Source organism: Anomaloglossus baeobatrachus, chromosome 8 (genome assembly GCF_048569485.1).
Source record: "Anomaloglossus baeobatrachus isolate aAnoBae1 chromosome 8, aAnoBae1.hap1, whole genome shotgun sequence".
Taxonomy (NCBI): domain Eukaryota; kingdom Metazoa; phylum Chordata; class Amphibia; order Anura; family Aromobatidae; genus Anomaloglossus; species Anomaloglossus baeobatrachus.
In genome coordinates, this window is record NC_134360.1 from 248,269,142 (window position 1) to 248,336,046 (window position 66,905).

Sequence of the window (66,905 nt, forward strand, 5' to 3'; positions counted from 1 at the left end):
ATCATGGAAAGACCTCAATATCTTGCCATAAAGAGGCACTCTAAAGGCCCTGTTACACGCTACGATTTAGTGACGTCGTTGCGTGTGACACCTACGAGCGACTCCGAACGATCGCAAATAGGTTGAAAATCGCTGATCGCTGACACGTCGTTCAGTTTCAATATTGTTCTGAAGTTCTAAAGAAAGTTTGAGAAAAGTTAAATAAAAGCTGTGGCCGACCCCCGTCCACTTAAGGGAGACCGGTTGTGATAGGACACGGGAGGCCTGGGGTAGATGGGATGGTGGACGCCATCAGTCTCTGGACAGCTTAGGAGTAAACTATCACCAGCAACAAACCAAGGGGAAATGCAGATATAAGTAGACACAGGGAGTGGGGATAAATATTTGGAGCTGAACTGCCAAGGTATCCGCAGGGTCCAAAAAGGAAAGAATTAACCCTAACAAGGAAGATACCTAAAACTCCATTCACACCAAAGGAGAACGAATGGAATATCAAGGAGCACTTTGTGCAGCCAAACACAGCGACCTTCTGCAGTCGGACACCACAGGGTTGTCTGTCAACCGTGACACACCCATGACAGTAGGTAAGCAATTAGTACAAGAGAAATTGATCATTTCACAACTGTAGGATCAGACTACATGGGGTGTATTTGTAGTCTGTTACCATGGCGACCCATAGATTTGCTGTATGCATAAAACACTAAGATTTTGTGCAAAACCGCTAGTTTTTTTTATTGTAGAGGTGTTGAAACAATAAATAATGGATGCAAAGACTTAAAATCACAAAATCACTGCAGACAGGACGCCGCTGAGCCATAACAAAAAGTGGAAAGCCCCATTGAGTGGAAATTGAGTCCAAGTAATTACGTGCCTTGATTCATTAGTCTTTATTAATAAGAGACTCTTATAACTTCTACATTTACAGGACAATTCTGGTCTCATGAAAAATTGTGACTATTTTCCCAGTGACACGAGGAAATCAGAAAACGTAGGTGACCGGGTGACAGGCCGGCGTCTAATACTGGGAGGTGCTCCGCGTATTTCATAGCCTGATGATTTTGCTTGTGGTCAAAAAGGAGTAGTCAGGACGTTATCATGGACTTCTATAGGGTTGTCATAGGCGTGCTCATGTTCTCGGGATCTGAAGATAAGAAGAGACGTATCAATGGCGGAGACTGGAAGATCTGACTATTCACATATGGCAAAGTGAAAAGCGCATGAAAACAACGCAACAACCACAGTATTTGCAAGTGTTGTAGTCTGTAATCTGTAATCTGGTGTCATCTCATGTGACCAGTGGGTATTTGGGCCTCCTCAGACACCAAGGCTTGGTCCCCGTCTACCTCTGCACCCCCCGTTAGTTACACCCCTGATCTTTGTAACACATCTTCATTTTTAATTTTATTATATTCTCTTATTGTTTTAGTGTGATGTGAGGAAAAAAAATCTACTATTGCTACTAGGAAAATGACAACAAGGTATCCAGCGGTGTAAGGGGTACTTCTCACATAGCGAGATCGCTGCTGAGTCACGGTTTTGGTGACGCAGCAGTGACCTCATTAGCGATCTCGCTGTGACACTGAGTAGTGATCTGGCCCCTGCTGTGAGATCGCTGCTCGTTACACACAGTGCTGGTTCGTTTTTTGCTCGTTGCTCTCCCGCTGTGAAGCACACATCGCTGTGTGTGACAGCGAGAGAGCAACGATCTGAATGTGCAGGCAGCAGGGAGCCGGCGTCTGGCAGCCTGCGGTAAGCTGTAACCAAGGTAAATATCAAGTAACCAAGCGAAGGGCTTTGCTTGGTTACCCGATATTTACCTTAGTTACCAAGCGCAGCATCGCTTCCACGCGTTGCTGGTGGCAGGGGGCTGGTCACTGGTCGCTGGTGAGATCTGCCTGATTGACAGCTCACCAGTGACCATGTAGCGACGCACCAGCGATCCTGACCAGGTCAGATCGCTGGTGGGATCGCCGGAGCGTCGCTTAAGTGTGACGGTACCTTTACATAAAGACATTACCATAGGTGACCTTTATAAAGTGAAATGATCCTCGCTTGTCTTCTGAGTGCCTATTGTACTTTTTTACAAGCTTCTGCTTCATGCTGTCTGTACCTCTGCCTTACCCGTTCAGATTTAAGCCTGGTTGACCTCAATTCCATCTTTAGCTATGGTTTGGAGCTTCGCTGATATGTCGGACCTTCCTCCTGGCATTGACCCTTGCCTATCCTGTCCTGTGAATATACACATCCCTGCTCAATATCTTCAGCAGCAACAGCAAATCGGCTACAATCCGGGAATCTGGCATACCTCTGGGGCTATAATCTCGTGTACCTCTAGGGGCTACAATCGGGTATATGTGAAGCCCTACAGGTGCGGTGCAGCAGTGTATTACCCTTAGGGACTCCACGGGATGAGACAGTCTGGTCACAGGTAGGGAACCTTCGTTTTGGGATTTGTCGTGACGCCACTCTCAGAATTGCGGTCAGTGAGGACCACCACTGCAGGTTAAGGGATGCCTGGGGCTGATGGTGGGTGCAGTCGGTTGTAATAGCCTCCTGAGAGTAAGGCAAGCCCCAGGTCCCTGTGTATGTGTGTGGGACCACAGGTCGCAGAATGACTCAAACACAGTCCAAGAAGTCTTTTAACGTGTTTACTCACTGTTTGGAGGTCACGGTGAGATGCCCGGGCGGCACTGTGATAACCAGGTGGAACCAGGAATTCCAGGAGGCCGTTCTGAGGGTAGCTGTCCACTCGCCCTCCTTGCACTCTTTTTTTGTTTGGGAGGATCCCTTGCTTGAAGCGTGGTAGGACCCCTCCAGGGAAGCTGTTACTACCCTGCTCCCCTCTCTCTGGCCCGTCTGCCGGCAGCGTGGCCTTGGTGGGATGGCTTCTGGCCCTGTCCCCTTATGGGCCTGGTGATTGCTGCTTGGCTCGAGCTCTGTGTAGTAGTGGTGAGGGCATGAAGTACCCCCCACCTGTAGGTTAAGCAGCTCTGGATGATTTGCTGCCTGTACTGGGGATCTGTTTCCCCTTGCGTGCTCGGATACCAGGATCTCCGTACTCAGCCACCCCTCTCTCTGGATGTCTTTCAGGCCGACCCACGGTACCCTTTCTCCCCCGCTTTCAGCTACTGCACTCCTCAGGACCTGGCCGACACCAGAGCCCCCTTTCTGCTCCCTTCCACACCCTTCAACCTCCAGACTCCTTCTCCCCTTCCTCTCTCCTGCTTCCTAGCAACCAGCCTCTGAACACACCCCTAGCTGGGAATTGAAAGTTAACCCCTACTGGCTACCCAAGGGTCCCTTCTAGTGGTGTGGGAGACCTGGTCACTATGTGTTTGTGTGTGCACCTCATCCTGGCCTTTGGAAATTACCTGGAAGCATTGTCCCCGCATGGGTGCAATACTCTGTGGTGCCTGACCAGGTCAGGGGCGCCACATATATGTCTGGCAATTATAATCTGGGGATCTGGCCAACCTCTGGTGGCTACACTCTGGCATATGTCTGGCAGCTATAGTCTGGGGATCTGACATGCTTCTGGTGGCTACAATCTGGGGATCTGGTATATTTCTGATAGCTAAAATCTGGGGATCTGGCCTGTCTGGTGGCTACAATCTGGCATATGTCTGGCAGCTATAATCTGGGGATCTGGCATACTTCTGATGGCTACAAACTGGGGATCTGGCATACCTGTGGTGGTTACAATCTGCGGATCTGGCATACCTGTGGTGGCTACAATGTGGGGATTTGGCATACCTGTGGTGGCTACAATGTGGGGATCTGGCATACCTGTGGTGGCTACAATGTGGGGATTTGGCATACCTGTGGTGGCTACAATGTGGGGATTTGGCATACCTGTGGTGGCTACAATGTGGGGATTTGGCATACCTGTGGTGGCTACAATGTGGGGATCTGGCATACCTGTGGTGGCTACAATGTGGGGATTTGGCATACCTGTGGTGGCTACAATGTGGGGATTTGGCATACCTGTGGTGGCTACAATGTGGGGATTTGGCATACCTGTGGTGGCTACAATGTGGGGATTTGGCATACCTGTGGTGGCTACAATCTGGGGATTATCATCTGACAACTCTGGTAGATACAATCTGGAGATCTGGCGTCCGTCTAGGGGCTAAAAACTGGGGCTCTGGCATATTTCTGGTGGCTACAATCAGGAGATCTAGCGTGTCTCTGGTGGCTACAATCTGGGGATCGGAGAGGGAGAGTGAAAAGCTCTGTGAGGATGTTAAGGGTGGGTCCCTTAAGGCCCCCACACATATAAAATGAAATTTAACTGAACCGGCTGACCATGTAATAAGTATGAGACCTCCTGACTCATGTGACAGATGATATCGGAACTATCTACCGGTTGAAATGTCAATGGTCGATCTTTTTTTGTCCTCGGGGCCGGTATCTGGCAGCGGCTTTCTCCTCTCTGCCGGTGGCGGAGCGCTGTTTGGCTGAAGGCTATCTAGTGTACGTACAGCTTTAGACTCTGCCCAAGTTGTTGAGCGGCAAAAGTCATAGGTCACCTTTACATTTGATTTGTATTATGTAATTACAGTTTAGAAATCCAACCTGCTCCATTAATATCCATACCTGCTGGTGTAGTGACCATAGGTGCCATTGGGAACAGCTGAATTGTCGTGGACCTTAGATTCTCCACTCGGGTCTGACTCCATGTTGGATCTGGATAAAAAGAATAATGACGTTATAAGTATGAAAGTCAATTAAACTAAAAATTAGTTAATTCTCATACATATAAAATATATGTTTGGGTATATGTGAGTGTCGGACTGTGGCTGTCGCGTTCCTGCCACTGAAGACACCAATCGCGTTGTTGTATTGTAGTGTGAATAATGTCCTGCGTCTATTGTGAATATTAGGTCATGTGATACCTCGTGTTTCTGTGATATGTGATGATATATAATGTATAGTAATTATTGTTTGTGGTCATGTATTGCATAACACTTTTTTAGGAAGTTGTCGGACTGTAGGGTAACCAATAGTTTAGCGTTAGGATTAGCCACTATGGGAGGAGTTAAGTGCAAGGGAAAGTGATGGGTCATTGTAGAAGATTCAGTGAAGTCCTAGTGAGCGAAACTGAAGGACGTATAGGGGGATTATAAATAGGGAGTGGTATTGCTCTATAGGCCACAACAGGGGCTTATAAATAGGGTGTGGTATTACTCCATAGGCCACAGCAGTGGGGTTATAAATAGGGTGTGGTATTACTCCATAGGCCACAGCAGGGGCTTATAAATAGGGTGTGGTATTACTCAATAGGCCACAGCAGGGGCTTATAAATAGGGTGTTCTATTACTCAATAGGCCACAGCAGGGGCTTATAAATAGGGTGTGGTATTTCTCAATAGGCCACAGCAGTGGGGTTATAAATAGGGTGTGGCATTGCTCAATAGGCCACAGCAGTGGGGTTATAAATAGGGTGTGGCATTGCTCAATAGGCCACAGCAGGAAGATTATAAATAGGTAGTGGTATTGCTCCATAGGCCACAGCTGGGGTATTACAAGTAGGGTGTGGTATTGCTCCATACGCAATACCAGGGGCAATAGGGTGTAGTATTGCTCCATAGGCCACAACAGGGGCATTATAAATAGGCTGAGGTATTACTCCACAGGCCACAGCAGGGTGATACAAAATAGGCTGTGGCGTTATTCTATAGGCCACAGCAGGGGGATAAAAAAATAGGCTGTGGCGTTATTCTATAGGCCACAGCTTACAAATGGGTGTGGTATTACTCCACAGGCCACAGCAGTGGGGTTATAAATAGGGTGTGGTATTGTTCCATAGGCGACAGCAGAGTGGTGATTAGACCTGCTGAGAGGTTGGACAGCACACACATTCTCCCAAACTGCCGGCACCAGAAGTCCCACTATTCCACTATTCTCAGCTGGACAGCAGCAGACATTGCTGGAACAGGTCAGATTAGGGATATAATAATAGCCATGATCGATGTGTTGTATTGATAACAGACTGCGATCGATCCTCCTATAGTCTGACTCTACAGCCACGCACCCTCCCTGTTACGGGGGAAATCGGCAGATTAGGACCAGGGGATATATATCCCAATCGCCAGTCGGGGCCCACCGTGCTCCAGATGGCAATGGAGCTGCTGGCACCCTGTGGGTTAGGTGGAGACTATAGAGCTGATGACTCAGAGATAACCCAGGAGACCTGGGAACCGGTCACGTGTGTAGGGATACATCAAACCGGACGACAACCCAGTTAGCGTTTCGGTGGAGCGGGCGCTACTCCGACCACGTGTGTAGGGAACATGTCAGGCCGGATGGTAACTAGTTAGCGTTGACAGAGAAGACCGCTGCGACAGCGCCCTCTCGGCCACGTGTGTAAGACATGTCAGGCCGAGCGGTCCTTCGATTAGCGTTTCTGGTCACCACTCGACTGGCCACGTGTGTGAAGGACACATCAGACTACGTAGTCACACCAGTAGCATTTGACTGGGAAGCCGAGGAGAGAAATAGGGGTCACACACCCAATCCAGGAACACCCTGTTAACTCCACAGGGGTTCTGGAATACGCTGTCCGTGCGCGTAGAGGGCACTCTCGGACAGGTGACGCAGCAGGTATGCTGTCCGTGTGCGTAGAGAACACAACCGGACAAGTAACGCAACAGGTATGCTGTCCGTGTGCGTAGGATGCACGAACGGACAAGTAACGCAACAGGTATGCTGTCCGTGTGCGTAGGATGCACGAACGGACAGGTGACACAGCAGCCGCAGTCCAGTTAACGCCACTGGACTGCTATAGCACAACTGGAACGGAAGCAAGGAAGCACGGCGCCTGACCCTGATGTGCCGAGCCACGAATCTTGGTGTGACAGGCACCGTTCGCCTACCCCTACCCACCACTTCCAACAAAGCTTATGCCACCATGAACTCTAAATGAAGACTGTGCACCTCCATGTTGTCTCCAGCCCCTTTTATAACCTGGGTCCACCCCACAACTAGGGTGGAACCACCAAGGTCCAATAGCAGAGTGCCATATCATCAGCGACATCACCAGCGGCATATCTGGAACCGCCACGTCATTGATGACCTCATGGCAGCCACGCCCCAAACACTTCACTAGTCATCGTCTGACGACCAATGGTGAGGTGCCAGATCATAGGGGCGGGCCTCTGCGAGCCAGTGTGGAGTGGCCACGTCATCAGGACACCTGACACCCTCTGCCCTATCAGGACTTGCCACCTCACGGACATGCTCAGTGAGGTCCTTACCGGACCTAGCCTCTGATGCACTAAGTGCCTGAGCATGCTCAGTAGCCTGAACAACAGACTCAGAAATCAGACTATCTGCCTGAGCATGCTCAGTAGGCACATCCCAGAACTTAGACACAGCACGAAGTCCAAGTACCTGTGCAAAAAGGCTGTTCGGATTAATTGTTGGAGCATGCTCAGTAGCCTGAACTGAGGACTTAGTCTCAGGAATGGCACTATCAGGCTGAGCATGCTCAGTAGGCAAAACACCGGGCTTAGACTCTGGCTGGGGTAAATTGGCGCACGCATGCGCACTAGCCGCCCCTCCACACTTAGACGTGGTGGAAGGAGCAGCCAACTGGACGACCCGAGGCACGGCCAAGAACGGCAGCCGGCGCCTGGGCGCAACAGGAACCGCAGCAGGCTGCTTGCGGCTATGGCGGCGCCGGTTCGTAACACTCCCTCCCTTCTATCCTCTACTATAGAAATAGGTAGGGTGCAGATGGAAGGGTCTATGTCTGAAGGATCAGACTACAAACGTTTTTTTGTAGTTTATTACCAATGTGAGACAAGAAGAAAAGCTCTGCATGAAACATGTGCACACCGAGAATAAATATAGATAATAAGTATGAAAAACGTATTGTCTCTATTTATTCTGGGCGTGCACATGTGTTCATGCAGAGCTTTCTTTCTTGTGTCATGGTCTCATTTCGGGTTGTTGTAGCACCCGTGATTATTGCTATATAGCAACATTGGTGCACCCCACACTATGTATCTTTTATTAGCAATGTGACACATAGATACATAGATGTGTATCAGCTGTAGACACAAAACAACAGGACGTGTTTGTTTAACCAAAACTGTTTGCAACATTGTATTGTTCTTTATGCATCGAGACAATAAAATATTTTCTAGCTGCACCTCCTCAATAATCCGGGACTAAACAAAAATAATGGAGTTCTTATTTGCACGATGTGAATGGTCATAGGCAGGAAAGTGCAGTATATCCCGCACAATGCACAGGAAACACGGCCGGCATTCCAATCACTTCCTGAATGTAAACTTTTTCAGATTTCAGCATTCAGGCTATTGTTTTGGATCCCTGGTGAAGTTTTCACTAGGTGCATTGAATCCTTGCACAGCGGCAGAGGTGGAACTAGAAGCTCCTGGTTCTGCAGATCAACTTTTCTTTGTAGCTATGTAGCGCCCCTGAACCCATCAGGACACTACAAAGTACTGCATCCTGTCAAAGATGCAAGGCCTACCCCCAGGAACCTGATAGACCAGTGCCGGTTACAGCAAAACACATTATAATCCCAGTTTTCCCCCATCTCCACAGACTGGTGACAGACTAGACATGGACCCAATGGATGGTCACCTAGGGGTGGAGCCGATCCAGTCCACTAGACGACAACCAGGTGGGAGTGGACAGACAGTTAGACAGTTAGTAAGTGGAAGTGAGAGGAGAAGGATGTAACCGCACTGATAGGAGTGTGTGACAGTTACCTGGGGGCCCAGGCGGTTGGTTGCCGGTGGAGTATGGTGGAGTACTCCCGGAACCATAGCACCAACGGGGCACAGAGCCCTAGGTCAAGCAAACACTCCAGGCAGACCTGATCAAAATCTGCAGAGTGAGGGGACCATCCAGGACCTCACTGACCTTAGAAGTCCGGGGCACCAGCAGTGACGGGAGAACCAGGGACCGGAACAGAACACCGACCCTACAGGGTTCACACGGCCACCGTACAGACCCAAGACTAAGAGACAAACAGGAAGGGACCCCAAGTCGCTCCAAGCCACGGGAACCCACCAACTAGAGAAAGGTGCAGGAGAAAGAAGCCACCAGGTCATCAACCGGCACTGGGACTAAGGCAACTAGAGGTGAGGACCAGCCTTCCTCCGGGTACCAGTTACCAACTACAGTGAGAAGAACCAATTACACAGCAACTCCTTGTGTGGTGTACCATTCTTTCTGCGCCTAACTTCATCACCTAACCCCCTGGGGCCCCGGCACCGCTCCAAGGCCACGGAGATCTGGGAATTTCGAATTTTAATCCGGGGACCAGTTACCATCTACTGTGAGTGAAGAGAACCAATTACACAGCAACTCCATGTGTGGCTTACCTTATTCCCGTGCCTAACTCCATCACCTAACCCCTGGGGCCCCGGCCCTACTTGCGGAGGGCCCAACATCCAGGCTGGCCTCACATCAGCCCCAGCGGAGAGACTGTGCAGCGGCGGTTCCATGACCATAACCGCAACCCGCAAGTAGCATCACGATACAAACTTTATTAACTTTCCCTCTGTAAATATACCCCTTTTCAAGCGACCCCCAGGGTCACGGAAGCGGGCAACAGCCACCCAGTGACACATCCCAGTAGGTCACTGCCCTGGACCGAGTACCCCATAGCCCTGGGCCGCACAGTTACATGTAAGAAATAGACTACTATACCTAAGCTGTGTTATGTCACCACCGGAGTCCGCTCCAGCGACTTCTGCTCCGATCACCAGGCGACTCTGTGTTCCTGCTGTGGATGGTGCTGGTGATGGGAGAGGAGTCGATGCCAGCGGCACTGGTGGGTGCAGGCTCCGATCATCCACTGGGCTGGGTTTACCTGGGATCTGCAGTACCGCTGGCTGACTGTGGGTGGCGTGTGTCTTTCAGCTGAAGTTGCCAGCGTTCAGCTACAGTCAATGGGAAGACACCACACCCTTCTTATTCCCCCTCCTGTCTGCTGACCTCTGCCAGAGATAGTTCTGATTTCCTGGCTCCTGGTCCATTCTGTTTTGTGATTCCTGTGTGCTGACGTCTGCGTGTTTCCTGACTACCCTTCTGCCTGCTGTTTTTGTACCTCACTGCCCGATCTGGATCTGACCTCTGCTCCGTTTTCTGATTACGTCCTTGCCTGCCGATCCTGTCCCTGTTCTGCTATTCCTGCTTTGACCCTGCCTGACGACTACTCTCATCGGACTGCAGCCTTCCACAGGTAATGATCTCCAGGGCCCTGTGTAATTCCAAAGCCCTGTATAGGGGTTAAAAGGTTTCAGGGTTCTGGGGGTCCTGCCTGGTGAGTGGCTTCCCTCTAGCCTGTCCATTACATCCCACCTGAGTCTGTTGATCCAGGCAGGCGTTACAAGCTGCAATCGGGGGGAGCCAAACTACTCTACTAGTGCTTAGTAACACTCAACTAAAAAGAAAACAGAACAACAACAGTGTCACGACTTTATCCAATTATTCAATGTCTAAACAACATTAATTTGACCTTTCTCACTCCTTATCCACTCCCCCAGTGAGAATTATGGTTCTAGGAGATCTTTTTCGTAGCTGGGTGGCAGCTTGCTGCGACAGAAACCTCCCCTATTACATTTTATCAGTGGACATCAAGCAAGATGAATTCGCCTAACTGTGTTACTGAGCCCCATTTCATTCTAATGCTATGGCCAAACATTAGGAGAGGGGACGACTGTCACCCCACGCAGTTTTCTACAGTATGGCAGATAGTCCTGCAGGCTGATAGATAAGCATTTCCCATCTTCACTGAATGATGATGTCACCGGGCGTTGCCCTCCTAATGTCACGGCTATCTTCTTGCCAAGACTCGGTTACGATTGGCACTGGAATTAAATGGCATGAGCATTCGGGGAAGAAAAATCACCCAGGCAAGAAACAAAGGCGACGCTGACACCTGGGCGGAGTGTGGCTTTTGTAATGGATTTACTGTAATCTACATGAAAGTTGTAACACCTCTTATTAGGCAACGCAAGAGAACAAAAACAGGTCAAACCGATACCTGAGAAACGTATATGTGATCCTTAAAGGGAACAAACCACCAGAATTTTGCTGTATAAAGTGAAGGCAGTGCCATCCAGGCACTAGGACGCGGAGTCCAGGCATAGCTGTTATAGACAGATCCGATGCTGGGTTTATGAAATATCTTCAATCAAAGTTGCAGGAATGCCCTGCACTTTGATTGACGGGTGCAACAGGGGCAGATCTTTGTGGGTTGGATCTTTGGAGTATATTCCTCCTCCTCCAGCGTGCTCCTGGCTTGCCCCCTTTTCTTTATTTGAATATCACGCCGCGCTACCATTGCTGTTGTTGGGGCACGAGTGCATGGTCACAGTAATTCTATCTTCATTAAAATGGTGCATGTGCGTACCGCCATCTCCGGTGCCATTTTATTGAAGACCATGAGTAGCAGAGGCGCATGCGCAGACATAAAAAAAAAAAAAATCTGCACATACGCCAATGCCGCTGATACTTTTCACCACAGTGTCTTCAATAAAATGTCACTGGAGATCGCGGGAAGAGCATGCGCAGACTCCGGTGCCATTTTAATGAAGACAGAAATACTGTGACAATCTGCACGCGCAGCCAACAACCATAACGGTAGTGCGGCGCAATATTCAAATAAAGAAAAGGGGGCAAGTCAGGAGGACGCCGGAGGAGGAATAAAGACCAAAGATCCCTCCCCGTTGCACATCTCAATTGTGTCTAGGTCCCTGCTGGCCCTGAACTCACTCTGACTGGTCTTGCTACTGCAATAAACCAACACGGCGAAGATAAGACAAACAGGTGGGGAAAGATACAGCATTCCTCGGCTTCTCCAGCAGCAAACGTCTCAGCTGCAACTGAAATGAACACCTCAGCTTCCCCAGAGACAGGTCCTTCAAAGTGTCCTGGTGATTGTTTTACTTTGTGTGTGGAGTTGTCCCATTGTCTTGTTGTTTCCTCCCTGCTCTTGTTTTTCTCCTAAGTCATTTTTGTCTTATATCTCTGTGTGTGCGAGACGTGAGATACAGATTTGGTTTCCCTTGTTTGTCTATTTCAGTTGGCTTTAGGACTCCTGCCCTGGTCATTCCCAGCGTTGTGGGGAGGGGGTATAAGATCAGGGCTGGTCAGGAGCAAGGCAAGGAAGGCGGCCCAGATCTCCTCACCAGCAAAGGTAACTCTGGGATTAGGGGTAGTGTCTCGCCCCAGGGCTATGGGGTACTCGGTCCCTGCTCTGGTTACATTGGGACAGTTCACTTGGTGGCCATTGCCTGGTTCCGTGACCCTGGGGGTAGTTTTTTAAAGGGAGGGTTATGTACAGGGGAATATTTAAAAAGTTTGTATCATGACGCCACTTGCGGGTTGCAGTTATAGTGATGGAATCGCCACTGCACAGTTTCTCACCGCTGAGGCTGGTGTTAGTGGCAGCCTGGATTTTGGGCCCTCCACAAGTAGAGCCACTGCCCCAGGAGGTAGGTGATGGAGTTAGGCGCGGAAAGAAGGTAGGCCACACAAGGGATTGCAGTGTAACTGGGTTCTTTATTCACAGAGGTTTGATGGCTGATACCCGGAGGAAGGCTGGTCTTTACCACTGGTTACCTTAGTCCCAGTGCCGGTTTGGTGACTTGGTGGCTTCTTTCCCCTGCACCCTTCTCTAGTTGGTGGGTCCTCATGACTTGGAGCGTCTGGGGGTCCCCTCCTTGTAGTCTCTCAATCTTTAGTCCGTACGGCGGCAGTGTGAACCCTGTAGGGTCGGTGTTCTGTCCCGGTCCCTGGTTCTCCCGTCACTGCTGGTGTCCCTGGACTTTGTGGTCAGTGAGGTCCTGGATGGTCCCCTCACTGCAGGGGTTGGATTCAGCCGGTTCTGTCTGGTTCTAGAGAACCGGTTGTTAAAATAGCAGCCGGTTCCCAGAAGCGGCAACAAACAGCTCCGACGACCCGGTTCCCTGTATTCATTTGTGTTAGTGTCTCTTTAAGACACTAGCACAAATGAATCCCCGTACCTCCGCGCCGCACTTCCGGGTACAGTGAAGCCTGTCTGTTCTCTGACCCGGCGTGCAGCGACGCGATGACGCTGCAGAGGTGACGGCAGTGTGAGGAGGGAGCTCCTCCTCCTGCCGTCTGTCAGCGTGCAGAGACGAGCCGCGGAGGATGACGGAAGACAGGAGAAGCTGCCGGTGCCTGGAGGTAAGCGCTCAGTGAGCCGAATCTGCAGGGAGCAGGGAGAGGAGCCACATTAAGATGGCAGCTATATGGGGAGATGCCACATAAGATGGGAGCGCTATATAGGGAGAGGGGCCACATTAAGATGAGAGCGCTATATAGGGAGAGGAGGCCATATAAGATGGGAGCTATATGTGGCTATATGGGGAGAGGAGGCCATATAAGATGGGAGCTATATGTGGCTATATGGGGAGAGGAGGCCATATAAGATGGGAGCTATATGTGGCTATATGGGGAGAGGAGGCCATATAAGATGGGAGCTATATGTGGCTATATGGGGAGAGAAGGCCATATAAGATGGGAGCTATATGTGGCTATATGGGGGAGAGGCCACATAAGATGGGAGCTATATGGGAAAAGGAGCCATATGGGACAGGATCTGCAGGGGAAAAGGAGCACATGGGATGAGATCTGCTGGGGAAAGAGGCCATGATGGGATCTGCAGGAGGAAAGAGGCCATAATGGGATGAGATCTGTATGGGGAAGGTCGTCCGTTCCAATTTTAGCAGGGCTCCTTTAGTAATAATTTTTAAAAACTGTATAAAAATCATTTAATACAATATGACTGACAGTGACTGGAAGAACTGGTGCTGGACAGGAGAGTGAAGGTATAGGAGGGGAAGAAGATCTTACTTTAAATTACTTGTATTTTTTGGTTGAGGAAAGTGCGTGAAAATGGGTTTGGCTAACAAAGTGGGTGTGGTTACAGAATGGGTGTGGTTTTCAAATGGGCCAGGTTTACAGAGAAGCTGTTGTTAAAAATTTGAATCCCACCCCTGCCTCACTGTGCAGATTTTATGAGGTCTGCCTGGAGCATTTGCCTGACCTAGGGCTCTGTACCCCATTGGTGCTATGATTCCGAGAGCACTGCACTGTACTCCACCGTACTCCACCGGCAACCACACGCCTGGGCCCTCATCACACACGGTTGCATCCGTCTTCTCTCACTTCCACTCATAGACACTAACTGACTGTCTGACCCCTCTTCCCTGGTTGTCGTAGTGGACTGGATCGGTTCCACCCCTAGGTAGCCATCCATTGGGTCCAACTCTAGTCTGTCACCAGTCTTTGGGGAATGGGTAAAACCTGAGATTAGAATGTGTTTTGCTGTTACCGGCACTGGTCTTCTGGGTTCCTGGGGTTAGTCCCTGCATCTTTGACAGGATGCAGTACCTTGTAGCTCCTGATGGGTTCAGGGGCGCTACAGTAGCTAGTGTCCCCTAGCCTGAAGGCCAGTCCAGAAGTCCCGTCCCCTGCTCTCCACCTACACCATTACATTTTCCTGATCAACACTTCCCATGACATACACATTAAATTGTCAACAGAACACATTGATATTGGTGGGTTTGGCCGACTCTAGGGTATAGGGGCTCTTTGCATACAGATTGATACCGGCTGTACATACCTTGTGTTCCACCTTCGTGAAGGCTGCAGACAGCAAGAATTTATCAGTTCAGAAAAATAGACCTCAACTGTATAGAAATGAAGCCTCTGTAGCCTCTTTGAGAAGACTACAATTATTCCGATCAGACTCCGTTCCACCATTTATCATGCACACCGGTGGTGGCCATTTCTCTCCCAGCTCCCTCTAGAAGACCACTTTTCAATGGTGGTCCTCTCAGAGAGGTTCTGTTGTGTTCAGATATTCCCTTGCTTTCTGATTCTCCCAGTGAGGGAAATCTGTTCCTTTTACAATGTAACAATATTTACAAATCTTCTATCTCTGATATATTTACATATGAATGTGACCAGCAATCATCTAGAAACACAGCGTACCCCTAAAGGCACCAAACCTCGTGCCAATGTTCACTTTTTGTATGAAAAGGGAATAAGGAAATGTATCCGTTTGCATGAAAAATAAAATTGCAAATTCAATTTTGGTAGCTGAGAAGGACAACGCAATTAATTCTCCCCAATGTCAACCCTTAAAGGGGTTGTCGAGCCCAAAACAAAAATTGTTTATTTGTGTTAGAAACACAAATTTATTGAATTTACTAATCCACTTTCATTGGGATCGCTTCCCCCGTGCCCTGATGTCGGTGCTGATCCACTCCACTACCTGATTTGTTCCATCACTGTGTGCCGACACATGACAACTGAGGTATGAGAATGGGGCCGGTTATCTGGCTTATTTCATTAACTGTCAGCCTCCTACTCTGTCTCCGCGTTGATGGAAAAAGGGCCCGACTTAGCTAATGAACTCATCCCCATTCAAGCCCTCACTAGTCATGTGCCAACTGTCATGGCAGAGCATACAGACGCTCAGCACAACACAATGGTGACAATAGGGATGGAATAGAAGGAAGGTCCTCGCAATAGGGAGAGCGTACACCTCCTGCAATTCACCTGAGTCTGTACCCTAAGCTCCCTAATGTCCTTCCTCTCGTCGCCGTCACGTGCCTAGGCCCTCGCTTGCCCTGAACTCACCCTGACTAGTGAGAAGGCTGGCGAGAACACTAGTCTCACCACTGAAACAATACAACCCAAGGTAAAGGAGATAAAGAAAAAAAGACACAAGAAAAAAAGGGCTGGATGATTTCCTCAGTACACAAAACATTGTTGGTTATAAATGACTAAGTTACCAAATGTAGAACTGGTGGAGGAAGGTTGAACTAGATGGACCTAAGTCTTTTTTCAACCTAAGTAACTATGTAACTATGTAAGAAGGAAAACACTCCAAGTTTCTTCAATGCAGCAAAACACTGCAATAGTCATGAATGCTCAGCTTCTTCCAGAGAATGGCTCCTTCCAAAGTTGTCAGCAATAGAATGAGAATCTATAACCGGCATCGGATGTAAGGCACATGGCTTTTTTATAGCAAAGGGGAGTGATCACAAAAGAGATGCACCTGAGATGAAGGCTACAAAGAACAGCCAGATAGGAAAGAGTCCTTAACCCCTGCAGCACTAAAAGAAAGTAGATACATTCAAATACCAGTTGCAGACCTGTGAACAATAAGGCGTTGTGACCTTCTGATCCCAGACTCGCCAGAGGTCTCCTGAGAGCGGGACACACTCATGACCCCAACACATAGAGAAGTGGGTGCTCCATTTCAGTGTTGGAAAGTACCTAGAGTAGAGTCATCCAGAGCAGAAATCAAAAGATCGAGGCAGGAATTCTACTGGGGATAAATCCACTGAGATATCCTACAGAACCCAACAGAGAAGAAGTCATTTACTATGAAATGGTGTGTGAGGTATGAACGTCATCCCAACCCGAGACCTGTATCCTGAGACTAGGAGCCATACGGCTGCGGAAGAAAAAGAAGGGGAAAGACAAAATGAAGGACCACCGGAGAAGAAGTTATTTTTTACTGGTTTGTCTATAACTTGTGATTTTTCCCCAAAATCCTATGCCGTTAATGACAAGCTCAGCTCTGGATCTAAACTTCTAGTTGTAGTAAAGTGTGTCGCCCAGGGAAGGGGGTACTCGGTCCCAGGCAGTACTTGTAATTGGGAATAATAATAATATATAATAATTTTATTCATTTCTATAGTGCTATTAATTCCACAGCGCTTTACATACATTGGCATCACTGTCCCCAATGGGGCTCACAATCTAGAGTCCCTATCAGTATGTCTTTGGAGTGTGGGAGGAAACTGGAGACCCCGGAGGAAACCCACGCAAACACGGGGAGAACATACAAACTCCTTGCAGATGGTGTCCTTGGTGGGATTAGAACCCAGGACCCCAGCGCTGCAAGACTGCAGTGCTAACCACTGAGCCACCACAAGACTGCAGTGCTAACCACTGAGCCACTTTAGTGGCCATTGCCCGGTCCCGTGGTCTGGGCCCCTTTTGTAATGGGAGTATTTACAGGGGAGATAAGAGTTTTTGTCATGTGACGACACCTGCGGGTTGCGGTTAAGGATGGAGAACTGCCGCTGCTTAATGTGGGTACTCCCAGAGCTGATGGTAGTGGCAGCTGTGATGGTAGGCCCTCCGCAGGTAGGGCTGTGCCTGAGAGATGTAACGGGGGTAATAACAGAGACCACTCCAGGTTGTCTTTAACAGTCTCTACTCACTGTGGACCCAGGAGTTGATGGTTCAGGTCCCTTGGAGGACCAGTGCCAATGTAGTGACCCAGGTTGCTCTATCCCCGGCACTCTCATTTGGTTCGGTCCCCGTAGCGTGGAGCGTTTGGGGATCCCGACTGTCTCTTGTGGGTTACAGTCTTCTTCTTTGTATGGTGGGCAGTGCGGACCCTGTGGGGAGGTAAGTGTCCGAACCCTGATCCTAGTTTACTGCTGATGCCCCCGGATTATTTGGTTCGGTGAAGGTGTCCTCACCGGGCAGGTATTTATCAAGTCGTGTAGAACTGGCGCCTGATCTAGGGCCCTGTGCCCCGTGCACACTCCGGTCCCAGCGATATGTCTGATACCCGTCCTGGTGACCTCTCTCCTGTGTCCCTGGGTCACTGCTGCACGGACCCAGCTCCGGCACGTCCGCACACCTCTCCTGTTTGCCACACTCTCTAGACTCTCTTACTGACCACTCCCACGAGGCTGGCTATACCCAGGGACTCATTCCTTTCCATAACGACTATCCCCTTACATGGTTAACCGTCTATGCCCAGTGTGGAGAGGAGAACTAGGATTTTGGTCGTGTTTTGGTGGTATCGGCACTAATACTCCAGGTCCCAGGGGGTAGGTTCTGCCTCCCTAAGAGGATGCAGTTCCCTGTAGTGCCCTGAGGTTCTCAGGGGCGCTACACTAGATCTAAACTAGCAAAGAAGTGAACAGGCAATTCTTTCCTGTAGGTGAAGATCCATCCTCAAGAACCCTTCTAGATCTCCATTACTGAGCTTACACATTTCTGACCCCTACATGGGACATACAAGCATCCCCTACACATATGCTCTTCTATAACGCACCCTAATAACAAATATTGCAACTTGTCCTCTGTAACTTAAGTCACTTATGTTTGCACATTCAGACCAGAAGTTGATAGCTCACTACTGCCACCTAGCTGCTAAGAACGGTGGAAAAACTCCTGCACAGTTATTGCATACCGGATCACTAAATATCAGCATTCACCACTTTAGGATCCTTTTCTCTCACAGATGAATCTCTTGCCCTAATCTGAACGCTGACAACAAACCTTTGTACCCATCGAGGTCACGAGGGTTTCTCATACAAATAAGTGACTAAATTCTAATTTGGCTAAAATCTAAGACCTTCTCCTGCGGTTACAAGTAACACATCAGTGAGCGTCTCCAGTATTAGAAATCATGGATCCTTTCTTCCAGAAATTGTGCATGTTGTTGGTGGCAGAGCACATTCATGTTAATGGAGGGGAGCTGCAATACCGGCCACGTCCACTAGGCAGGAGAGGCGCTGTTTTGTGAATACAGATAGGTGTGCAGCTATTTGCGGTGCACTAATTGGCGACATACATGCAGAATACTTACTTAGACGATTTCTTCAGAACGATCTTGGCCACATAGATAACAAGAACAAGGAAAAGGAAAACGGTCACGGCAATTAGACCTGTGCCCCACTGAGGAATCGCCCTGGCCTCTGTAATACAAATATCAAGAGATTAGACATTAGATCCATCAACTGTTATGAACAGAGACATAACATGAAGCTTCCGAGCCCCAATGCAAAACCAGTAACAGCCCACCCTCCCCCCAAATCACACATCAGTCATTGTACTGGTCTATACGGGACGGAGGGGCTTTCTGACTCCTCAAACTCTGGGGTCTTACTCACGACCTTATTGCCTCCAATCATTACGTATAGCCATGATTTACCATCTTCCAGCACCGTGGCATTGCCCCTATCACTGCACCATCTCCGGGAGATGTGACTTTGATTTCTTGAGTTGTCCAACCTCCATTGGTGGTCTGATTTAGAAAAGACCCTCATTATTTAGAATGGTACGGCGTCTTCTTCTCTGGTAGACGCACTATGTCCTTGCATTATACAAATCATTGAAGTGCAATTCTTCATTTCGCCTGTGGGGGCGCTGCAGGGAAATTAATCCCTTTCTGCCAGATATCATAGAGGAGGGGGTTAGAAGTAGAATAATTTGTGAACTAACAAAAAGGAATTGGCCATTTTGGGCTAATGCTGTCAATTAAAGAGAAGTGTTGATAAAATCACTATTAATCAGCAGGAGATTATCATTACAGGACTACTTGGCTTGGTGCAGGTAGTCCAGCATATTCATGAGCTCTGTATAACTTAGATCTGCAGCAGAGAAAACACTCATTTTATCATAATGACAGCAAACAGCTCAGTAAGTGACACATCGCTGGAATCAGGGTCTCTGCCCCTACATTTTTCACCTCTGCCTTTGTCTTCTGCCATCCTGAAGGATGGAGCTCCTGACAGGTTTGAGCAAAATCCCAACTTCATTATGTAGCATTGAACCACTGAGCTGATACGTTTTCTGCATCCACCCCCCCAAAAAAGGTTAATTTCCAGAAACAGTTTCTGCTTAAAAACTCATGGTTTTTAAATACGTCAAAAAGCTGCATGTGAACACGGACCGACGTCTGATGTTCTCGTACAAATGCTTTCCATGGTTTTCACGGGGAGCACTCATACCCGCCATGGTTTATGGGGCTGATCACGTGTCCGTGAGTTTTAGCAGATGGCGTGGTCCGTGGAATATCATGGAGACATGTACAGTTTTGATTCTTAATGCAGAATAAAGCCGGCACCCTGAGTATGGGGTATTGTGCTCGAGGAAAGGACAAAGTCCTCCATAGCAGAAAATAGAACCTCAGCCCCAAATAAGACAAAAGAAGCTCAATAATGCTGCAAAAGTGAAGATTTATTACAATTTAGCACCACAGAATAAATCCAACGTTACGACCTCCTTGAGATCTTTATCCATGGTGTCTGTAGAGAGAGCCAGGGTATAGGCATGCCCGATAATATGCAGGGTGAGATGTTGCACACAGTTCACACACTGTTCAGTGGGTACGCCGTCACTCGCTGCGTCTTTGAGGAGGCACAGTTCAGTGAAACGTCCAGCGATTTATATAACTCTGCATAATCTGCTCTTCTGGAACACAATAGATCACCCTTACAGCATCTTAAACATACATGGGTCTCCAGTCCGTTAATCCAGCGGGTCGCCCACACAGGTTTGGGGTACACTCCTCAGTCTTCTTTTTCTTTCACACTGACCCCGGTCAGGAGTCCTCAACGGATTTATGGTCCGTATAGTCCACACTGGAGGTATGGCAGCCTCCACACACAATAAGAGATTACCGTGAAGTGGTAATGGGGCAGTAATGAATTGAACAATACATTAGCTAAATATCTCTTCTTTCAAATAATCCTCAGCAGTTATGCAATGTCACATTTCAGTTTTTTCAATTTTTCATATGGCTAATTCCTTATGTATTATAAAGCTTGTTCATATTTCTCTGAATTTGGTGTGCAGCCTTCACTTCATATAGATTGTGTAATTTTTAGCTAGCACCCTTTTCTCATTTACAATGGTGTTCCAGCAGTCTTTTTGATTGTTATGCAGTTTTTTTTCTGTCTGGGAACCCAGTCCTGCCCTTTAGCCATGTTTATTCAATTTCCTATATAGCCAGGTTCCTGGCTTCCCATACACAAGCAGGTTTCAACCGCACATAGAGGTAACATTAGGTTAGGCACCCATGCACACAAGCAGGTTTTAACCACATATAGAGGTAACATTTGGTTAGGGGCCCCATTAATAAGAGATTACCGTGAAGTGGTAATGGGGCAGTAATGAATTGATCAATACATTAGCTAAATATCTCTTTTTTCTAATAATCCTCAGCAGTTCTGCAATGTCACATTTCAATTTTTTCAATTTTTCATATGGCTAATTGTATTTTTCATTCTTTGTGTATTATAACAGAGAGCACAAGAGAGAGGTGTTCAATGCCGCGCCAATAGATCACTTCAGAAGATGTTCAGATCAGTGTCACTTTATTGTCATTCAGGTCGACGCGTTTCTGGGGCATCTGCCCCCTTCATCAGGACCACCAGAAAAAGAAATAACATCCAATCAGATCTACCATATTGGTGGCTGCAGCCCTGGATCGGTTGATATATGCGATTATAGTAGTTGTGGCTTCTCACAACTACAATTGGTGAGTAGATCTACTCCCCTATCCCCACCCCTTACATATTGGGGTAAGACCCTATTGCGCTTGTTTTTCCACAGCTGTTTTTTCTTGTGTATTATAAAGCAGTTCTGCTTGTTCAGATTTCTCTGTATTTGGTGTGCAGCTTTCCCTTCATATAGCCTCCACACACTGACTCCTACTTGCAGCTCCAGCACTTTCCAGACTGGCTGCAATCTCTCTTCAGACTCCACATGTCAAACACAGACTGACTCCATTTTACACGGCATGTGACCTGTCAGCCATATGTCAAACACACCCATAGGCGGGGTATGTAGGTGACCAGACCCACCCGTCTCTCCAGCCACCTGTGATCCTCACCCTGTGAATACTGCAGCAAAACATGGGACACCAAAAGTACCAACCCCCCAAGGATCACACCACTTATGTGGTACATACCAGCCATTAATAATGTAGCCATCGCCTTCTCACGGGTTGGGTATGGCAGCTTAAGCTGCAGGGGATCCACGACGTACGTGTCGAGTGCCAGATGCCAGGTGTGAGAAAAAGACCTCGAGGAGGTCGAAACGTTGGATTTTTTTCTTTGGTGCCGAATCAGAATACATTTTCCGTTTTTGCAGCATTATTGATTTATTTTGTCTTATTTGTTGCTGAGGTTCTATTTTCTGCAATTTTGATTCTTGATCAGAATCGTCAATCCAAGTCTATGGGTCCGTAAAAAAACTGGATCGCACTTGGAGGCCTGATTTTCCCAGGCTGTCACATAGGAGAAGGTGAGAAAAACAATTTCTCCATGTACAAAAAAAAAACGATGATACTTGGACTACATTCCGATCTATATAATTGTTTTGTTTTTTTCCTACGTGAACAATGCTGACGTCTGAACGGAGCCTTATTGCGGCACAGATCTCACTGGATGGATTATTTTTCTTGCAAGGAATAAGAAGTGATTGAGCAATGCCTGTGGCCGTAATCTGGTAATCCAGACTCCTTGTGTCTGCAGAAGACACCGCCGCTCCGGTCACCTCCAAGCAGCAACTGAGGTGAGTAGCGCGATCTGCTGAGGTGTCACTGAGGTTACCCGCTGTCACCGCTGGATCCAGTGACAGCGGGTAACCTCAGTGACAGCTCAGCAGATCGCGCTACTCACCTCAGTTGCTGCTTGGAGGTGACCGGAGCGGCGGTGTCTTCTGCAGCTCCTGTCACCTGCATGCTGGAAGCGACGCTGGAGTCCGTGGATTACGCCGGACATGGAGGGTTTGTCGGGGTTAATAAATTGGTAATGAGGGAATGTGTTTGTGTTTTTTATTTCTAATAAAGGATTTTTTCGGGCGTGTGTGTTTATTTACTGTAACTTACAGATTAATCATGGAGGGTGTCTCATAGACGCCTGACATGATTAATCTAGGACTTATTGGCAGCTATGGGCTGCCAATAACTCCTTATTACCCCGATTTGCCAACGCACCAGGGCAAATCGGGAAGAGCCGGGTACAGTCCCAGAACTGTCGCATATAATGTATGCGGCAATTCTGGGCGGCTGTTGGCTGATATTGTTAGGGTGGGGGGCTCCCCATAACGTGGAGCTCCCCATCCTGAGAATACCAGCCTTCAGCCGTATGGCTTTATCTGGTTGGTATTAAAATTAGGGGGGACCGCACGCCATTTTTTTTAATTATTTATTTATTTATTTCACTGCACAGTATAGACCCGCCCACCGGCTGCTGTGATTGGGTGCAGTGAGACACCTGTCACTCAGCGTGGGGGCGTGTCTCACTGCAACCAATCATAGGCGCCTGTGGGCGGGGAAAGCAGGGAATACGAGATTCTTTAATGAGCGGCCGGCTTTTTCAAAATAGTAAAAGCCGCCGGAGCAGTGAGAAAGCCGTGCAGCGCCGCACCGGGGGATCGGGGAACGGTGAGTATGAGAGAGGGGTGGAAACTGACCGACAGACTGTGAGAGAGGGACAGAGATAGTGACGGACCGACAGAGAGAGACTAGAGACCGAGAGGGAGAGACCGACTGACAGGGAATAGTGATTGACAGACATTGGGAGACATCGCTCGTTTCCAGTGTTTTAGGAAACATGCGAGAAATGTATTTAGAAAATCGGATGTCACTAAGATGGTGTGAGTGCCGTCCCGTGACATCCGATTTTTTACACGCTCCCATAGACTTGCATTGGAGAAACTCGCAGTAGAAACTCGCAAAAAAGCAGCATGCTGCGATTTTTTTCTCAGTCCGATTTGGACTGAGAAAAAAATCGCAGATGAGAGCTGAATCATTCACTAACATGTGTCTGATTCCAATGCGAGTTTTTCTCGCATTGCTCTACTGCGAGAAACTCGCAAGTGAGAAGCAGCCCTTAGAACGGATCCTGGAGAGATCTATTAGGAAAAAAGTTCTGCAAACACAACTTTTATGTCTGTTACATAACTGTCTGCTGGATCTGTTTGTTTTTTTTAACATTGGAGTCTATGGAGAACGGATCCGTTAACTGATTGCAATTTAGCCGTCCATTTTTCTTGCATTTGTAACGGATCTATTTTTTTTTCTTACAGGATCTGTTACAAATGGAAAATAAATAGCAATCTGTTAATAGATCCATAGACTCCAATTTAAAGAAAAAAATGGATCCAGCAGAAATCATTTTGCCACCGGATCTCTGCAGGATCCGTTCTAATGTATGATTACAGGACATGGTGAACTCGGCAAACTCATCCCGGCGTCTCACAGATGTGTATTACCATTGTTTCCAATGTAGAGAATCCTCCCCAAAATACACAGGCTGGATTCCAGGCTCATCACTGCACTGATACATTGTATCCTATCAGCATAGAAGAGATTGTGCTGTTGGCTCTGTGCACACATTGAGTATTTGGTCGCAGAAATTTCTGCACCATTTCTGCTTCTCTTGGCAGGAAATACGGCACACAAATATACGTGTTTTGCAGCGTTTTTCTATTGAATTGAAAGGGTAAAAAAAAGCTTAAAAAATGCTGAAAGAATTGACACGCTGCAGATTATTTTCTGCATCAAATCTGCAAGGAGAAAACACTTTTCTCATTGACTTTTTATGTCAAAACTGCACTTAAAAAAACATTAAAAAAATGCGATAAAAACGCACTGTGTGCACACAGCCTCTAAGGCTATGTGTCCACGTTGCTTTTTACCTGCTTTTTACTTGCTTTTTTGCTGCTTTTTCAACTGCAGCGTTTAATGCCAAAATGGATGTGTTCTGCTTTTCAAGCAAAGTCTATGGGAATTTGGGTTTCTTGTCCGCACTTTGCAGTTTAAACTGCAGCCTTTTTCAGGCAGAAATTTGGGCAAAAACTCAGCTTTGCAGTTCAAAACGCAAATGCAAAAACAATTGACATGTGAATTGTTTTTGCCATTTGGGTTTTGCACTGCAAAGCTGAGTTTTTGTCCAAAGTTCTGCCACAAAAAGGCACCTTTTTGAACTGCATAGTGCGGACAAGAAACCCAAATTCCCATAGACTTTGCTTGAAAAGCAGAACACATCCATTTTGGCATTAAACGCTGCAGTTGAAAAAGCAGCAAAAAAAGCAGGTAAAAAGCAACGTGGACACATAGCCTCACTCACAGAGCATTGCCTAGATTGGAAACATTGTAGCAAATCTTTTAACAGAAAATACTTTTGGACCCAAGTTTCTCATATACGCCAAATGTATCCATGGGACTCTGTTTACCCAATAGAGGCCAAAAGAGTGGGCTTTGGTCTCTTTTCTGGCATGATGTGATGTGAACAGAGCCTTACAGCAAGCACTGATATTGAAAATGATAAAGAATAGAAATTCAAGCGATATTAAGATCCTTTACTCCATATGATATTTATAAATATAGGATAAAAGCAAATGTAACAGAGAACAGTAATACAGGAGCCTACCTGACTGGCAGGAGACTGGTCCCAGAGAGAGGAGCAGCAGCGAGAGGAGCTGCAGGACCACCATAGCTGCACAGACACCCTCCGACCGGGAAAACAGGCTCCGAACACACAGATCCGGACGAGGAAGAATTCCTGCAGTTAATGCTCAACCTGCCAGGTATTTGGAAACACCTCTCCACTTTGGGAGGGACCTGGCAGCTTCGGTCACAGGAGATAATTAGTGATGAGCGAGTACTAAAAAGCTCGGGTGCTCGAAGCTCGGGCCGAGCCTCCCAAGATACTCGTGTACTCGGTCCGAGCACCGAGCCCAATGTTATCCTATGGGAGACCCGAGTATTTTTGTGAAATGACCCCCCGGCAGCATGTAGAAACCCTAAAAATGTCACAAAAGTCTCAGAAGAGTGCTCAAATGACATGGCAACAGCATGGGGAAGACCCCTTGAAGCATTTATCACTCAAAAGTCACAGCTGTGAACAATTTTGTCCGCGTTTTACGCCATTTTTACGGACTCACCAGAAAACCTTCCAAAATGACACCAAAATGAATTTTCATGGCGGAAATGTTAAGGGCACATACCCAATAGTGGGATAGAGCTGGTGTATGTTACTTTTTGAGATTAATACATGAAAGATTTTACGTAAAACATTGTGTGGCACTCCGATGTCCAAAACGCACGTTTTGTGCTTTTTACTAACGATGTCGGTCATTTTTTTTTTTTCATTCTATCTCTCGTCGGTCGGTCTCGCTCTGTCTGTCTCTCTCTGTCTTGTCTGTCCCCCTCTGACAGTCTGTCGGTCATTCTCCCCCCTCTCTCTTACTTACCGTTCCCCGATCTCCGGCGCGGCGCTGCACGGCTGTTCACACTGTTCCGGCGGCTTTTCCTCTTTTGAAAAAGCCGGCCGCTCATTAATCAATCTCGTATTCCCTGCTTTCCTGCTTTTCGGCGCCTCTGATTGGTTGCAGTGAGACACGCCCCCGCGCTGAGTGACAGGTGTCTCACTGCACCCAATCACAGCAGCCGGTGTGTGTGTATACTGTGCAGTGAAATAAATAATTAAATAATTAAAAAAACCGGCGTGCGGTCCCCCCAATTTTAATACCAGCCAGATAAAGCCATACGGCTGAAGGCTGGTATTCTCAGGATGGGGAGCGCCACGTTATGGGGAGCCCCCCACCCTAACAATATCAGTCAGCAGCTGCCCAGAATTGCCGCATACATTATATGCGACAGTTCTGGGGCTGTACCCGGCTCTTCCCGATTTACCCTAGTGCGTTGGCAAATCGGGGTAATAAGGAGTTAATGGCAGCCCATAGCTGCCACTAAATCCTAGATTAATCATGTCAGGCGTCTCCCCAAGATTCCTTCCATGATTAATCTGTAAATTACAGTTAAAAAACACACACACACCCGAAAAATCCTTTATTAGAAATAAAAAACACTAACAAAGTCCCTCATTACCAATTTATTAACCCCGACAAACCCTCCATGTCCAGCGTACTCCACAGTCCTCCAGCGTCGCATCCAGCTCTGCTGCATGCAGGTGACAGGAGCTGCAGAATACACCGCCGCTCCGGTCACCTCCACGCAGCTAATGAGATGAGTAGCGCGATCAGCTGAGCTGTCACTGAGGTTACCTGGATCCAGCGGTGGATGCAGCGGTGGCCGCGGGTAACCTCAGTGACAGCTCAGCTGATCGCGCTACTCACCGCCGCTCCAGTCAGCTCCATGCACCAACTGAGGTGAGTATAGCGATCAGCTGCTGTCACTGAGGTTAATCGCGGCCACCGCTGGATCCAGCGGTGGCCGGGAGTTACCTGACTGACAGCAGCTGATCGCGCTATTCCCTTCATTAGCTGCGTGGAGGTGACCGGAGCGGCGGTGTCTTCTGCAGCTCCTGTCACTTCCATGCAGCAGAGCTGGATGCGACGCCGGAGTCCGTGGAGTACGCCGGACATGGAGGGTTTGTCGGGGTTAATAAATTGGTAATGAGGGACTTTGTTAGTGTTTTTTATTTCTAATAAAGGATTTTTCGGGTGTGTGTTTTGTAACTGTAATTTACAGATTAATCATGGAAGGAATCTCGGGGAGACGCCTGACATGATTAATCTAGGATTTAGTGGCAGCTATGGGCTGCCATTAACTCCTTATTACCCCGATTTGCCAACGCACTAGGGTAAATCGGGAAGAGCCGGGTACAGTCCCAGAACTGTCGCATATAATGTATGCGGCAATTCTGGCCAGCTGCTGACTGATATTGTTAGGGTGGGGGGCTCCCCATAACGTGGGGCTCCCCATCCTGAGAATACCAGCCTTCAGCTGTATGGCTTTATCTGGCTGGTATTAAAATTGGGGGGACCGCACGCCGGTTTTTTTAATTATTTATTTATTTATTTTACTGCACAGTATAGACACGCCCACCGGCTGCTGTGATTGGGTGCAGTGTGACACCTGTCACTCAGCGTGGGGGCGTGTCTCACTGCAACCAATCATAGGCGCCTGTGAGCGTGGAAAGCAGGGAATATGAGATGGCTGTGTACAGAGCACAGCGCGCCCGCCGGTATAAAGGCTCGGTCACGCTGTGCAGGCCGGCCAATCACTGCAATTCCACAACTAACAGGGCTGTGGCATTGCAGTGGTCTGCCAGCCAATCCCTGCATGAGGGCTGGCTCTCAAAAGAGCGCCAACATGCAGGGATGACGACCACGAGTAAAGCACGAGTATTGCAAAATTACTCGGTACCCGCCGAGTAGCCCGAGTACAGTGATACTCGTGCGAGTACCGAGTAGTTACAAGCATGCTCGCTCATCACTAGAGATAATTCATCACCCAGTAACACCAACGAGTCACATCAGTCAATCTGGCAGCCACAAGTCACTGGCCCATATCACCAGGTTATTCTATTATCAAGTTTTTACTAATCAAACTATGGGGCAGATGTTAAATTAAAGAACTTCATCTTTATCTAAAATTCATTCTGCAGCAGGACAATGGCGGACACAGACAGAAGAGGCCCCGGTGCAAGAACAGTATATGGGCCCCTGTGCAAGAACAGTATATGGGCCCCTGTGCAAGAACAGTATATGGGCCCCTGTGCAAGAACAGTATATGGGCCCCTGTGCAAGAACAGTATATGGGCCCCTGTGCAAGAACAGTATATGGCCCTGTGCAAGAACAGTATATGGGCCCCTGTGCAAGAACAGTATATGGGCCCCTGTGCAAGAACAGTATATGGGCCCCTGGGCAAGAACAGTATATGGGCCCCTGTGTAAGAACAGTATATGGCTCCTGTGCAAGAAGAGTATATGGCCCTGTGCAAGAACAGTATATGAGCCCCTGTGCAAGAACAGTATATGGCCCTGTGCAAGAACAGTATATGACCCCTGTGCAAGAACAGTATATGACCCCTGTGCAAGAACAGTATATGGCCCCTGTGTAAAAACAGTATATGGCCCCTGTGTAAGAACAGTATATGGCTCCTGTGCAAGAACAGTATATGGGCCCCTGTGCAAGAACAGTATATGGGCCCCTGTGCAAGAACAGTATATGGCCCTGTGCAAGAACAGTATATGGCCCCTGTGCAAGAACAGTATATGGCCCTGTGCAAGAACAGTATATGGGCCCCTGTGCAAGAACAGTATATGGCCCCTGTGCAAGAACAGTATATGGCCCCTGTGCAAGAACAATATATGGGCCCCTGTGCAAGAACAGTATATGGCCCTGTGCAAGAACAGTATATGGGCCCCTGTGCAAGAACAGTATATGGCCCCTGTGTAAGAACAGTATATGGCCCCTGTGCAAGAACAGTATATGGCCCCTGTGCAAGAACAATATATGGGCCCCTGTGCAAGAACAGTATATGGGCCCCTGTGCAAGAACAGTATATGGGCCCCTGGACAAGAACAGTATATGGCTCCTGTGCAAGAACAGTATATGGCCCCTGTGCAAGAACAGTATATGGGCCTCATGTGCAAGAACAGTATATGGGCCCCTGTGCAAGAACAGTATATGGGCCCCTGGGCAAGAACAGTATATGGCTCCTGTGCAAGAACAGTATATGGCCCCTGTGCAAGAACAGTATATGGGCCCCTGGGCAAGAACAGTATATGGCCCCTGTGCAAGAACAGTATATGGGCACCTGTGCAAGAACAGTATATGGCCCTGTGCAAGAACAGTATATGGGCACCTGTGCAAGAACAGTATATGGCCCTGTGCAAGAACAGTATATGGGCCCCTGTGCAAGAACAGTATATGGCCCCTGTGTAAGAACAGTATATGGGCCCCTGTGCAAGAACAGTATATGGCCCCTGTGTAAGAACAGTATATGGCCCCTGTGCAAGAACAGTATATGGGCACCTGTGCAAGAACAGTATATGGCCCTGTGCAAGAACAGTATATGGCCCCTGTGCAAGAACAGTATATGGGCCCCTGTGCAAGAACAATATATGGGCCCCTGTGTAAGAACAGTATATGGCCCCTGTGCAAGAACAGTATATGGGCCCCTGTGCAAGAACAGTATATGGGCCCTGGGCAAGAACAGTATATGGGCCCCTGGGCAAGAACAGTATATGGGCCCCTGTGCAAGAACAGTATATGGGCCCCTGTGCAAGAACAGTATATGGCCCCTGTGCAAGAACAGTATATGGGCCCCTGGGCAAGAACAGTATATGGGCCCCTGTGCAAGAACAGTATATGGGCCCCTGTGCAAGAACAGTATATGAGCCCCTGTGCAAGAACAGTATATGGACCCCTGTGCAAGAACAGTATATGGCCCCTGGGCAAGAACAGTATATGGGCCCCTGTGCAAGAATAGTATATGGGCCCCTGGGCAAGAACAGTATATGGGCCCCTGGGCAAGAACAATATATGGGCCCCTGTGCAAGAACAGTATATGGACCCCTGGGCAAGAACAGTATATGGGCCCCTGGGCAAGAACAGGATATGGGCCCCTGGGCAAGAACAGTATATGGGCTCCTGTGCAAGAACAGTATATGGGCCCCTGTGCAAGAACAGTATATGGGCCCCTGTGCAAGAACAGTATATGGCCCCTGTGCAAGAACAGTATATGGGCCCTGGGCAAGAACAGTATATGGGCCCCTGTGCAAGAACAGTATATGGGCCCCTGTGCAAGAACAGTATATGGGCCCCTGTGCAAGAACAGTATATGGCCCCTGTGCAAGAACAGTATATGGGCCCCTGGGCAAGAACAGTATATGGGCCCCTGTGCAAGAACAGTATATGGGCCCCTGTGCAAGAACAGTATATGAGCCCCTGTGCAAGAACAGTATATGGACCCCTGTGCAAGAACAGTATATGGCCCCTGGGCAAGAACAGTATATGGGCCCCTGTGCAAGAATAGTATATGGGCCCCTGGGCAAGAACAGTATATGGGCCCCTGGGCAAGAACAATATATGGGCCCCTGTGCAAGAACAGTATATGGACCCCTGGGCAAGAACAGTATATGGGCCCCTGGGCAAGAACAGTATATGGGCCCATGGGCAAGAACAGTATATGGGCTCCTGTGCAAGAACAGTATATGGGCCTCATGTGCAAGAACAGTATATGGACCCCTGTGCAAGAACAGTATATGGGCCCCTGGGCAAGAACAGTATATGGGCCCCTGTGCAAGAACAGTATATGGGCCCCTGTGCAAGAACAGTATATGGCCCCTGTGCAAGAACAGTATATGGGCCCCTGGGCAAGAACAGTATATGGGCCCCTGTGCAAGAACAGTATATGGGCCCCTGTGCAAGAACAGTATATGGGCCCTGGGCAAGAACAGTATATGGGCCCCTGTGCAAGAATAGTATATGGGCCCCTGGGCAAGAACAGTATATGGGCCCCTGGGCAAGAACAATATATGGGCCCCTGTGCAAGAACAGTATATGGACCCCTGGGCAAGAACAGTATATGGGCCCCTGGGCAAGAACAGTATATGGGCCCATGGGCAAGAACAGTATATGGGCCCCTGTGCAAGAACAGTATATGGACCCCTGTGCAAGAACAGTATATGGCCCCTGGGCAAGAACAGTATATGGGCCCCTGTGCAAGAATAGTATATGGGCCCCTGGGCAAGAACAGTATATGGGCCCCTGGGCAAGAACAATATATGGGCCCCTGTGCAAGAACAGTATATGGACCCCTGGGCAAGAACAGTATATGGGCCCCTGGGCAAGAACAGTATATGGGCCCATGGGCAAGAACAGTATATGGGCTCCTGTGCAAGAACAGTATATGGGCCTCATGTGCAAGAACAGTATATGGACCCCTGTGCAAGAACAGTATATGGGCCCCTGGGCAAGAACAGTATATGGGCCCATGGGCAAGAACAGTATATGGGCTCCTGTGCAAGAACAGTATATGGGCCTCATGTGCAAGAACAGTATATGGACCCCTGTGCAAGAACAGTATATGGACCCCTGTGCAAGAACAGTATATGGGCTCCTGTGCAAGAACAGTATATGGGCTCCTGTGCAAGAACAGTATATGGACCCCTGTGCAAGAACAGTATATGGACCCCTGGGACAGGAACCTGCAAATGGAGAATTAAAATTGCCTGAGGCTGATGAGCAGGAGCTCAATCAGAAGGCATGACCCTGGAATCTAAGAAAAAGACTGATGGCACGTCCTACCTTTCCAATGTGAACAGGTGCAAACTGAACATGAAACATAGTAACAAAAAGGAGACAGTTGCACTCTGTAGTGCTCAGATATGTTTATGTGTTTTTAACGCTACGGTTTTTACTTTTTGTAAAATGTTTTAAATAAAGCTACTTTGAATATTTCCTAGTATTTGGCTCTAATAAAATGTCATTGAAGCAGTCATGTGCTGATTACACACGTTTTAAGCACGTTTCCACAGCAGAAATACACAAAACATGCACATGCTTTTTTAACCTGCAGATTTTTTGCATCTATTACAATTATATGGGGAAAATCTGCACAGAAAACTCAGCGAAGCCACAAGAGGAATTCACATGTTGTGGATTTGATACCGCAGGTCAGGTTACATAGCGTAAAAAAAAAGAAAAGCAAAAAAGCGCAGCTTTTATAGGAGATGTCTATAAATCCGTCCACTTTGCTGGAAATGTAGGATGCTGGGTTTCTATCGCAGTGTAAAATACAAAACAGCGAAAAAGTATAATAATAAAAATCTTGCAAATAAGTAATAATAATAATTACTCTCACTTTATTTTGTAAATATCTTGTAAATATGGCCCATAAATCCAGGAGCTGGCTGTTTGTGTAGCGCCCCTGAATGCATCATGGTGCTACAGGGAACTGCATCCTGTCCTCCAGGGTTCAGGGCCTACCTCCCATGGTTCCAGGTTCCCAACAACAGTGTCACTAACATCCGCACTACAAATCCCAACCACACCTCACACCATGACCTGTACAGACACACCAGTAGGTTGGTCAAGTGGGAGCAGGGCGGCCCACCTAGGGGTCAGGCAGACTGGTGAGAGGAGAGACAGGGTTGTTGAGAGTTTAACCCTCAAACAGTGAGGAGCTGGTGGGTTGTAGCTCCCAGGGAGGCGACAGGTAGCGTCGCAGATGATGGTTCAGGACCACAGGAGTCGGGGACCGGTGGCTGTGACATTGAAGAGGGTGCGACGGACATAGCCCAGGAGGACTGTTGGCATCAAGACCCCAAGAGAACTGACCGGTACTGAGCACGGCAGGGTACAGGACCCTAGATCAGGGAAGAGCTTAAGGTACCTTGATAATTAACCTGTGGAGGATAGTCTCTTTATGAACTTTCCCCAAGAGCTCAGAGATTGAATGCATCAGCACAATGCAGGGGATAGGCTTCTCCAAAATACACAACCCACTAAATCCCAAGTGCCAGCCATCAAGAGCGCAGCTAACATACACACGGGTAGCGGGGCCCCGAAAGCTTCAGGCCAAGGGGCCACAACGGTCAATCAATATGTGCATGGAGGCAGGGCTCCGGACTCACCAAGTGACACCGGTGGGAGCGGAACCTGGACGAGCTCCCCCCGCAGAGACTGCGGTGCCTAGAGACTTTGGTTGACCATCTGTGTGAGTGTCTGCTTATTCCACCCGATCCAGCACCAAGACTACCGCAGTGACTAACCTGACCCCTGCACCCTGCTTTCCCAAAGCCAAGCCGTCCACTCACTAAATCCCCCCCACGGTTCGGGGCCTTCCCTACCTGCGGAGGGACTGACACCTGGCTGCCCCCACACCATCTCCCCCGGGGTACTCCCTTCGGCAGCGGCGGTACTCCCCTTACTGCAACCCGCAGGTGGCGTCACGAACATTTATCCCCTGTAAATACCCCCTTACGTTCGAGTGGCCGCAAGCCCCCGGGTCCAGAGACCCTTGAGCCACGGATCCGAGCAGTTCGACTGCTGCAGGGGCGGCACACATGTATACATTGATGAAATCTCCATGTTTGTTCTTCCACATTAATTAGTAACTAATTCACATTAGAGAAGATTAAAGGCCCCGTCACACTAAGCAACATCGCTGGTAACGAACAACTTTTGTGACGTTGCTAGCGATGTTGCTGTGTGTGACATCCAGCAACACCCTGGCCCCTGCTGTGAGGTCGTTGGTTGTTGCTGAATGTCCTGGGCCATTTTTTAGTTGTTGCTGTCCCGCTGTGAAGCACAGATCGCTGTGTGTGACAGCGAGACAGCAACAACTAATGTGCAGTGAGCAGGGAGCCAGCTTCTGCTGAGGCTGGTAACCAATGTAAACATCGGGTAACCAAGAAGCCCTGTCCTTGGTTACCCGATATTTACCTTTGATACCAGCCTCCGCCGCTCTCACTGTCAGTGCCGGCTCCTGCTCTGTGCACATGTAGCTGCAGGACACATCGGGTTAATTAACCCGATGTGTGCTGTAGCTAGGAGAGCAAGGAGCCAGCGCTAAGCAGTGTGCGCTGCTCCCTGCTCTGTGCACATTTAGCTGCAGCACACATCGGGTAATTAACCCCATGTGTGCTGTAACTAGGAGAGCAGGGAGCCAGCGCTCAGTGTGCGCTGCTCCCTGCTCTGTGCACGTGTGGCTGGTCACTGGTTGCTGGTGAGCTCACCAGCAACTCATGTAGCCACGCTCCAGCGATCCCTGCCAGGTCAGGTTGCTGGTGGGATCGCTGGAGCGCCGCAGTGTGACATCTCACCAGCAACCTCCTAGCAACTTACCAGCGATCCCTATCGTTGTTGGGATCGCTGGTAAGTTGCTTAGTGTGACTGGACCTTTAGTTAAAGAACAGTTTAATCTTATTTGTAAATGCCGGAAAAGAAAGATATCAGACAATTCCCCAACAAGACTGAGCAACACTGTCCAGAAAAAAAATAAAAATCAATAAGATATACAATACCTACATATAGGGAGCAATAAGTCAATAGAGCGCAATATTACTTAAGGTGCATTTACACACAGGCTGATTATATCGAGCCGCCATTCCTACAAACGCTCATTTCACGATAATTGTGCTGCCAATCATCCGACGAACAAGTGCAAATTGCTTGTTTATCTGGTGAAATGATCTATTGGATTGCTCAAAAAAGATCACCATTCTCGGCAGCACATCGTCCTGTATAAACAGGCTACTAGACATCCGCGGATCAGCAAGCAAGTAGCTTATCGGCAGTTGTTTCGTGCCGGCAGTTGGTTGGTATAAACTCATACCTCCCAACTTTTAATTATGCAGAGTGACAAAATTTTGGCTACACCCATGTCATGGGTGACAGGGGATAACAGGGGACTGGGGCTCCTAGATTGGTCCTGAGGCTACGGGGCCCTAGCTGTCCCTACTCTCAGAGATATGTCTAATGGTGACGATGTCTGGGCCGCCTTCCTTACCCTTCTCCTGGCCAGCCCTGATCCCCTCTCCTTCAACCCAGGGGTGGACCAGGACAGCAGTGGTGAACCCACAGATATGGATAAACAAGGAAATAAAAACTCAATCACACTGAGATATAAGACAATATATGATCAGCAGGAAATAAAGAGCAGGGAGGAAATAACCAGATAAAGAGAGAATTTCCACAGAACATCAAGCAACATGCAGTAAATCACCAACAACAGGACCACAACAGCACACGGATCGGGTTAGCAAAAGCTATAGTCGGCATGGGAAGACAGGTTGCTCCATCTTAAAAGGTGGGGAGTACCTATGATAGGTCTCCCACAACATGTGATCCAAAAGGTAACCAGCAGGCTAGCAGAAATTAACTCCTGCTAGTCCGATCGCTAATGAGCACACAGCTGGTCGACACCCGTGCCTGCCTGAGTAACTCAGAAGCACTAGAGCAGGCATAGTGAGGAATGCCAGAGTCTAGTCTGAACAGTGTCAGATGCCGCCATGAAACTCGGCGTATTTTGAGCCAAACATGAGTGACAACCGATACCCCATCCCCTGGTCACACCCATTTACCATGACTTTATATCCCGGCAGGAGGACTTGTAAGAAAGGCGATGGCAGTGAGGGGCGTTCAGCAGCGCCCGAGACTGGACCCAAATCCAGGACTCTCCGCTGTATCCAGGATGGGTGGGACTCATGGATTTATTTTTTGTTCATTCATTCGTGGTTGTAACAATCCTAATTTTTCATCTTTATATAAACTTTACTATATGATATCTTGTTTTTTGCAAGGCAAGTTGCAGTTTTATTCTATTTTAGCAAAAGGTTTATTTATCCACACATTCTTGATATAGCATTTTCCCAGTCTTGTAGCATGGGCGCAGGATGGCTCCCAAACAATAGTGCTGTATGTTGCCAAACATATCAATTACCAAAATGGAATAACACTCAAGCCACCTGTAACGTTCACTGCCGGTGTTTAAAGCAGCAAGTGGGAATGGACCCACTGGACCAAAAGTGGGACCCGGCTTACCTGTTAGTGGGAGGGGTTCAACTAAGGGCCTATTGCAAGACAGACGCCAGGTACCACTCCCAGGGCTGTTTCCAAGGACAGGAGACGGACTCAGGTACAGACACAGGTATAGGCAGGTACAGCTGGGATGGCTGTGGCAGACAGGATGGTGGGAGCGGACAGGTATGATGGGCACGGCAGGGTAGACAGCTATGGGAAGGCAGGTTCAGGTGACGGACACAGGGATAACAGGACCTGACAGCTAGCTAGCAAAGTGGAAGACTCACTAACTAATGACATTGTGTGGGCACCTCCCCTAATGGGGTGGGTGCCTTAAATACATAGTATTTCTGGGAAATGGCACACCGGCCCTTTAAGAGCTGGGCTGGTGTGCACGCACACTGTAAGTGCCTTCCCAGGAGCCTGTGCAGCGTGCACAGGCTCCAAGGAGAGGAAAGAGCAGGAACACAAGTGAATGGCCACAGGGAAGCGAGGCAGGACGCAAACTGTCTGGTTCGATGTGCAAGTTTGCATCTCTCGGGGGACGCTGGCTCTTCACCCCCTCTCAAGCAAACCAGCTTGCAACACCCCCAGATGCCCACATTTGGGCAAAGTTTGCAATAACCCTAACCTTTTTCCACTACAAAAATGTCTGTAAGGCAGTGTTCACACGTAGCGTAAATGTTACGTTTTTTTTCTGCTGCTTTTTATTTGTCCGCACCTAAATCTTCTCTGGTTATTGCATTTTTGCTGCATTATTTATTCCCTCATTTGATGTGATGTTTTAGGTGCATACTTGAAGCGTTTTTTTAATAGTACAAAAAAAACCATTTATTCTGCCGCTAATTACCCACATGGATCACAAGTGTCACAAACCACCGGGGGGGTCACTCAGAAATCCCCCGCGCTGGCTACCAGTACGTCACAATCGGGGGGTAACAAGTGGGGGTCACCCCTACTTTATACCTCCCGACCGACAGACAGAGCACGTGACGCGCTCTCTAGCGCCCCTCTTATAGTCAGGCCAATTATGGAATTGCCCGACAATAAGCAAGGAGGCCGCTATACTACTTATGCCGATTATTGAAGGGTCCCCGGTGAGAGTAGGGTATATATTCCCCCGACCTCCGCGGGCGGAATATATAATATCTTCCCGAATCTCACTGGCCTCCCCACAATAATCCTTGGCACAACTCGCTGCCACCAACCGCTTCACGGTAACTATTAGCCGAACACACAGACGTGGGATTCAAGATCGAGATAACAGAACAGCCCAAGATTAATTATATAATTTAATCGCCTAAAGCACACTAGAAACTACAATATATACAATAGGGAATCTACAGAATATACAGTTATGTCAGAGTACAGTTACAATCAAAGCATGGGTTACAAACAGGCATACACAGTTCCAGCAGTTACCTTGTTGTGTCTGGCCACAGGGGGGCGCTGTACCCAGGTTTCTAGGATCCTTCCCACAGATGTTTCCTACACGTGCCCCCAGCGAAAAGAACGCTGGAAAATGGCCGAAGTAGGGTTATCAACCTGGGCAAATCCAGGTCCCCTCCTACCTTAGTGACCTCACGGGGAAGCACTGCCACTCCCCCTGCATGGATCAGAATTATCCAGAAAAGGGGATTTTGGCCATAACTTTGCCTGGGAGCGTCGTAGACGGATGTCAACGCTCTCATTGTGACAGTTATGAATTTAGCTACAGAACGAGGGGACTCATGACCTGTCTGCCAGTTCCCCATTGGCTGATATCACGCCTGGGGCATTTCCCAATGTCCTGCTCCCATAAAAAGGGTGTGCTAGCATCGTCTGCATGCGGAGACACCATTTTTATGGTTGCCATATTTATCGGAAATATGGCTTGCGAGATATGAACCATTTTTTACTGGAGTCGTTCTGTCTGGCTACTTCCATAGCCTTGCTAACTAGCTAGCAGCCCCCACTACAGGGTCACGGCAGGGAGTCATCCTGTGTCCATTGTTCTCACATCACCTAATTTCCATATCACAGGACATGGCCCTGGGGCCTTCACAGATGCTGGACATCTGAGGACAAGAAGGGGGGGGGGCACTGCCAGGGAGTGATGAGAGCGATTATGACTCCCAGTCATAATTCCTCTTCATATCCCAGGATTTGCCTCACACCTCCCCCCTTTTGAGGGCGCTAGGGGGCAGCACACTCCGGTGTTCCCCCGTGCGCCCGTCCGCGACCTCTCCTTGTCGGGACAGCCCGTCTGCGTTACCGTGGTCACGGCCCCTTTTGTGGCGACTGGTGAAGTTGTATTGCTGGAGCGCAAGGCTCCATCGCAACAATCGCCCATTCGTCCCAGAGACGGTGTGCAACCAGCTGAGGGGATTGTGGTCCGTCTCCACGATGAAGTGGCGCCCGTATAGATAGGGTTGCAGACGCTGCAGGGCCCACACTATGGCCAGGCACTCCTTCTCCATCGTGGAATAGGCAACTTCCCTTGGTAACAGCTTCCTGCTCAGGTACAAGACTGGGTGCTCTTGGCTCGCAGAGTCCACCTGGCTGAGCACCGCACCGAGGCCGAAGTCACTGGCGTCGGTCTGTACTACAAACGGCCGCGTGAAGTCGGCTGCCTGTAGCACGGGCGGGCTGGACAGGGCGTCCTTTAGGGCCCGGAAGGCTGTCTCGCAGTCCATTGTCCAATCGACTGCAGAGGGCAGCTTCTTCTTGGTGAGGTCCGTCAAGGGCTTTGCCAGGCTACTATAGCATGGAACAAACCTCCTATAGTACCCAGCGGTCCCCAAGAAGGACATCACCTGCTTCTTGGTCCTGGGGGTGGGCCAGGATGCGATGGCTTCCACTTTCTCAGGCTCGGGCTTCAGTGTTCTCCCGCCTACCCGGTGACCGAGGTACTGGACCTCGCTCATGGCCAGCTGACACTTTCCCGGCTTGATGGTCAAACCTGCCCGGTGGATCCGCCTGAGCACCTGTGCTAGATGCTCTAGGTGGTCCTCCCAGGTGGGACTGAAGACGGCAATGTCATCCAGGTACGCGGCCGCGTACCCTTCAAGTCCCTTGAGCAGGGTGTTGACCATCCGCTGGAAAGTGGCAGGGGCATTCCTCATCCCGAATGGCATCACCGTGGACTCGTACAGTCCAAATGGGGTAATAAAGGCAGAGCGTTCCCTGGCCTTGCGAGTCAGGGGGATCTGCCAATATCCCCGGCTCAGATCCATGATGGTCAGGTACTGAGCCCCGGCCAACTGATCGAGCAGGTCATCGATGCGTGGCATTGGGTACGCATCGGCGACCGTGACAGCATTGAGCCCCCTGTAGTCCACGCAGAACCGAGTGGTTCTGTCCTTCTTAGGGACGAGGACTACAGGCGAGGCCCAAGCGCTGTTGGATGCCTGGATCACCCCCAGCTTCAGCATCTCGTCAATCTCCTGGCGCATGTGTTGCTGCACCTCCAGGGAGACCCGATATGCTGAACGCCGGATCGGGGGATGATCCCCAGTGTCCACGTGATGGACAGCCAAGTCAGTCCTTCCGGGCTGGTTGGTAAACAACCCCCGGAAGGGGTGTAGGGTGGCCCACAGCTGGGACCGTTGGTCCTCCAAGAGCTGGTGGCCAACCTCCACATCCTCAATGGATCCGCCTGCCCTAACCTGGGCTAGCATATCCAAGAGGGTTTCCGCTTCTCCCTCCTCGGGCAGGTTGCACACGGGGAGCGCACATGCCTCCCGCTCATGATGTGCCTTCATCATGTTCACATGGAAGGGCTTCCGCCTTCCACGGGCAGGGTCCAGGGTGACCAGGTACGTCACAGGGTTGAGCTGCTGGTACACGAGGTATGGGCCTTCCCAGGCTGCCTGAAGCTTGTCCTGTGGTACGGGGACCAGTACCCACACCTCTTGACCCACTTGGTAGGTCCTCTCACAAGCGTTCTGGTCGTACCAACGCTTCTGATCGGCCTGGGCTTGAGCCATATTGTCGTGTACCAGTTGCGTCAAGGCCTGCATTTTGTCCCGGAAGCGCATGACATACTCGATGACCGACACTCCAGGGGTGGCCAAATCCCCTTCCCAAGCCTCTTTCACAAGAGCCAGGGGGCCCCGCACACGTCGCCCGTACAGGAGCTCAAACGGTGAGAATCCTGTTGAGGCCTGTGGAACCTCCCGGTAAGCAAATAACAGGTGGGGGAGATACCGCTCCCAGTCACGCCCATGGGAGTCGACCAACATCTTAAGCATCTGCTTTAAGGTGCCATTGAACCGCTCGCACAGGCCATTAGTCTGTGGATGGTACGGGCTGGCCACCAGATGTCGCACCTGGACTTGCTTACAGAGGGCCTCCATCAGCTGGGACATGAATTGGGTCCCCCGGTCAGTGAGCATTTCCTGGGGAAAACCCACTCGGGAGAAAATCTCCAGCAATGCGGTGGCCACCTTGTCAGCCCGAATGGACGACAAGGCCACTGCTTCTGGGTACCGGGTGGCATAGTCCACTACCGTCAGTATGAAGCGTTTCCCGGAGCTGCTGGGGATGGCCAGCGGGCCGACCAGATCCACAGCCACCCTCCTGAAAGGCTCATCGATGATTGGCAGAGATACCAGTGGGGCTTTGGGGCGTGGCCCCGCCTTCCCCACTCTCTGACAGGTTTCACACGAACGGCAGTAGGCAGCCACATCGGCCCCCATTTTTGGCCAGTAGAAATGCTGGTTTAACCTGGCCTTGGTCTTAGCGATCCCTAGGTGTCCGGCCATCGGAATCTCATGTGCGATCCGCAACAACTCCGTCCGGAACGGATAGGGTACCACCAACTGTCGGTCCCTGGGCCACGCCTCCGGTGAACCCTGCTGGACCGTGGCCCGGTACAGCCGTCCTTGGTCCCAGACCACTCGCTCCGGGTCCGAGTCCGAGGGAGGCTGTGCCGCCTGCTCCTTTAGAGCTTTCAGGCTGTCGTCAGCCTCTAACGCTGCCTGAAACTCCTGACTAGATGTGGCCAGAATCGACGAGACTGTCACATCTTCAGTCAGTACCCCGGGACCTGTGTCCTGGCCTCCACCTGACTCGGCTGCCACTTGGTCAGAAGGGGAAGAGCTATCGGACCTCCGGGAGGCCCCTTGGCTTCCAGCACTCCCACTGCGGGTGACAGCGGCCACAGCCGCTGCGACCGTGGGTCGTGCCTGCTCCTCCTCCGTTCCTGACCAAGTCGCCGGTTCAGGCAGACCTACCTGGCTTCCTGACACCCCGGTTGTGGGGGAACCATGCACCGAGATCTTACCTGGGAGCACTTCCGCTCCTGGACCGGCCCCAATCTCACCTGCCTGTTCCCCTCCTGCAGCAACAGAACCCCGCTGTGAAATCTCTGGGGACCCCACATTTGCTGTGGTAGCCCCCACCCCACACACTGGTCCTCCCCCTGCAGCACCCTGCTCTCTGCTTATCCCTGCAGAGGGCAGCAGATCCCAGCTCACAGGCTGGTTACTTGTAGAGGCATTGTCACACCTTTCTCTGACCCCCTCCCCTGTCACAGCTGCAGCTGTGTGTGTGTCTATGGTGTCTGTGCAAGCAGAAATATCAGAGTTCACTCCCTCCTCCCTTACATCATTCATAGATAACACATTAACATTGTCAGGAGTCATGTCCGTACGGGCTGAAGGTTCAGCCCTTGGGGGGGGCCCAAACTGGGAGGTTATCTGCCCCAAATCTGTCCCAAGTAGCACGTTTGCGGGGATCCGATCAGTTACCCCCACCTCCCTCACCCCTCGCCCTGCGCCCCAGTCCACATAAACGTCAGCAACAGGCAGCGCCGGGTCAATGCCTCCAATCCCGGAGACAGCGAGGGTTTTTCCAGGGATCAAGTCTTGGGGGGACACCATCTCAGGCCGCACCAGAGTCACCTCCGAGGCGCTGTCTCGCAGTCCTATGGTCACAGACCGGCCGACGGTGACAGGTTGGAAGCTGTCCAGGGACCTACCACCACCCCCACCCACACAATACACCTTGGGCGGCCCTTGGGACGGGGACGGAGCCGGGGCCTTGGGACGCTGAGGGCACATGGCCTTGAAGTGTCCAGGTAGGTTGCACTGGTGGCACCGTCTTGGCTCTGCCACGGGCCTGGAGAGGGGAGTTGAGGGGGACACCCCCTGCAGTCTAGGGGCAGGTGGGGCAGTCGCAGAGTTCATCTTACCCCCTCTCCAGGTGCTGCTGGTGGCTGCTCTCCTGGCTTCAGGAGCCCGATTGTTGGTGTAGTCATCGGCCAGGGCAGCTGTAGCCGTGGACCCCTTTGGCTTCTGGTCTCGGATGAACTGGCGGAGATCCTCAGGGCAGTTCCACAAGAGTTGCTCCGTGATGAACAAGTCCAGGATCTCCGGTCCGGTGGAAAGCTGCAGGCCTTGGGTCCAGTGGTCGGCAGCTCGGGCAAGTGCCCGCCGGTGGTCAGCCCAGGAGTCCTTTGGTCCCTTCTGCAGGGTCCGGAACTTCTTGCGGTAGGACTCCGGAGTGAGGTTGTACTGTTGGATCAGGGCCCGCTTGATGGTGTCGTAGCCCTGATCTGCCTCAGCAGGCAAGTCCCCAAGGATATCCAGGGCCTTACCCCTTAAACGGGGGGTCAGGTATTTGGCCCACTGGTCCTTGTTCAGATGGTGCTGCAAGCAAGTCCGTTCAAAAGCAGTCAAGAAAGAGTCCAAGTCTCCATCCTTCTCCAGCACTGGGAAGTCCTCAACACGGACCTTTGGAAGTTTGGTGTCTTGAAGGTCACGTGCGGCTGATGAGGGCCGGAGCTGAGCTAGCTGCAGCTGGTAGTCACGCTCTGCCTGGCGCTCTTCACACGCTGCCTGCCGCTCCGCAGCCTCAGCCTCACGCGCTGCTTGCCGCTCTGCCTGCCGCTCCGCAGCCTCAGCCTCACACGCTGCCCTGCGCTCTGCCAGGAGTGCCTGGTAGCCCTCCCGGTCTCCAGCCTGGAGTAGGGCCATAGCCATTTGAAGAAGGCTATCCGAGCCTCCCAGGCTCGGTGGAATGGCACGTGGTGATCTGCGGCCCACTGCGGAGCCTGGTGGTTCACTGTCCATTGCAGAGCGGAGGGCTGGCATCTGGCTCGTTGAGGACCCTTGGGTGAGCTGCTCCTCATCTTGTCCAGCAGTCCCAGGTTGTGCGATGTCCTCTGCAGAGCTGTTCTCTGGCGTCGGGCTCCTGGAGGGCTCGTGGACAACCTCCTCATCGTCTCTGGCCTGAGCATCGGCCATTCCTTTGGCTTTGCTCCTGGTGCTATCAGCCATTGTTGCAGACTTTGGTCACTGACACAGAACTGACACCTGATGCCTCCACACACCTTACAGTATCTGCACTCTGACACTCTAGTGTTGAGCTGGTCTGAAGACCCCAGCAGCCACAGCTGCTGCAGGCAGTCTTTAGTGTCTGGGAGTATGGGTCTCACACTCACACACACTATTATCTCGATCCCACCGCTGCCACCAATATGTCACAAACCACCGGGGGGGTCACTCAGAAATCCCCCGCGCTGGCTACCAGTACGTCACAATCGGGGGGTAACAAGTGGGGGTCACCCCTACTTTATACCTCCCGACCGACAGACAGAGCACGTGACGCGCTCTCTAGCGCCCCTCTTATAGTCAGGCCAATTATGGAATTGCCCGACAATAAGCAAGGAGGCCGCTATACTACTTATGCCGATTATTGAAGGGTCCCCGGTGAGAGTAGGGTATATATTCCCCCGACCTCCGCGGGCGGAATATATAATATCTTCCCGAATCTCACTGGCCTCCCCACAATAATCCTTGGCACAACTTGCTGCCACCAACCGCTTCACGGTAACTATTAGCCGAACACACAGACGTGGGATTCAAGATCGAGATAACAGAACAGCCCAAGATTAATTATATAATTTAATCGCCTAAAGCACACTAGAAACTACAATATATACAATAGGGAATCTACAGAATATACAGTTATGTCAGAGTACAGTTACAATCAAAGCATGGGTTACAAACAGGCATACACAGTTCCAGCAGTTACCTTGTTGCGTCTGGCCACAGGGGGGCGCTGTACCCAGGTTTCTAGGATCCTTCCCACAGATGTTTCCTACACGTGCCCCCAGCGAAAAGAACGCTGGAAAATGGCCGAAGTAGGGTTATCAACCTGGGCAAATCCAGGTCCCCTCCTACCTTAGTGACCTCACGGGGAAGCACTGCCACTCCCCCTGCATGGATCAGAATTATCCAGAAAAGGGGATTTTGGCCATAACTTTGCCTGGGAGCGTCGTAGACGGATGTCAACGCTCTCATTGTGACAGTTATGAATTTAGCTACAGAACGAGGGGACTCATGACCTGTCTGCCAGTTCCCCATTGGCTGATATCACGCCTGGGGCATTTCCCAATGTCCTGCTCCCATAAAAAGGGTGTGCTAGCATCGTCTGCATGCGGAGACACCATTTTTATGGTTGCCATATTTATCGGAAATATGGCTTGCGAGATATGAACCATTTTTTACTGGAGTCGTTCTGTCTGGCTACTTCCATAGCCTTGCTAACTAGTTAGCAGCCCCCACTACAGGGTCACGGCAGGGAGTCATCCTGTGTCCATTGTTCTCACATCACCTAATTTCCATATCACAGGACATGGCCCTGGGGCCTTCACAGATGCTGGACATCTGAGGACAAGAAGGGGGGGGGGGCACTGCCAGGGAGTGATGAGAGCGATTATGACTCCCAGTCATAATTCCTCTTCATATCCCAGGATTTGCCTCACAACAAGGTCACGCGAGTCCAGGGAGGCCTAGAGTCGCCATCATTGGAGCGGCACCAGTGCAGGAGGTGACTGGAAGGTGTTAACAAGGTGTTGTCCAGGTAGTGGACAGCCCCTTTAATTGGTACTATGCAATAATAATAATTAATTATAATAATTAATAATAATAATAATAATGCAATACCAAATTTCCCCTGCAGTGGCCGCTGTGGAGCAGGAGCTGGATTCTTCCAGCAATGGCTGCTTTTCTGAGGTTTCACCTTCTGGACCGGGGGCAGAGCTGACGGGGAGTGGGTCCTTCAGTCCGAGAAGAGGTTGTTCACATAGGACAACCACTAACAATAAATGCCCTTTTTTATTTTTTTGCAATGCATTATTTTTCCTATTGCCAGGGTTGAGCAGTCATTTTTTTTGCAGCCATATGATTTAAGCAAATGGTTTTTGCAAAACCTTTAAATCTCCATAAAGAAAGCGGAAATGTGCGTGTGATGTATAACGGTGTCACCCAAACACCTCGCCTGCACAAACAGTGATTACAAAGAAATTGAATTTCTCTCCCTAATTGAAATACTATTTTCTGCTCAGATGCTAATCCCTCTTGAACATGGACTTATAATTACAAATTCATAGAGCGCGTTTCCCGGGAGCGCGGATAGCGCTTGTCCTGTAACCTCTGAGATGGGGTCTTATTAAGCATTTGGTGGCAGGCGCTGACGAGGCTTCATTAGCTGCGGAGAACAGATAGAGTCGGAGGCAGAGGTAGCGGCTCCTCCGGGGACAATTTAATTGGAATGACTCCATAACGTAAGGAGGGCGGATAACGCGTCTCCTCCTGAATTATTGTTTTTCTGCCATATTAATATTTCAATAGATAACATTGTATTACAGATTCTTATGGGAACCTCCATAGAATAAGGTGTTACTTTATTAAATAAAACTTAATATTAGTTGGCAAAGAGAGAAGATTTTTTTTTTTTCCTAATGCCTTTACCCATGTCGGGGCTCACATTATTGTCATAGTCCATCTCATGAAGAAGGGGTTTTCCTTTCCATACATTGTTAATATATCAAGATGAATCCAAAATAATAGTGCCATATACCATGTTGTAACATCCTTACCGGCGTCCCTGTACTGTCCTGCCCCCCTTTCCCGGTGGGGACGGCACCATACTCATCCTCCTGGCTGCTCAATGGTGGCTGCTCCGTCCCTGGTCCCTGCCGCCGACTTCCGAGGCCTATGCTCACCGCAAAGGTCTCCTGGGAGAACTCTTAAGGGGCATGAGTATGCACCTTCTTTTAAAGGGCCAGTGCACCCTAACCTGGAAGTGCCTCTCAGCCTATGGCTGGCTAAGAGGCATCAGGTATTTAAGGCATTTTCCCCTTATGGGAGGTGCCTGGGCAATGTGGTCTTTTCCTAGAGATGCACTACTAGTTGTGCAGCTCCCTTACCTCTGTGCTGCCGCTATGTTACTTACACCTGTCTATTCCATAGTCCCAGCTGCTGCTGCATCGTTCCATTTTGGCCAAACCTGCTATACCAGCCACTGCTGCTTCATCATGTCCTATTGGCCAAGCCTTCTTTACCGGCCACCACTGCTGCATCATGTCCTATTGGCCAAGCCTTCTTTACCGGCTACCGCTGCTGCATCATGCTCTATCTGCCAAGCCTACTGTACCATAGGAGGATAAGGCTGCACATCAAACTTAGATAATGGTATAATGCCTCAAGCATATGGAAAAATATTGGAATATACAATGAAAAATGCTACTTGCTAATTTGAACATGTGAATAATGAAATGCATACTTGCCATGAATATTAGGAAAAAGGAGATATTTAGCAATCGCATTGATCAATGTAACTGAGCCCCAAGACCTCGTCAAGGCATATCTCTATATTGGGGTCCCTAGCTCTGTGACCCTAACTGTGTGTCATCTCATTGCAATTAAAAACTGCTGTGGGTGGAGAGGGGTAACTAAGGACTGTCTTATATAGGAGATGGAAAAATAATATTCATGGCAGGTATGCATTTACTATGTATACATACTATATATAGTAAATGCATACTATATATGTATATAGTATGTAAGTTTTGGCTTGCACTCATAATATATATATATATTAGTGCTCACTTCAGTTATCCTATTCAGTTATATGTAGTTTTTTTCTGAATGTGAACACAGCTCCGCCCCTTTCGGCCATGTTTTTTCCATCTCCTATATAAGACAGTCCTAAGTTACCCCTTTCCACCCACAGCAGTTTTTAATTGCAATGAGATGACACACAGTTAGGGTCACAGAGCTAGGGAACCCAATATAGAGATATACCTTGACGAGGTCTTGGGGCTCAGTTACATTGATCAATGCGATTGCTAAATATCTCCTTTTTCCTAATATTCATGGCAGGTATGCATTTCATTATTCACATGTTCAAATTAGCAAGTAGCATTTTTCATTGTATATTCCAATATTTTTCCATATGCTTGAGGCATTATACCATTATCTAAGTTTGATGTGCAGCCTTATCCTCCTATAGTATGTAAGTTTTGGCTTGCACTCATATATATATATATATATATTAGTGCTCACTTCAGTTATCCTATTCAGTTAAGCCTACTGTACCAGACACTGCTGTATCATACCCTATTGACCAATCCTGCTATACTGTCCGCTGCTGCATTTTACCCTATAAGCCAAGCTGGATATGCCGATCACTGCTGATTCATACTCTATCGGCCAATTCTGCTATTCCGGCTTTATGCTGCATCTTACCACACCGGCTGAGCCTGCCACATCAGCCATCCCAGCTGCACCTATCTCATCAGAGACTGTCAATGTCCATACCCCTGGGTCAGCTGTCGCAGCACCGAGTCTCCATGAATGGCACCTGGTTTCTATCTGCAGCGCACTCCACCCTCAGCATCAGAGGTTCTGGTGAAAACCTGGTGTGAGCATACAGAGTTGATGCACCTGTAAGGCAACATTTCTTATAGGTTGGTGATGCCACCTTCCAGTGTCAGTGTGGATGATTTGTAAAGGAATCCAGCTCACCCACGTCTGACCTCACCGTGCCTCAGACTCGGATCCGGCCCTGCCCCGGCCGCACAGCAATGAAAATGAAGAAAACGATCCAGCTGAGTGACCAGGTGATTTATTCAGTGCAGTGCAGTACAGACAAGGCATGGTCATGGTTACGACCATGCCTTGTCTGTACTGCACTGAATAAATCACCTGGTCACTCAGCTGGATCGTTTTCTTCATTTTCAGTGTGGATGACACAAGGAATATGGTTTCCTGGATGCCAACTTGCAGGAAGAAGAGATGGGTTGAGTAACGGGAGCCCAAATCTTACATAATGGTGAGATTTGCTGCACTGAGACGTTGAGCTGTGAAGCCCCACAGGTGTTGTATCGGTGCATACCTTCAGGGACTCCACGTAGCTGGATCTGGTCACCGGTAGGAAGTCTTCTGTTTGGATCGTGACGCCACTCTCAGTATTGCGGTCAGTGGGGACCGCCACTGCAGGTTGAGGGTCGCCTGGGGCTGATGGTATGTGCAGTTAGTTGGAATAGCCTCCTGAGAGTGAGGCAAGCCCCAGGGCCCGGTGTAGGTGCGTAGTACCACAAGTCGCAGAATGACCACACAGGCAGGATGTCTTTTAGGGTTTTTACTCACATTTGATGGCAGGGTGAGTAACCCGGGCGTAGCTGGGATGAACCAGATGGGAACCAGGTATCCTTCAGGCTGACTTTATGAGGGTGACTACTGACTCGCCTTCCTTAGCCCTTGGTGGTTTGGGGTGACCCCGACTTTGAGTCCCTATGGGGGTCGCCCAGGGAAGATGCTGCTGCCTCTCTCCCCCTTTTGTTTGCCGTTTGCTTGTTCCCCGGACCAGGTCACTCCAGCTGCTTGCCTCCTGTGACCTATGGGCCCTCACTGCGGTTACGTGGCTGCGGCTTTTGTGGTGTTGTGGTGTGGGCTTTGAGAGCCCCACACCGGCAGGTTTAGCAGAAGAAAGCTGGATCTATCTTCGCTTCGGGATCTGCCGCCCGGTTGGGCCTGGTGCTCTCTAGCAGTCTCCTTACTTCCCACTCCGTGCTTTCTCTCTAGCTGAAGCTGGCTTTCAGGTAGCACTCCTAGTTGACCGTTCTCCCCCGTCAATAGCCACTGCGCGGGCGCTGTTAGACAGCATCAACCCCACAGGTCTGCTCCTCACTGAGCCCTCTGGAGTTCTCTTCTAACTGACTCACTGCTCCTCCTCTCCTGTTCTTGCCTACGCCACCTAGCAACCAGACTCTCCACCACACCCCTTGAGAGGAGATGGAGGCTTTTGGCCCCCTCCACTATTCCAGTGAAGGTCAAGGCTTTTCCCCCTCCTGGGATCCCCAGGGGTCCTCTCAAAGGTACATGTGTGAGACCTGGTCACTATGCGCCTGTGTTCCACACCCCTGTCAGCCATCTGGATTACCTGTATTGTACTGTCCCCAGCATGGGTGCAGTACTCAGTGGTGCCTGACCAGGTCAGGGGCGCCACATTCCCCCTTAGTTATCACCAGCACGTCCTCGGGCTGCAAGACAACATTTTAAAATGCATAAAACAGTAAAACATGTAAAACATTTTTAAAAGCACCAGGTACCATACATCACCACCCTCCACCCACAAGTCCGTTAACCCACCCAAAACCCTTTCACGTTGGCCGCGGCTTCAGCCACTTCTGGCAGGATGTAGAGGCGGCTTACATGGGCTGGTGGTTTCAGGGTATACCTGGCCTGGTGGATCCGCGCCTTCAGCCTCTTCTGGCAGGATGCAGAGGCGGCCTCCACAGTTGGTGCTGACCAGGTACCCTCTTTGTGGTGGTGAGCCAAGGCCCCATAAACAGGCGTGCTCTCTGGTTGCAGGTGAGCCAAGGCCCTATATACGGACGGGCTCCTCCTGGTTGCAGACGAGCCAAGCCCCTAAACAGGCTGACTCTGGTGGCGGTGGTGCCCTCTGGTGTAACTATTTACACTGCGAGAGTTTGTGGCTATAGCCAGTTCATAGCCTTAAGGTTTATTTCTCACAATAGTTTTTGTGGGCACATGCTTAAACATGAACGTTGCAAAACAAAACTTTTCAAAACTTCAACTGGTAACTTCTTTCTTTACTTTACTTTTCTCTACTCCTCTTTACCAGGGCTTGGGCCTGTATGGCTGCGGCACCTGCTGCTTTCCTGGCCTCTTTCTTCATCTGTTGTTGTCTCATCTGCAGGTTCCTTGTCTCTGCTTTCTTGATCTTCATCTGTGTCTTTATCTCTGTCTTTTCTTTCTTGTAGCATGGGGTGGCTGTAAGGTTTGCTGGTGCATAGTGCTACGTCAAGCGCGTACAGTCCTCTTTCGCCTTCATGCATAGTGAATTGTACTGAATCCCCCATCTTGAGGTTTCTGCCAGGGTGTCCTCTAGGCAGATGAGCGCTCACATCTCTTCTGTTGACAAATATCCCTTCTTTGATACCAGGGGCTACAATAAAGCCGTATCCGCTTTTCAAGTTGAAATCCTCCACTACTCCTCTGCAAAGGGGTCCTCTGACCTGGGCTCTGGACCTTCTCAGTAACCTTTTCTCCTGTAGGTCTCTGGCTGTGACTTCTCTCTGCTCTGGAGACTGTGGTGCAGGGGACAGCGTTGTTCTATTGCGACGCCTTGTCTTGCGGCCTGAACTCTGCGTGGTACAGCTTGCAAACTCCCAGGTGAGACTTTTAGGCAGATCTTCGTCAGCGGACGGTGTCAGGTCTTCCTCATCCCAACGTGAATAGGGTAACATCTCCGGCTCTGAGTATAGATCCACTGCCGGTGGCTCCGGAGTCAGCTCCTCAGCTTCCTGGCCTCCTCTCCCCCTTAGTTCTTCGCTGCACTCTGGTTGTGGCAGCGCTGGGGATGAGTGGTCCTCAGCTGGTCCGGGCGGTGGACTCTCTGGCGCGGCTGCAGGGGTTGCCTGAATCTCCTTGGGGGTGCGCGGAGGGCGCAGGTATTGATCCACCAACCACTGCGGAAACTTGGCCTCCATGTCGGCCTTCAGCTGCCAGTATGTGGAGTTCTCTCCCAGCATGGGCTTCTTATCAGGGACCCCCGTAGACTGGGGAGCAGTATCTGCTCTGGCCTTGCAGGCCGGGGTAAATGATGAGGTAATCTCTTCTTGGCGGGCCGCGCCTGGCATGGCGGCGGCCTGGTCTTGGCGGGCCGGGCCTGGCATGGCGGCGGCCTGGTCTTGGCGGGCCGGGCCTGGCATGGCGGCGGCCTGGTCTTGGCGGGCCGCGCCTGGCATGGCGGCGGCCTGGTCTTGGCGGGCCGCGCCTGGCATGGCGGCGGCCTGGTCTTGGCGGGCCGGGCCTGGCAGGGCGGCGGCCTGGGTCAGCGTTACGCCTGCGACGCGGATGAGGGTCGCGGTGGCAGCCGGTTCTTTGCGGGCCGGACTGGGCGCTGCTGCAGGGACCGGGTCTTGGTGGGCCGAGCAGGGCATCGCTGCGGCCGCTGGGGCTTGGAGGGCCGCACCTGGCGTGGCTGCGGCCTGCTTCAGCGTCGCCGCACCGGACGCCTCTTCGGGGACCGCGGGCGTGGCAGCAGGGGTCGGGGCACTTGCGCTGGCCGGGGCATCACTCGACTCACCCACTGGTGGCAGCATCGGGGTCTGCGTCGTCGCCGTCCTGTCTGGCACTCGGCGCGCGGCTCTCCTTTCATAGGCCCGAACCGCCGCGGTCATCTCCAGCATTTCCATTCGTTCTTCCCGGATCTGCTCCACAACCCGGGTCTCCAGTCGGTCGCAGAACTGGGCCAGCTCCCGATACCACCAGGCAGCGGAGCCCGGTTCTGGATTTCTGCGGTCAGACGCCATTTCTTCTGCGCCCTCTTCTGCACGACTCTCCAGCTGTGGACTCGCCGTTGCCTCTGATAGCAAGCTGTTCAGTTTCTGCTCTGCCTCTTTCAGCAGCTCCTCTCCCAGCAGCAGGCTTGTGGCTCTCTTTCTGTCCCGACGTCTCTGGACGCTTCCACTCTCATAGCTGGCAAGGTCAGAACTCTCCAGGGGATCTCTGGGTAGCCACACCTCTTCGTGGGCGGTAACTTCTTCCAGCGCGGGCTGCTGTTGTTTTTCAGCGCGCTTTTCATGGTGGCAATATGGCGGCGCTTCCAATTTTTCAAGCGGACCGCCCAGGCACATGGTCACCTGTCTGGACAGGTCTAGTCCTTATCCTGTTCGTGACGCCAGATGTGAAGCCCCACAGGTGTTGTATCGGTGCATACCTTCAGGGACTCCACGTAGCTGGATCTGGTCACAGGTAGGAGATCTTCTTCTAGTCGTGACGCCACTCTCAGTATTGCGGCCAGTAGAGACCGCCACTGCAGGTTGAGGGTCGCCTGGGGCTGATGGTATGTGCAGTTAGTTGGAATAGCCTCCTGAGAGTGAGGCAAGCCCCAGGGCCCGGTGTAGGTGCGTAGTACCACAAGTCGCAGAATGACCACACAGGCAGGATGTCTTTTAGGGTTTTTACTCACATTTGATGGCAGGGTGAGTAACCCGGGCGTAGCTGGGATGAACCAGATGGGAACCAGGTATCCTTCAGGCTGACTTTATGAGGGTGACTACTGACTCGCCTTCCTTAGCCCTTGGTGGTTTGGGGTGACCCCGACTTTGAGTCCCTATGGGGGTCGCCCAGGGAAGATGCTGCTGCCTCTCTCCCCCTTTTGTTTGCCGTTTGCTTGTTCCCCGGACCAGGTCACTCCAGCTGCTTGCCTCCTGTGACCTATGGGCCCTCACTGCGGTTACGTGGCTGCGGCTTTTGTGTGTTGTGGTGTGGGCTTTGAGAGCCCCACACCGGCAGGTTTAGCAGAAGAAAGCTGGATCTATCTTCGCTTCGGGATCTGCCGCCCGGTTGGGCCTGGTGCTCTCTAGCAGTCTCCTTACTTCCCACTCCGTGCTTTCTCTCTAGCTGAAGCTGGCTTTCAGGTAGCACTCCTAGTTGACCGTTCTCCCCCGTCAATAGCCACTGCGCGGGCGCTGTTAGACAGCATCAACCCCACAGGTCTGCTCCTCACTGAGCCCTCTGGAGTTCTCTTCTAACTGACTCACTGCTCCTCCTCTCCTGTTCTTGCCTACGCCACCTAGCAACCAGACTCTCCACCACACCCCTTGAGAGGAGATGGAGGCTTTTGGCCCCCTCCACTATTCCAGTGAAGGTCAAGGCTTTTCCCCCTCCTGGGATCCCCAGGGGTCCTCTCAAAGGTACATGTGTGAGACCTGGTCACTATGCGCCTGTGTTCCACACCCCTGTCAGCCATCTGGATTACCTGTATTGTACTGTCCCCAGCATGGGTGCAGTACTCAGTGGTGCCTGACCAGGTCAGGGGCGCCACAGAGCGACAACACTGGTCGGTGGGGGTGAAGGTGCAGGTATGAGAGGAAGTGTTTGGTGACATGGGAATGAGTATATTTTCGATGAAGTGAAAGACATGCTAGAAAGTGAGCAGAAGCCTTAGTCCTGCCCCCAAAGAACCAGTAGGTTGACTGAGAAAAGTCTGTGAAAAGAATTTGATGAGGTCTAGTGCGCAGTAAGGTCCAGTTCACACTGCATTTATGCCATGGTTCGAATCCTGCTCTTAGGGGGATTTAGATGGAAGCCCCCCCTCTCCCCCGAATGCAGTAGAGCATCACCGAGACGGTGGAGTCTAAATGAAGACTGTAGGGAGCTTGTAGCTGAAGACAAAGGTTTTTCAAAACTGGAAAACTCCCTCAATGTCAGTAATACAGGTGCAGATCGCCATGTTGCCATAAATCACTGCCCATGGCCAGTTTTCTACACGACACATGATATCACAGATGTGACCACCTCCCTCTATATAACTTGGCTTTGGTAGCCCCCAGCCCCAGGCTATTAAGCGCTAATTTCCTGACATGCACAATCCCTGGTCATAGATCAGACCGCCGGCACATCGAAACCAACGCACTTGATGACAAGCCCTTGTAGATCTCAAGACAAAAATTACATTATTAACCCCAGGACAGAGGAGGTGAATGGGAAGCCGGGCTAAATGGGGTGAATCCCACATCCAGCTCCAGATAAGCAGATCACGCTGAGATCAGATGCCTCGGTCACTTCTAGGGAATCCTAGGAAACTGGGCATGAGGCTAATGGGGAAGATTTATTGGGTGTCACATGCGGAAGGAAGACGTTCCAAGTACACACAAAAAGAGACAGCACTTAGCGGATTAGAGTGCTCTATTATGTATGGACTCAACAGAATTGGCAGCGATGGGGCATAGAAAGGATCAGAGGAGTTATTTATGGGTTCCTGGGCCACAGAGCTAACGCTCTACCTGGGGGAAACTGGAACGTGTGCTGTTTGTGATCACATTATCCAGTATGTGCACATACCCTAAGAATATAGTTGTATGGGCAGAGACGTACATAGAAATCATGCGACCCAATAGCAGAATTTTCTAATTGAGCCCCCCTCCAAAAAAAAAAAATTATATATATATACCGTATATTCAGCTGAGTCATCGAGAGCATATCACACAACTTTGAGGGCCTTAAAAACTAATTTTCCTCCCATTGAACCCCTCGATTTCCCTTTCATTGCACCCATAATGTATGATGCCAATAAGTATGATATATTGTAGCCTCCACAAAGCCCTTCAAATATTAGAATGGCCCCGACATAGCCCTCCATACAGTATAATGCACCCCATAGTCCTCCATATAGTAAAATGAACCCAGCATAGTCCTCCATATAGTAAAATGCTCTCATAGTCCTCCATATTGTATACTGCTCCCCATAGTCCTCCATATCGTATGTATAATAATGTACCCCCATTACCCTCCATGTATTATACACTGTGTGCAGAATTATTAGGCAAATGAGTATTTTGCTCACATGATACTTTTTATACATGTTGTCCTACTCCAAGCTGTATTGGCTTGAGAGCCAACTACCAATTAACACTAGGAGTCCCAGAAATTTCGAGCTTCCCCCTGAAGTCCCGAAAGAGGGTCAAATGACCCTTAGTCCAAACTGAATAGAACTAACTAGAAACTAAATGGCTAAACTCAATGGAAAACAACAACCTCCTGTGGTGCAACAGTAATGGCCTTAATTACAGAACAAAAGTTGGTGATTATAGGATGTTAGCTAAAATCCTTCAGGTCATTTGACCCGTCTCTGGGTTCCAAAGGTAGAAATGTTAAATGACCCCTCTCTGGGACTTCTAGTGTTAAGTAAATCAGGTGATGTGCCTCTCTGTAATGAGGAGGGGTGCGGTGTAATGACACAACACCCTATATAAGGGGTGCTTAATTATTAGGAAACTTCCTTTCCTTTGGCAAAATGGGTCAGAAGAGAGATTTGACGGGCTCTGAAAAGGCCAATATTATGAGCTGTCTTGCAGAGGGATGCAGCAGTCTTGAAATTGCCAAACTTTTGAAGCGTCATCACCGAACAATCAAGTGTTTCGTGGCAAATAGCCAACAGGGTCGCAAGAAGCGTGCTGGGCAAAAAAGGCGCAAAATAACTGCCCATGAATTGAGGAAAATCAAGCGTGAAGCTGCCAAGATGCCATTTGCCACCAGTTTGGCCATATTTCAGAGCTGCAGCGTTACTGGAGTATCAGAAAGCACAAGGTGTGCCATACTCAGGGACAGGCCAAGGTAAGGAAGGCTGAAAACCACCACCTCTGACCAAGAAACAGAAGATAAAACATCAAGACTGGGCCAAGAAATATCTGAAGACTGATTTTTCACAGGTTTTATGGACTGATGAAATAAGAGTGACTCTTGATGGGCAGATGGACGGGCCAGAGGCTGGATCAGTAAAGAGAGCTCCACTCCGACTCAGACGCCAGCAAGGTGGAGGTGGGCACTGGTATGGGCTGGGATCAGCAAAGATCAACTTGTGGGACCTTTTTGGGTTCAGGATGGAGTGAAGATCAACTCCCAGACCTACTGCCAGTTTCTGGAAGACAACTTCTTCAAGCAGTGGTACAGGAAGAAGTCGCTATCGTTCAAGAAAAACATGATTTTCATGCAGGACAATGCTCCATCACATGCATCCAACTACTCCACAGCGTGGCTGTCCAGTAAAGGTCTAAAAGAGGAAAAAATAATGACATGGCCCCCTTGTTCACCTGATCTGAACCCCATAGAGAACCTGTGGTCCCTCATAAAATGTGAGATCTACAGGGAGGGAAAGCAGTGCACCTCTGGGAGCAGTGTCTTATGGCTGTGGTGGCTGCTGCACGCAATGTGGATCGTAAACAGATCAAGCAATGACAGAATCTATGGATGGTCGGCTGCTGAGTGTCATCAGAAAGAAAGGGGGCGATATTGGGCACTCATTTTTTGGGGGTTTGTTTTTGCATGTCAGAAATGTTTATTTCTAAATTTTGTGCAGTTATACGGTATTGGTTTACCTGGTGACAATAAACAAGCCTCAGTCTGATATAACGTCGCACAATCAGCTCTACCCTAACCTACTGTATCCTCACCTATCCCTTGTAGACTGTGAGCCCTGGTGGGCAGGGACCTCCGTCCTCCTGTACCTGTCTGTGTCTTGTATTGTTTATGATTATTGTACTTGTCCCTATTATGTATGCCCCTTTCACATGTAAAGCGCCATGGAATTGATGGCGCTATAATAATAAATAATAATAATAGATTAGGTTTTTATTAAGTTGCCTAATAATTCTGCACAGTAATAGTTACCTGCACAAACAGAATCCTCCTAAGAAGCCAAATCTAAAAAACCCTCCAACTGCCAAAAATATTAAGCTTTGATTTTTGGTTGATTGAGAACATAGTTATTAATCAATAATAAAAAAAATCCTCTAAAATAGAACTTGCCTAATAATTCTGCACACAGTGTAATGCACCCCATAGTCCTTCATATTGTATAATGCATCCCCCATACCCCTCCATATATTATAGTGCACTCCATAGACCTCCATGTATTATAATGTACCCTCCATAGTCCTCCATATTGTATAATATATCCCCCATACCGCTCCATGTATTATAGTGCACCCTTCATAGTCCTCCATATATTATAGTGCACTCCATAGTCCTCCATGTATTATAATGTACCCTCCATAGTCCTCCATATTGTATAATGCATCCCCCATAGCCCTCCATGTATTATAATGCACCCCATAGCCCTCCATGTATTATAATGCACCCCATAGTCCTCCATGTATTATAATGTACCCTCCATAGTCCTCCATATTGTATAATGCATCCCCCATACCCCTCCATGTATTATAATGCACCCTTCATAGTCCTCCATGTTGTCACGCTTCCCGGTCCCCGTGCCCCGCTCTCCGGTCCCCGTGGCCCGCTCCCCGCTTCCCGGCTGCGTCCCCGGCTCACCACTCCGGTCCCAGCCTCCTCTTCCTCGCCTGCGCCCTCCATGCGTCCAGCTCCCCGCTCCCGGCGCTCCTCTGCGACGTGGGACACTCAGCCGGGCACTCCTGCTTCCTCTGCACCGCTCCCTGGACTGGCTTCTGGCACACGGGCCTCGCGCATGCGCATTAGGGCGCGCGCGCGGTCATTGACCCTTTCTTAAAGGGCCAGCACCTTGAAACAGGAAATTGCATAGACAGGTACAGGGTATATTAGGATTCTCTTTCCTGGTGGGCGGGGCCTGTTCTACGTGTTTAGTAAGCTAGGAGTTCAGGTCCCCGTATTGCTGTGTCCTGTATTAACCCCTGTCTGTCTCGCAGAGCCTGTCCTGCCACGCCAGCCGCTCCGAACCACGTCCGTGCCAGTACCCTGACGGTGACTTCGGCGGAAGTTCCACCACCTCTGCAGCTCCGCCAGTCTCCAGTCCCTGGCTCCATTTGGTGACCCGTCCCATCGCTCAGCAGGTTCCGCATCCCGCCTGACCCTACAACCCGGCCTCGGACCCTGAGCCTCGTCACCCGGACTACCGTCTAGAATTCCGTGTTCTCAGCGACATCTACCTTCCAGCTCCCCTACGGACTGTCTTGCTACCAATAGTGCTTCGGCTGCCGTGCATCAAGACCCTCTGGCGGGGTGACCGGCCTGGCTGCCTCCCCAAGGGAACCCGGTGTACGGTCCAGTGTTTCCACCACCCGGACGTAACACATGTATTATAATGCACCCCATAGTCCTCCATGTATTATAATGCACCCCATACTCCTCCATGTATTATAGTGCACCCCATAGCCCTCCATGTATTATAATGTACCCTCCATAGTCCTCCATATTGTATAATGCATCCCCCATACCCCTCCATGTATTATAATGCACCCTTCATAGTCCTCCATGTATTATAATGCACCCCATAGTCCTCCATGTATTATAATGCACCCCATAGTCCTCCATGTATTATAATGCACCCCATAGTCCTCCATATATTATAATGCACCCCATAGTCCTCCATGTATTATAATGCACCCCATAGTCCTCCATGTATTATAATGCACCCCCCATACCCCTCCATATATTATAGTGCACCCCATAGTCCTCCATATATTATAATGCACCCCATAGTCCTCCATGTATTATAATGTACCCTCCATAGTCCTCCATGTATTATAATGCACCCTATAGTCCTCCATGTATTATAATGCACCCCCCATACCCCTCCATATATTATAGTGCACCCCATAGTCCTCCATGTATTATAATGCACCCTTCATAGTCCTCCATGTATTATAATGCACCCCATAGTCCTCCATGTATTATAATGCACCCCATAGTCCTCCATGTATTATAATGCACCCCATAGTCCTCCATGTATTATAATGCACCCCATAGTCCTCCATGTATTATAATGCACCCTATAGTCCTCCATGTATTATAATGCACCCCATACCACTCCATATATTATAGTGCACCCCATAGTCCTCCATGTATTATAATGTACCCTCCATAGTCCTCCATGTATTATAATGTACCCTCCATAGTCCTCCATGTATTATAATGTACCCTCCATAGTCCTCCATGTATTATAATGTACCCTCCATAGTCCTCCATGTATTATAATGTACCCTCCATAGTCCTCCATGTATTATAATGCACCCTATAGTCCTCCATGTATTATAATGCACCCCCCATACCCCTCCATATATTATAGTGCACCCCATAGTTCTCCATATATTATAATGCACCCCATACCACTCCATATATTATAATGCACCCCATAGTCCTCCATGTATTATAATGTACCCTCCATAGTCCTCCATGTATTATAATGCACCCCATAGTCCTTCATATATTATAATGCACCCCATAGTCCTCCATGTATTATAATGTACCCTCCATAGTCCTCCATGTATTATAATGCACCCCATAGTCCTCCATATATTATAATGCACCCCATAGTCCTCCATGTATTATAATGTACCCTCCATAGTCCTCCATGTATTATAATGTACCCTCCATAGTCCTCCATGTATTATAATGTACCCTCCATAGTCCTCCATGTATTATAATGCACCCTATAGTCCTCCATGTATTATAATGCACCCCCCATACCACTCCATATATTATAATGCACCCCATAGTCCTCCATGTATTATAATGTACCCTCCATAGTCCTCCATGTATTATAATGCACCCCATAGTCCTCCATATATTATAATGCACCCCATAGTCCTCCATGTATTATAATGTACCCTCCATAGTCCTCCATGTATTATAATGCACCCCATAGTCCTCCATATATTATAATGCACCCCATAGTCCTCCATATATTATAATGCACCCCATACCACTCCATATATTATAATGCACCCCATAGTCCTCCATGTATTATAATGTACCCTCCATAGTCCTCCATGTATTATAATGCACCCCATAGTCCTTCATATATTATAATGCACCCCATAGTCCTCCATGTATTATAATGTACCCTCCATAGTCCTCCATGTATTATAATGCACCCCATAGTCCTCCATATATTATAATGCACCCCATAGTCCTCCATGTATTATAATGTACCCTCCATAGTCCTCCATGTATTATAATGTACCCTCCATAGTCCTCCATGTATTATAATGTACCCTCCATAGTCCTCCATGTATTATAATGCACCCTATAGTCCTCCATGTATTATAATGCACCCCATAGTCCTCCATGTATTATAATGTACCCTCCATAGTCCTCCATGTATTATAATGTACCCTCCATAGTCCTCCATGTATTATAATGTACCCTCCATAGTCCTCCATGTATTATAATGCACCCCATAGTCCTCCATATATTATAATGCACCCCATAGTCCTCCATGTATTATAATGTACCCTCCATAGTCCTCCATATATTATAATGCACCCCATACTCCTCCATATATTATAATGCACCCCATAGTCCTCCATGTATTATAATGTACCCTCCATAGTCCTCCATGTATTATAATGCACCCCATAGTCCTCCATATATTATAATGCACCCCATAGTCCTCCATGTATTATAATGTACCCTCCATAGTCCTCCATGTATTATAATGCACCCCATAGTCCTCCATATATTATAATGCACCCCATAGTCCTCCATATATTATAATGCACCCCATACTCCTCCATATATTATAATGCACCCCATAGTCCTCCATGTATTATAGTGCATTCCATGTACAGGGATGGTGGGCAGTATAGTATGATTCTGATGTGTGGAGCTAATTACTGTTTTCTCTACCGTCCCTAAAATGGAACCACTGATGGAAACAGAAGCAGTGGTGCCCCATTGATTATAATGGGTCCTTCCATTGGCGGTGACTGACAGAAAAGGGCCCCTGTGCAAGAACAGTATATGGGGCCCTTTGCAGTCCAATAGCTCATCATAATGCACAAGTCCACTTGCTTTGGATGTGGAAATGGGCCCCCTTTACCCTTGCGCTCATGTGCGACTGCATAGGTTGAACCAAAAATATGTCCGCCCTGGGTCCATCTGGGTTGTGTTACGGCGTATGAAAAACAAGCCTATTTTCATCTAGTAAACTTGGATGATTTTCATGTGTCCCCCTTGTGCCCGTTTCATATGTCCAGGTGGCATCCGATTTTATACATCAACATTTTAGAATGCACATTATATAATATGGTTTCCTTGGTTAGCAATGGCAATGTATCGATAAAATGAATCACATGCTATGTTCCATGTAGGATCCAAATTCTTTATGTATCCATAGACTTGAATGGGTGAATTTCGCCCACAACATGGAAGATAATACATGCTGCACAAACACACTAGATCCGTGTGAAAAAACATAATCTAAGTAGCCCCATTGAATAACATTGTTCAGTGCGTTATTACGAGTTTTGCTCGGACACGTCCGTATTGTCCGTATTGTCCGTATTGTGCGCTCGTCTGAACGAGCTCTTAGAGTCACTTTTTAGAATGTAATGGAAGCGCAGCATGCAGGACTTTTTTCTTTTCTAAAGCTGAAACATAACAGAACCCAGATGGAGCCCATAGCAAATAATGGGGTCCCCCTGCTTCTGATATGCAATAGATCCTTTTTGAGGTGCAAACGGAACAGGCACATGAGATCCCTGAACGGTGATGCATATAATGGAAGGTGCTAGCCCTGGCCCTGGCCCACTCAGGCACTGCACTTCTTCGCCAATGGGACATGGTGCGTGAATGTCACTTCAGGTGGGGTGCATGACACTTACTGGTTTCTTCAGACCCCCTCCAGCAGTAGTCGTAGAAAGTAACACATGATAGCTCGCTTACCAGCCAGAAACATTCACGGTATTCTTCACATGACAGAGAGGGCCTTCCTTTCCTTCCTCTCAGTTTGGGGTACTACTTCTTGACCTCTGCTATCTTGGATCTCTTCCTCAAGCTTCAGGGTCTGTGTCTCCTTCCCCCTGACTCCGTTCACCTTCATCTGATTCTGGGATCCGGCGGTTCTTTAGCCGGTCTCCTTTCTAAGTCCACCAGGGTGAGCCGTAGGCTCCGGACTCCTTGAGATTACCTCAGAGTTCTCTGACTGGCCCTAACACCGAGGCCATGTCTTCTCATATTGGCTCCTCTCGAGACCTCCCAACTGTCCTCCTTCCCGCATCTGTCAATTCTCCTTTAACCCTATCTCTTCCATCCTTGCTGCTATCTCAGCCCAACCACCAAGTGGCACCTTTGGCGACAGTCTCGCTCTACTGTACCTGGAACCTGCACCAGCTAGCAGCATAACACAATAACATATACAATTGGTATAACACATAAAACCCATGGCATAAACACTACAGGGGCAAGTCCACCCTCTACATATACATAACCTCAAGTTAAAAATTCCCTTCCATTTTGGGTATATAGCTCTGATGTGTAGCTACTTGGTTTCAGTAAAGTCTCTGTGTAGTCCGATCCAGCTGTAGTCCATCTACTTCTACTGACGGACTTCATCTATGTCCTTTTTGTATAAATTAGGACATATCGAGATGTTCTCATTTCAGACCCGGGTGTAGGCAGCCATATTGTAACCCCTTTGATCCTGGAGAGGAAGATCTGACTGTATGTATCAATCCCTGCCATTGGCGCGTCCAATCAGTCCACCGGTGACACATTTAGACATGGAGATCTGTAGGCGTCACCACCACATCTCAGCCTTGATATGTGATGGCCAACAGCTTAACAAAGTCCCAGTCTAAATATTTATTCTTAAAATTATTTGTGAGACGTCTTGGACCTCAACTTAATTTCTTGAATGATTAGACTCTATATAGTGCCCAAACGGCTTTGGCACCGCGCAGAGATTTTGGCTTCTGCAAATCGAACTCAACCTTTTCAGCTCCCATAGTTTTGAATGGACCCTTTCTCGACTACTACTACCTAAGTGAATTAGTGATGCCAATGGTGAGGGCCTTCTTCCCTTCTTCCGTATGTACATTAATTAGTCCCGTAACCCAGGAAATCTGAGCTCACCCCAGCCATTCCTAAGCAGGTGGTTATCTACTGAATATTCTTGGATTTATAGAGCGGAGCCTGTAAAGAGACAACACATGGTAATGCTCCCGTCGTCTTCCCATGACAGATGTGTCCCTGGGGTGGGATGATGGAAATCCAACAATAAAGTCCCACCGTGATCACTGGTTAATTCACAAGGACATTTGTTGCATTCACCGCGATTTATACCCTTCTTTTCTATTGAAGAATTCATCCGAGGTTCCTCATCCAACAAAAGCGTCTCCGACTCCTCCATGATACATTATTCCATACTATATTGTGCTGTAATATACTATACTGCATTATACAATATCATTTCTACTCTCATCTGTGGCCAAATAAAGTCTCTATCAGATTTTGTGACAGATTTATGACGCCATTTTCATTTTTTGGGTTGAATAGGTCTCAATTAGTGTCTTTTGATTTGCAACAAATTCATTAAACAATTTGCACTTTTTTTAAAGTTTTTTGTTATTTTATTAGCTTTTCTGAATCATCAAAATTTGGTACAAATATTCTCCCCCCACCTTACTGCCCAGAGTAGTTCCATATAGGCCAGTTATTTCGGTGCAAATTTTGCGTCATTTTTTGACTCATGAATTTTTGTATTAAAAAGTCGCAAAACGCGTCAATGAATAAAAAAGAGCTTTTTTTTTTTTGTTTTGTGCAAAATTCATGAACCGCGTGCACCAGATTGAAGAATTTGGAGTAAAAACAGCAAAGAACCGCAAAGCAAAAATGAAAAGTGACTTGAGAAACATACGCAAATGATGAGCCAGGGCCTTTGTTTTTCGGTTTCTCGCCACTTTCAAGATATTTTTTCATGTTAAAGGGAACCTGTCACCAGATTTGGCCCTTATAAGCGACGGCCACCACCAGTGAGCTCTTATATACAGTATTCTAGTCTGCTGTATATAAGAGCCCAGGCCGCTGTGTAGAACGTAAAAATCACTTTATAATACTCACCTAAGGTGCGGTGCGGTGCAGACTGGTCACATGGGTGTCTCCATTCTCCAGTACCATCGCCTCCTCTTTCGGCCATCTTTGTCCTTCTTCTGAAGCCTTGGTGCATGACGTGTTCTACGTCATCCACACAGGTCGGCATTGAGGTCCCGCGCAGGGCAGATCAAAGCATTGTAGTGCGCCTGCGCAGGACCTCAATGCCGGCTAGTGTGGATGTCGTAGGATGCGTCATGCACCCAGGCTTTAGAAGAAGGAGAACAAAGATGGTCGAAAGAGGCGGTACCGAAGAACAGAGACACCCATCCGAGCAGTCTGCACCGCTCCACCCCATAGTTGAGTATTATAAAGTGATTTTTATGTTCTATACAGTGGCCTGGGCTCTTATATACAGTATGTAAGAATGCAGCAAAACAACCTCAAAATATCTCTGACTTCCACCGTATTTGACTGTAGGTACAGTGTTCTTATCTTTGTAGGCCTCATTCCATTTTTTTTAGTAAACAGTAGAATGATGTGCTTTACCAAAAAGCTCTATCTTGGTCTCATCTGTCCACAAGACGCTTTCTCGGAAGGATTTTGGCAATTGCAGTCTAGCATTTTTATGTCTCTGTGTCAGCAGCGGGGTCCTCTTGGGTCTCTTGCCATAGCGTTTCATTTCATTCAGATGTGGACGGATAGTTTGTGCTGACACTGATGTACCCTGAGTCTGCAGGACAGCTTGAATTTCTTAGGCAGTTGATTAGGGGTCTGCTTAACCAACATCCGGACTATCCTACATTGCAACCTTTCATCATTTTTTTCTCTCCTGTCCACATCCAGGGAGATTATCTAGAAGGCACTGGGTTGTAAACTTCTTCATTATGTTGAACTCTGTGGACAAAGAAACATCAAGATCTCCGGAGATGAACTTGTAACCTTGAGATATTTTTCAACAATTTTGGTTCTCAAGTCCTCAGGCAATTCTCTTCTCCATCCTTACTGTGGCACACACAGACACACAATGGAAAAATGTAGTCAACTTCTCCCCTTTTTATTTGGTTTCAGGTATGATTTTCATATTGCCCACACATGTTACTTGCCATAGGTGAGTTTTCAGGAGCATCACATGCTTGAAACAAAGTTGTTTACCCACAATTTTGGAAAGGGGGCATTCATTTTGTCCAGCCCATTTTTTGGGTAGTTTTGTGTAAAATTATGTTTAATTTGCCTTTTTTTCGTCTCGTTTTTTTGTGTTGTTCCAATACACACAAAGTAAATAAACGTGTGTATGACAAAATGTGTAAGTGCAATAATATTTTTGGAGAAATATTTCATTTTCTGGAACAATTCCACTTTGGACTATGACTGGATATATACTGTATATATATGATATTCACCATCAGGATAATTGTGCTATACCGAATAGACTCCATATATTGTAATAATTAGACAGAGATGGATTCTCCGGGGAGCGCAGCCAATGACATTGTGTTTATTTAGTGATTGTCTCGTTATTTCTCCTTTCTGGTGAGAAACTCTGTATCAAGTGATCCCCGGTGACAAGTTATTTGTCAAAGTCATTGAATTTATTACCCTCAATTTGTGATATCAGTATAAAGATCAGGATCGTCCATTGGGTTCGGGGGTCTTTTTAATTAACAGGTCCTGGAGGTCCGCTGCGTTCTCTGCTCTCAGGATCAGACTCCTCTCCAGGGCATTAAATCGGGACTGTCCTTGAAGTCAATTCACACTGGCAGCTAAAGGGCAAGTGCTTTCCCAGACATTAAATGACACAATCAAATACTCACTGGCCGGCCCCCCATTGTCCGCTGCGGTCTCCGGAGAGGGTGGGCCGGGTGTTTGTGTACACAGTTCTCAGCCCATCTTCATCATGTGTGACATCCGGGTCCCCGGTGGAGAGCGGTCCGGGCCTGATAATCGCAATCGTTATTTACAGATATTGTAACCTGTTAGATCCTACAGATAAACACCAAAAGGAAACGGAACCAATTATAGGATGATAATGGATGTCTGGCTGTCGTGATAAAGCATCCGCAATATGGCCACGGTCCTCCTGTATTATATATTTCTTAATATACAGAACTGTGCAAAAGGTTTAGGCAGAAGCTTTTTAGAAGCTTTCAGAAAACGAAGTGTTAATAGTTTATGTTTATTGATTAACAAAAGGCAAAGTGAGATGTAAATCGCATCAATATTTGTCTTTAAAACAGCATCAATTCTCCCACGTGCAAAATACTCTTTAAGGCCTTGTGCGCACGGTGTGGTTTTTTGGTGCAGTTGGTGTCACAATTCTGCATGTCGCTCTTCGTGCCAACAAAGTCAATGAGAATACTGAATTTTTGTGCGCACGCTGCTTATATTTTTCCTTGCAGATTTGGTGCAGAAAATAATCAGCAGATAAACAAAAACGCATGGCACAAAAACAGATCAAAAACTACACCAAAAACGCAAAAAAAATGCAGGAAACAGAAACACACCAAACAAAACTCACCAAAAAAGCAGCAAAAATGCACGGAAAACACACCAAAAATGCAAAAAAAAATGAACGGAATCAGGGAACAGAATCACACCAAAAAACTCACCAAAAACAAACAAAAAAAACACCCAAAAAAAACACAACAAAAATGCAATGAAAACACACCAAAAAACGCACCAAAAACACACCCAAAAACGCACCAAAACACAACAAAAAACGCACCAAAAACACACAAAAAACACCAAAAAAACCCAAAGAATGCGACAAAAACACACAAAACCCCCCAAAAGTCCCCAAAAAACGCACCAAAAAATGTACCAAAAGCACACAGAAAACACACTGTAAACACAGCAAAAAAACACCTAAAACCGCACCAAAAACACACCAAAAAAACACAAATACACCAAACATGCACCAAAATGCATCCTTTTGTTGGTGCATATTTCTGCCAGAAAGTGCAGATTTCATGCAGAAAATGTCTGGCCCAAATCTGCAGGAAATCATCCAGCCCTGATATAAAGCTGTTATAGTGTCTTCCATTACTACCTCTTGTGGTCGCATTCCACAGTCTGACTGCTCTACAGGGTGCTTTACACGCTGCGACATCGCTAGCGATTGCTAGCGATGTCGCAAGCGATAGCACCCGCCCCCGTCGTTGGTGAGATATATGGTGATCGCTGCCGTAGCGAACACTATCGCTACGGCAGCGTCACACGCCCATACCT

The 66,905-nt window shown here is 48.9% G+C and overlaps 1 protein-coding gene across 1 annotated transcript; it reads right to left on the reverse strand.

The window, feature by feature from the left end:
- Positions 1 to 863: 863 nt before the first annotated feature.
- Positions 864 to 25,356, reverse strand: PDZK1IP1 (PDZK1 interacting protein 1). Its single transcript, XM_075320529.1, has 4 exons — positions 25,217 to 25,356; positions 18,640 to 18,748; positions 4,597 to 4,686; positions 864 to 1,141 (listed from the first exon to the last, which is right to left on the reverse strand). Exons 1-4 carry the CDS (start codon positions 25,278 to 25,280, stop codon positions 1,069 to 1,071), a joined length of 336 nt encoding a protein of 111 aa, XP_075176644.1. The 5' UTR covers positions 25,281 to 25,356; the 3' UTR covers positions 864 to 1,068.
- Positions 25,357 to 66,905: the final 41,549 nt, after the last annotated feature.

Bases quoted from the DNA above. Each gene is read 5' to 3' on its own strand.
- PDZK1IP1 (XM_075320529.1), bottom strand. From the start codon at position 25,280: ATGGTGGTCCTGCAGCTCCTCTCGCTGCTGCTCCTCTCTCTGGGACCA. The intron at 4,687-18,639 runs GTAAGTATTCTG...CTTTTTATCCAG, and splicing joins GTTCTGAAGAAATCGTCTAA to ATCCAACATGGAGTCAGACC. The intron at 1,142-4,596 runs GTATGGATATTA...TCTTATCTTCAG, and splicing joins TATGGTCACTACACCAGCAG to ATCCCGAGAACATGAGCACG.